Source organism: Neomonachus schauinslandi, chromosome 2 (genome assembly GCF_002201575.2).
Source record: "Neomonachus schauinslandi chromosome 2, ASM220157v2, whole genome shotgun sequence".
Taxonomy (NCBI): domain Eukaryota; kingdom Metazoa; phylum Chordata; class Mammalia; order Carnivora; family Phocidae; genus Neomonachus; species Neomonachus schauinslandi.
The window spans coordinates 163,961,616-164,033,704 of record NC_058404.1 but is presented as its reverse complement, the minus strand read 5'-3'; the positions used below and the strand labels follow the sequence as shown (position 1 = coordinate 164,033,704).

Here is a 72,089-nt window from a genome sequence, read left to right as displayed (position 1 = left end):
TACCAAAGTACTATAACTCCACAAACCAAACTAACTGAAGGCCCAAAATGGATACTGAAACTGCCAATACGGCAACTTAGGACCTACAATTTTCATTTATTTTACAACTTACTATTCCAACTAAATTAGCAGAAAGTTACCATGGCCAAGGATAATCTCTCTTTCCAAAATCGTCATCCGTCAAAGGAGAAGATACCAGAAACTGGCTATCTTTAGCCCACTTCTGGATACAGGGCATGTGAAATATACAGAAACATCCTGAACAGCTCCAAACCTAAGACAAAGGTATCAGAAATTAACATGTATCCAATGACTAATACTTTAAAGTGAGCATCACACTAAATTATTTTGAAGAGCTACCTAAGGACTAAAGAAAAAAATTTTTCCTTCCAGTCTAACAGAAGAAATGTTCTTCATAAAAATTTATTTAAGTTTAGAACATTTTAAATAAAAATATTAATTACCCAGAGTCATCTAGCTAGAAATAACCAATAACATTCTGAATGATCTCCAATTGTTTTGGTAGATATTTCACACTGTTTAAAAATAAGGTCATGCTGTACTAATTGATATATAACTTCATGGTCTTTTCTTTAACATACTATAAGCACTTGCCATTATTAAATATGTTCATACACGATATTTATAGCTGTATATCATGTAGATTTACATATCCAATTTCTTTTTGGACATCTAGGTTATTTCCAATTATAAATAATGCTACAAAGGAATCCTGAAATATATTATGTACATATATCTGTACATAGCCCTTTTGTTACATAAAATCTATTAGTCTAGCACTTAATGCTAAATTCTAAAAATTAAATGAGCAAAAAATATATATTTTTTAAACTTAATAATAGTAAATTAATTTTTAAAACCTGCCAACATTTCAATGACAAAAATCAGTTCTCCTTCCATTATAACATATTACAGCTGTTCAATAAAATCACACATGTAGCACAATGCATAAGCTGGCAGAAGCATTCAAAAAAAGAAGGCAACTTCTTAGTTTGTTACCCCCAAAGCAGTGCCTGAGAAAAGAACTGGGATGCAACATTGAGGGGATAAGGTAGGGAAGAGGAAATGCCAATAAATGGTATATTGTTGAGCTGATTATTGCTAAGGGCCAAAGTTCAGTCCTGTTATGGACCCTCTGAAGAACCATGTAAAACACATCTCAGACTACCCCGGCCCCAACTCCTACCAGAGAGAAGGCTGGGACACTCATCCGCCAATTAATTCCATGTGGAAGAAAGTTGCCCCAAAGGACATTAACTCCCCGGTGCTTGTGCATGATGCCTATGTACTAGCTGAGTAATCCCAAGGAGAAAGCATTAAGGTTAACAAAAAAAAAATAAATCTACACACACAGCAAGTGTTTAAGGTGGGAATATAACCACATGCAGCGAGATTATTCATCCGCTGCAGTGGAAATCAGAGTAAGCCAACCAGATGTGACTCTAGACACCAAAGGCACATGCATCCACATCTATCCTATCCAATGTATGTTAAATTTCTGATTCACTCCACACGACCAACTCAATTCATCTGGCCTGATTTTGTCTAGGCAATGCTGCTATAATAGCAGGTTAATCTGAGTCTAAACACTGAGTCTACCATACTCAGTCCTTACTTCCCCTTAATTGCTTCTTTAATGCCCTTTTAAATTTACATATGGATAACTTCACCATTAGACCATAGCACCTCCAAGTACATGAGTTATATCTGAATCCATCTCTCCCCAGTGACCCTAGCCATTTTCCACAGTGTCTTCAACACAAGAAACACAAGAGAAGCTCTCTAATAAACTGCTGAGTATCACGGCTAGGTTCTACTTCCTTTAAGGCAGGAACTCTCCCTTTTTTAAAACCTGTTGAAAGTAGTGAAATATAGTGTATTCTAACATTTCAGTATTGTGGGAATCTCTAAAGTGCAGATGCTATGCTTTATCAAATTGACATGTGTATTAAAACTGAAGATAATTTGCTTCACTTATATTAACAGTGCTAAAAATACTGGCTGCTCATTTAGAAGTAATTTTTTCAAATTACAGATTTACAAAATGAAGATCAATTCATAAATAAAATTCTCAAATGAAACATTTTTGAACAAAAATAAAAGAATAAATGGTTACATATAACAAATGCAAAATAAGATATTTTGGGGAGATGCATTAATATAAAGGGAAGAACTTACTGCTTGGTTTCTCTTCACCGAAGCAATACAAATCAAGCACGTCATAGCCCCTGCTTGGAAAGCTTCATGGACATACTGTCTTGTTCGCTCTAATTCACACATATCTCCATCTTGAAATTTAAAAATTGAAAACTTCATGTTAAGCAACATCCAAAAATAACACAAACCCACTAATAGTACCACAGTTAGTGAGAATTGCAGCCAAAAGGTCAGAGAGTCCATGCATTAAATCTTATGTCCTTAACTCAAAAACAGTACATCAGCCCTCTCTGAGAACATACTTCCTTTCATTGCTGTTACGGTCCTTAACAACTTTGGTGGGGGCAGAGCCATGGGCAAGAGCAGCAAAATGTTAAGTAACAAGGGAAAGCATACCTAAAAGCAAAGTGAAAGAATCTGCAAAGTCAAAGCTCAGCAGAGCCGTTTAGCCTAAATATAAATGTGTGTGTTGATACATAGCATATTCTCACTGAAAACTTGTTGGATGAAATGATCCTGAGGTCATTACACAATAATCACCTTGTTTCATTAAATTATATTCATTATTTCTACTTAAAAAGGTAGCATGAACTTCTTAGAAAATACCACTAAACCATAATTTTCTGTAAGCAATTATTGAGCATTTATTTGCTAGGCACCGTACGTTCTTCATTTCAATGGGATTAAATGAGCTATTTTTATCTTCACTTTACAGAGAAAATGAGAAAACTGAGACAAGAACAATTAAGTAACTTCAGTCTGACTGCAAAGTGAGCCCTTGTCACACTATGTTATGCTGCGGCAAAAGGTTACTATAAGAATATCCAAGAAATAACAGGTGACAGCAAAATGAAAGCCTGAAAAACTACCCACAAGCATACAACACCAAAAAAGCAATAATCTGAGTCACTTTAGTGTAAGAGAAATAAACCTACATGCTTTTAGTATAATAAAGATTCCTCAATAGAGGAACTGAGTCTCCAATAAAAGTAGACTAACAGCATCAGCGATCCTGGCAAGAAAATTGTTCAAATCAAAATTTAAGTCACCAAAGAGAAAAGTTAAATAAACAGGACATTTGGCTAATTCTGTACTTTCTAAAATCATCTAAATAAACCAAGTACTTACAAAAACTTGCTCTACCATAATATAAATATATAATTCAGGATATTAAACAAAATACACATAAAATCACTCCCAAAACTATAAAGTATTATAAAATTATTAAAGACAATTGCTTTATTTTAAATAAACATTGAAGTTTAGAGAGTATCCTTAAAAGCAGACTTAAGAACCCTATTGTGTGGGGCGCCTGGGTGGCTCAGTCAGTCGTTAAGCGTCTGCCTTTGGCTCAGGTCATGAATCCAGGGTCCTGGGATTGAGCCCCACATCAGGCTCCCTGCTCGGCGGGGAGCCTGCTTCTCCCTCACCCTCTGCCTGCCTCTCTGCCTGCTTGTGCTCTCCCTCTCTCTCTCGTCAAATAAATAAAATCTTTAAAAAAAAAAAAAAAAAAAGAACCCTATTGTGTGCTTGCTTTGCTCTTCAACATAGTTGGCTTTAACAAAGGTACAGCTGACCCTTAAACAACCATGCAATCATAAATATGCATGTAACTTTTGACCCCCTAAAACTACTAGTTGGTAGGCTACTGTTGACCAGAAGCCTAACAACATGAAACAACAATATTCTGTATGCAATATGTATTATATGCTGTATTCTCACAATACTGTAAGCTGGAGAATAAGAAATGTTATCAACACCCAAAAAACAAATAATCCAGTTAAGAAATGGGCAGGAGACATGAATAGACATTTTTCCAAAGAGGACATCCAGATGGCTAATAGATACATGAAAAAATGTTCAACTTCACTCATCATCAGGAAAATACAAGTCAAAACCACAATGAGATGCCACCTCATACCTGTCAGAATGGCTAAAATTAGCAATCCAGGAAACAACAGATGTTGGTGAGGATGTGGAGAAAGGGGAACCATCTTACACTGTTGGTGGGAATGCAAACTGGTGCAGCCACTTTGGAAAACAGTATGGAGTTTCCTCAAAAAGTTAAAAACAGAGCTACCCTACAACCTAGCAACTGCACTACTAAGTATTTAACCAAAGGATACAAAAATACAGATTCAAAGGAACACATACACCTTGATGTTTATAGCAGCATTATTAACAACAGCCAAATAGGGAAGGGGCCAAATGTCCAATGACTGATGAATGGATAAAGAAGATGTGGTATATTTATACAATGGGATATTATACACAGCCATCAAAAAGAATGAAATCTTGCCATTTGCAACGATGTGAATGGAACCAGAGCGTATTACGCTAAGCAAAAACAAGTCAGTCAGAGAAAGACAAATACCATATGATTTCACTCATATCTGGAATTTAAGAAACAAAACAGATGAACATATGGGAAGAAAAAAAGAGAGAGAGAGAGAGAGAGAGAAGCAAACCATAAGAGATTCTTAGCTACTGAGAACAAACTGAGGGTTAATGGAGGGAAGTGGGCGGGGGATGGGCTAGCTGGGTGATGGGTATTAAAGAGGGCATTTGTTGTGATGAGCACTGGGTGCTATATGTAAGTGCTAAATCACTGGATTCTACTCCTGAAACCAGTATTGCAATATGTGCTAACTAGAATTTAAATAAAAATTTGAAACAAACAAACAAAAAAAACAAGGAAATGTTATTAACAAAATCATAAAATAAAATGCATTTACAGTACTATAAATACACTTATTGAAAAAAATACACGTATAAGTGGACTTGCACAGCTCAAGCCCATATTGTTCAAGGGTCAACTGTATAACATTTTAAATTTCACCTAATTTAACAGCTAGCACATAAAATAGAATTTGGGAACATGATGGAATGGGCTTTAACAAAATAAAGTACAACCTTATATTTATAAAATTTATTTAAAATTTCTTTGAAAATTGTATTCAACTTTGGCTGCAGGATTAACTACACTGCCTAAGATGTCATAGTGGATAACAGAGCCTAGCATCTGAAGTCACACATTCTAAAAAGATCACTCTGGCAGCTGAAGAAGGATGAGTCCATAGAGGCCAAGACTAGAAGCCTAAAGTACCAGTTAAGAGGCAGTTACAGCAGATAAAGCAAAAAACAACTCTAAGCAAGTTACCTATTTCTCAATTTTCTCATCTTTAAAATCGTAATAATAGCAATAGTAATATCTACCTCATAAAGTTATATGGATTTAATCCACATATTAAACAGCTGTAGGAGACTGAATTAGGCAATAATAGTAGGTGGGGAGAGGAAGGGTAGAGTTAAGAAATTTAGGAAGCAAAACTCAGCAGGACTTGGTAACAAGTAGACTGTGCTGCTTTTAAAAGCTTATGTTCATGTCAACATTCGAAGGAAAGAGTGACTTGTTTGATGAGAGGTCCGACACAGGCAGAGGGGAGGACAGTACAGGACGAGACACGCTCATGTTATGTTTGCGCCATTACTCACCAGGATTTCTGGCTTTTGGGCGGGTGATTGGGAAAATAGTGGTGCTACTAACTCAGGTTAAAACAAGAAATAAGTTATCTTTAAACCTACGTTTGATGTGTCCATGGGCCAACAAGATAGAGACACCCATCAGGAAGTTAACCACGCAAGTCTGAAATTTGAGAAGGGTCATCGAAGTACAAAGGCTGGGCTCAGACAAAAAGAAACTCTTTGGCAAAGTTCTGGTGTTTAACCCACTAAAGTGAGATGGGAAACACTTCATTACCCTAACATTTATTGTTCTTAAATCAAGTAATCAGATTTCCTTACAAAGTAGAGAACAAAAAGGCACAAGAATCAAAATATTTATGGACTGGACAAAAAACAACATAAGAAAAACTGCCTTACCACCTTAAGATGAAAGCCAGACCAAAAATTAATAACTTATAAAAAATTAATAACTTATAAATGATAAACTTTTAAATAGTAGGAAGAAATACTGAGTTACAGTATTAAATTCTTATTTAAAAATAAAACCTATCACTATCTAGAATAGTTTAAGTGAGGTCCTCTTGAAGCAGGAAACTTCTTAAGGTTACTTTCTATAGAGAACTCTAGAAGCAAGAAACTTCCTAACCTTAAAATAACTCTCGATCAACTTACCTGGCTGAGCCGGTTGATAAAGGTCACACTTTATCAACCTACCTGGCTGAGCCAGACTTCAAGCTTCCTAATCTCAATTCTTTAGCAGATATGGTCAATTCCTTAGAAAATCTACTTGACATTGTGTGCCTGGCCCCATGATGCCATCAGAATACTCAGACAAATAACTAATGTTGATAATACATGCAAGCATATTTCTAACAATGACATTAAGTATAAAATATGAAAAGTGTTAAAACAGTTAAGTTTAAAATAATCTACTTTTATACTTAATACTAAATCCTTCATAGCGACATCAATTTGGCCCTCTCACTCGTAAACAAGTGTGGTATTAAGAGTAACCCAGATATACACATTTAATGACGCTGTACACATCAACCAGAGAAGACTTAATTAAAAAAAAAAAAAAAAAAGAAATCAAAAGTTGTAAGATAAAAAATAAAGGAAGAAAGTCAAGAAGTGAAACTGACTTCAAAACACATTTAATATATGATGAAAAATGAGGAAAAATGAAGAATAGATTTAAGCAAGTATTCAAAGTTGTCAAGCCCAACCAAATCATAACTGGGGACAACCTGACCCCACACATTTCAAGGAGCTCTGGCATCCCCCTCCCAGATGCTAATGAATTGCCAATTACACATAGAGAACTTCTAAGGCTGTAAGGGACACTGCCATTCTATCTGCTCTATGGAAAGATTAGTGTTCTACAACATGTAACTCAAATAGTAAAAGGCACAAAAATTCAACTCTGCAATACAAAAATGCTCATTCTTAAGAGGCAAAAACTATTCCATATAGACTAAAAGTGTTCTTTAAAAGTCAGGAATATATTTTCATTTATGTCAAAACAGTCAAAATTTAGGGGTAAGCTAAGATGGCAGCAGAGTAGGAATACCATAGGCTTGTCTCTTCCTTCAAACAACAGATAACTATCAAGTCATTCTAAATACCCCAGAAATCAACCCGAAGACAGGATAAACTCCACAAGTGAAGGGAGCGAAGAAGCCACAACAATGAAGCTAAGAGGACAGAGACGTGGTTTAGCCAAGAAACGGATCATGAGTGCCACGGTAGGAAGGGAGCCATGGTCGCGGAGAAAGATGCGAGAGAGAGGAGCACGCAGGGGAACGCACAAGAACATTTCCCCAAAGCCACTGGCTGAAAAAACAAGAAGGGCTGATTTTTATGAGTTCTTACAACCAGTGGGGCATAAAGACTGGAGTTTTAAAGGTCAGCGGGCCTGGCTGGGATAGAGCCCTGAGGGCCTTACACTGCTCCTGAACAGAAGGCAGACAAACAACCCTGGGGCAGACAGCATGGAAACCAGCGGTCTGAAGCGTGCCTGGGGCACACAGGGGGAGATTATTCACTCCCCTTAGAGTGCTCGCTGAGAGGCAGTGTTCACTGGAGATGTCTCTCTGGGGATAAAGGAGCTAGCCGGTGCCATTTCTCTCCCACGCCCCTCAGTATAAACACAAAGCCACCTGTGGTAAGCAGCACAGCGCCGACACCGGCCCCCTAACCTGCTTACACCAAGTTCCACATCCCTGCACTCTGGTGGAGCTTGCCTCAGGCCCCGCACAGCAGGCCCCTTCCCCAGAGGACCAGCAGGAACCCCTGCCCACGCCACATCTCCTGACCAGAGTTCTGCAGGGCTTCAGGTCTAGCGGAACTAGTATCAGATCTCATTTAAACCAGCAGACCAGAATACACCTAGTTAAAACTTGCCACACTCAGGCCAAGGACCAAACACTACCCACTGCATGCAAGGAGAGCCTCTGCAGAGGACTGGCCTGAAGGAGAGAACAGCCAAAACACAACAGCAGGGCGCACGCAGCACGTGCAGCACGCACCAGAGACACCGCCTGAAGCGCCAGGCCCTGGACACTCACTATCTGACCTCTTCTTCCGAAATCCATTATGCTCGGGAGAAGGAAACATAATGAACTTTTCTTATACACAGAAGAAGGCAGAGACTTAGACAAAATGCCAAGACAGAGGAATTAATCCCAAACGAAAGAACAAGATAAAGTCACGGCCAGAGATCTAAGCAAAATAGATATAATATGCTTGATGGAAAATTTAAAGCAACAATCATAAGGATACCACTGGGCTTGAGAAAAGAACAGAAGACATCAGGGAGACCATTATAGCAGAGATAAAAGAGTTAAAAAAGAATCAGTCAGAAATGAAAAATACAATAACTGGGATTGGAAACAGGCTTGATGCAATGAACACAAGGTTGGAAGAAGCAGAGGAACAAATAAGTGACATAGAAGGTAAAATAATGGAAAATAGTGAAGCTGAACAGAGAGGAAGAATTATAAAATATGAGACTAGACTTAGGGAATTCAGTGACTCCAACAAATGTAATCACATTCGTATTGTAAGAGTCCCAGAAGAAGAGAGAGAAAAGGGGGCAGAAAATTTATTTGTGAAAATCATAACTGAAAACTTCCCTAATCTGGGTAAGGAAACAGACATCCAGATCCAGGAGACACAGAGAACTCCCAACAAAATCAAAAAAAGCAGGTCAACACCAATACACATTGTAATTAAATTTGCAAAATATAGAGATAAAGAAAAAGTCTTAAAAGCAGCAAGACAACAGAAGTCCTTAACTTACAAGGGAAAACCCGTAAGGCTAGCTGCAGATCTCTCAACCAAAACTTGGCAAGCCACAAGGGAGTGGCATGATACACTCGAAGTGCTGAATAGGAAAAATCTGCAGCCAAGAATATCCAGCAAGACTATCAGTCAGAATAGAAGGAGAGATAAAGAGTTTCCCAGACAAACAAAAACTAAAGGGGTTCTGAACCACGAAACCTACCCTGCAAGAAATATTAAAGGGGACTCTTTGAGTGAAAAGGAAAGACCAAAAGTGACAAAGACAAGAAAGGATCAGAGAAAATCCCCAGAAACAATGACAAAACAAGTAATAAAATGGCACTAAATACATATATATCAATAATTACTCTGAATGTAAATGGACTAAACACACCAATCAAAAGATACAGCATGTCAGAATGGATAGAAAAACAAGACCTATCTATATGCCACCTACAAGAGACTCATTTTAGACCTCAAGACACCTACAGATTGAAAGTGAGGTAATGGAGAACCATTTATCCTGCAAATGGACATCAAAAGGAAGCCAGAGTAGCAATACTTATACCAGAAAAACTAGACTTTAAACCAAAGACTGACAAGACATGAAGAAAGGCACTACATCATAATAAAGGGGACAATCCAACAAGAATATCAAACAATTGTAAATATGTATGCACCCAACATGGGAGCACCCAAATATGTAAAACAGTAACAAACATAAAGGAACTAATTGGTAATAATACAGTAATAGTAGAGGACATTAACACCCCACTTACATCAATGGACAGATTTAACAGAAAATCAACAAGGACACAATGGCTTTGAATGACACACTGGAACAGATGGATTTAACAGATATAGTCAGAACATTCCATCCTAAAATAGCAGAATACACATTCTTTTCAAGTGCACATGGACATTCTCCAGAACTGATCACATACCAGGACACAAATCAAGCCTCCAACAAGTACAAAAAGATTGAGATCATACCATGCATATTTTCTGACCACAAAAAGAAACTTGAAGTTAACCACAAGAAAAAATGTGGAAACACCACAAATACATAGAGGTTAAAGAACATCCTACTAAAGAATGAATGAGTCAGCCAGGAAATCAACAAAGAAATTAAAAAAAAAAACCACATGGAAACAAATGAATATGAAAACACAACAGTCCAAAACCTTCAGGATGCAGCAACAGCGGTCCTAAGAGGGAAGTATATAGCAAGGCAGGCCAACCTCAAGAAGCAAGAAAAATCTCAAATAGACAACCTAACCTTACACCTAAAGGAGCTAGAAAAAGAAAAGCAAATAAAGCCTAAAGCCAGCAGAAGGAAGGAAATAACAGAGATTAGAGCAGAAATAAATGATATAGAAAATAAAAACAACAGAACCTATTAATGACACAAGGAGCTGGTTCTTTGAAAAAAATTAATAAAATTGATAAACCTCTAGCCACTTATCAAAAAGAAAAGAGAAAGGACTCAAATATATAAAATCACAAATGAGAGACAAGAAATAAACAACACCACAGAAATACAAAGAATTATAAAAGAATATTATGAAAAATTACATGCCAACAAATTGCACAATCTGGAAGAAATGGATAAATTCCTAGAAACATATAAACTACCAAAACTGAAACAGGAAGAAATAGAAAACCTGGACAGATAACCAGCAAAGAAATTAAATCAGTAATAAAAAATCTCCCAACAAAAGTCCTGGGCCAGATGGCTTCACAGGTAAATTTACCAAACATTTAGAGAAGAGTTAGTACCTATTCTTCTCAAAGTATTTCAGAAAACAGAAAAGGAAGAAAAACTTCCAAATTCATTCTATGAGGCCAGCATTACCCTGATAGCAAAACCAAACAAAGATACCACTAAAAAAGAGAACTACAGGCCAAATCCCTGATGAACATGGACGCAAAAATTCTCAATAAAATACGAGCAAATCGAATCCAACAGTACATTAAAAGAATCAGTCACTGTGGCCAATTAGGATTTATTCCTGGGCAGTAAGCGTGGTTCAATATTCATAAATCAATCAATGTGATACACCACATTAATAAAAGAAAGGATAAGAACCATATGATCCTCTCAAGAGATGCAGAAAAAGCATTTGACAAAGTACAATATCCATTCATGAAAAAAACCCTCAATAGAGTAGGTTTAGAGGAAACATACCTCAAAATGATAAAGGCCATATATGAAAAGCCCACAGCTAATAGCATCCTCAACAGGGAAAATTGAGAACTTTTCCTCTACGGTCAAGAACAAGATGGGGATGTTCACCTTCACAACTGTTATTTAACATAATATTTGAAGGCCTAGTCACAGTAATCAGACAACAAAAAGAAATAAAAGGCATTTAAACTGGCAAGGAAGAAGTCAGACTTTCAATATTTGCAGACAGTATGATACTCTATAGAGAAAACCCAGAAGATTCCACCAAAAAAATTCTAGAACTGATACATGAATTTAGTAAAGTCATAGGATACAAAATCAATATGCAGAAATCTGTTGAATTTCTATACACCAATAACGAAGCAGCAGAACGAGAAATTAAGGAATCAATCCCATTTACAATTAGACCAAAACTAGTCAGATACCTAGGAAAAAACCTAACCAAAGAGGTAAAAGACTTGTACCTGTTACTCTGAAAACTATGAAACACTAATGAAAGAAATTAAAGATGACATAAAGAAATGGCAAAACATTCCATGCTCATGGACTGGAAGAACAAATACTGTTAAAATGCCTATATTACCCAAAGCAGTCTACACATTTAATGCAATCCCTATCAAAATACTAGCAGCATTTTTCACAGAGCTAGAACAAACAATCCTAAAATTTGTATGGAACCACAAAAGACCCCCAATAGCCAAAGCAACCTTGAAAAAGAAAAGCAAAGCTGGAGGCACAGCAAAGAAAACAACCCACAAAATGAAAAGGCAATCTTTGGAATGTAAGAAGATATTTGCAAATGACAATCTGATAAAAGGCTAATATTCAAAATATACAAAGAACTTAAAAAAACCCAACACACAAAAAACAAATAATCCAATTAAACAACGGGCAGAACAGATTATCTTTCCAAAGAAGACCTACAGATGGGCAACAGACACATGAAAAGATGCTCATCATCACTTGCCATCAGGGAAATGCAAACCAAAACTAAAATGAGATACCACCTCACACCTGTCAGAATGGGTAAAATCAACAACACAAGAAACAGATAGATGTTGGCAAGCAAATGGAGAAAGGGGAATGCTTTTGCACTGTTAGTGGGAATGCAAACTGGTGCAGCCACTCTGGAGAACAGTATGGAGGTTCCTCAAAAAGTTAAAAATAGAACTACCTATGACCTAGTAATTGCACTACTAGATATTTACCCAAAGAATACAAAAATACTAATTCTAAGGCTACATGCACCCTGATGTTTATAGCAGCGTTATCTACATTTGCCAAATTATGGAAATAGCCCAAATGTCCATCGACTAGTGAATGGATAAAGAAGATGTGATATATATACACAATGGGATATTAGCCATAAAAAAGAATGAAATCTTGCCTTTTGCAATGACATGGATGGAGCTAGTGTGTTATGCTAAGTGAAATAAGTCAGTCAGAGAAAGACAAATATCAGATGATTTCACTCATCTGTGGAATTTAAGAAACAAAACAAGCAAAGGGCAGGGGGGAAAGAGCAAATGGTAAGCCAAGAAACAGAAGACACTTAACTACAGAGAACAAACTGATGGTTATTAAAGGGAGGTGGGTGGGGAGATGTGCTAAGTAGGTGATGGGGATTAAGGAGTGCACTTGTTGTGATGAGCATTGGGTGATGTATGTAAGTGCTGAATCACTAAATTATATACCTGAAACTAATATTACACTATAACTAACTGGAATTTAAATAAAAACTTAAAAAAAAAAAAAAGTCAAAATTTAAAAGACCATACAGCACCTGTCTGAGTAGTGTAACTTGTAAATGTATTAGCAACTATTTTCCCCCGTTTTCCTTCAAAATCTTCATCTCCTTCTTCTTCAGAGGAAGAGTTAAAGTGTTCTTCAACAAGTTTTTTGGCTGCAGCTTGATTGGCCTTCTTGATTTCCTCAAATTTCCTTTGAGACATTAGCTCTGCTTAAAAGAAAAAAAAATTAAGTTCCATTTCTGCAAAACAATCTCTAAGCACATAGATTTAAAAGTCATCCTTGGAGCATTCTATCTTACTATTATGCACAAAAAAAGTATTTTCAAGTTTCTTGGCAAACAACTAAAGAGAATAATACCACAATGAAAACTTTCACTTTTGTTAAATATCCTGCTAAATGCAGCAAATTGTCCTAGAAACAGTGATGAACAAATCAATTTAAAAATTATAAAGATATGATAAAGTATCAAAAAACTATTAACCTCAAAATAAGGATGTTAATAAAAATTAAAATGGCATGTTTAAAAATAAATCATACACAGTGATTTTTGAGAGGTGGGAAACATGCCAACTGGGAGCACATCAGAATCCGTTAAACTGGGTGCTTTCTCAAACAATCCTCTTCCACACTACAGCCCAGCCTGGCCTGACCCACCAAAGATTTTGCACAAACAATATCCACTGTATACCCATTATCTTTATAATCTGCTCTTAGAAAGGTCAAGGACTTTTTGCCTTTATTAAAATGTAGTCACAAAACATATGTTTTGTGAATGTTGCCGATATGGAAAACGTGGTTCCTACAGCACCTTCATGCCAAAAGAAATGTTAAATAAATTTGGATTAGTCTTCCACTATTCTCTTTAGCACTGACTGTACTTCTCATTTTTTTACTTGGTTAAATAATAACACAAAAAGAATTAGATTACTTCATAGCATATACCCAACTCCTTAAGGGCAAGGACCAGGGAAATTTTCTTCAAGTACTAACTATTAATAAACTCTTATGATCAGCAATCCTAGTTTTAAGAAAGGAGCTACAAACGTACTGAATTGATCTGAATTTATTAGTGCCCATATTGAGAGGATTTTAAATTCACTAATTAAAACTGTAAATTGCTAATTTAAGTTCACTTTATGCTTAAAACCGATGAGCCACTACCCAGATACGCTTTCTTAATCTTGGTTGTGCATTTGTACTTAACGACGTTTTATCTTTTATTTCCCTCATGAAATGTTTTCCCTTTGTTGTTGCAGCCAGTTTAGTTGGGGATTATGCAGTATTTCAGGTAAAACTGAAAGCAAATGTATACAGGACTTATATAGGAATCTTTTGAGTATTAGGAGAAAAGTAATGGCTATAAGATATATGACTCAAAACTTGATATGCAGTAAGAGAGATGATAAATGTCATTAATTGTGAAAAAACAGCATGTAAAGATACATTTCTTTAAAGGCTGAGTTAGAAGACATAATAAAAACATCCATAACCCTATCAACATATCCACATAAGATCATCTCAAAGAAAAGTGACAAAGCAAACTTCCTATATATTATTTCTTACAGACAAATCTCAATTATCCAGGTGAAGGATGCTTGCTTTTCTGCTATCCACAAAATCCAAGAAACTACCAAAACTGTTCTTGGTCTTCAACTTGCACATTTCACCACCACTTGTATCCTAAATTCATAATTGCTAGAGGGGAGGTGGGTGGGGAGATGGGTGAAATAGGTGATAAAGATTAAGGAATACACTTGTGGTGATGAGCACCGGGTGATGTATGGAAGTGCTGAATCACTATACTGTATACCTGAAACTGATATAACACTGTACGTTAACTGTACTGGAATTAAAATATACTCAGTAACTCCAAGCTAAGAGAATACCACCTAACTTTAAAATTAGCTTAGGGAAAAAGCTCAACTTGCTCCTCCCTCAAAAAATATATCCAGGGGGCGCCTGGGTGGCTCAGTCGTTAAGCGTCTGCCTTCGGCTATGGTCGTGGTCTCAGGGTCCTGGGATAGAGCCCCGCATTGGGCTCCCTGCTCCGCGGGGAGCGTGCTTCTCCCTCTCCCACTCTCCCTGCTGGTGTTCCCTCTCTCGCTGTGTCTCTCTCTGTCAAATAAATAAATCTTTAAATATATATATATATATATATTCAGAAAAATACATTCCAAACATTAAAATGATTTGAGGGATTATTCCCTTGGCCTCATGCAATCCTCCATTAGCATGGACAATTCAGAGTTGCCTGTGTGTTCTCAGGCTACACTAAAACACAGCCTTGGATAAAGGATAATGACATGCCAGAGGAGGCCACATCAGATACATCGGAAAAACGACATGAAATTTGTGAATAGGAACCACAGTTGAGAAAAATACCTCAAGCTCAAGGGCTTACAGGGCATATTCACTTAAAGTTACTAAACTAAGGCAATCTCGCAAAGATGGAAAAAGGCAACTGGCCCCCAGGTAGGAGAAACCACGTGAAATGGAGTGCCTAAACCCAACCTAAACGGAATTTCTGGAACTGGCGGTTGCCATGGGTAAAGCCATACACTCCTATTTTACACACACAAAAAAGTTGTTAACGAGATTTTTATGAGATTTTAAAAAGAAAAGGAAAACAAAACAAAACAAAAAACCAGCTGGCAACCAATTCAGATTTAGAGGATTGTGTTAGCCAAACCAAACTACAGGCTAAATCAGTATCCCGGGCCACAATTTGCAACTTTTGGTCTAGGGATTCAGCAGGCAAAAAAGAATAAAGAGAAGAACACTGGACAAAGAAGTAATCCTGATTGATAGTAATTAAAATTAAGGTGAAAGAGTTATGCTGGGAATCTGCCTAGAATGCCGAAATGAGTAGCTTCCTTGACGGTTTGGCAAGTGGGGGCAATAATAAACTCTCCAAGGAAAAGTGAATGAGAGCAAGGGCGGAGAGGCAGTTCTGACTAGCAAGTGCCTTAGTAGGTGAAACCGAGGACGGGAGCCTTTCTCACCACATGCTACGTAAGTCTGCAGTGCTTCAGATCCCGCGGGGCTGCGCCTGGCTGAACTACCTGCAGCCGCAGAGGTGGCGGCTCCTCTGGGGCTGGGGCCAGGTCCAGCAGCGCCCGCTGAGCCCTTCTCTCGCCCTCCTCCGGCGCCGCGGAGATGGATTCCATTTCCTGAAGAGGGGGCCGCGGTGGCCCGTCCTCGGGCTCGGCCTCGGCCACCGGCCACCTGGCGCCAGGAAGCTTCCATTCCTGCAGAGGAAAGGAAAAAAAAAAAAATGAGTGGAAGGAGCGTGAGCGCAGCGGGTGCCGAGACGGGGAATTAGAGGCAGTGGCGGAAACCAGTATGAGCGGCGCAATGAGGAAGGTCCCCGCAGGGCAAGGACCGGGTTTGAGAAGGTCGCGGCCCTGTCACTAGGAGGGTGAGTCCCCGCTAAGCCCAGGTTTTGGAGATGGACCGGAGAGGCAGAGGACTAGGCAGAGAAATGGACCTCAGGGCAAGGAGCACCCAGCTCCAGAGTGGGAGAGCCCGGGGAAACGAAAGCGCCTCCTCAGCCTCAGGGGCAGGGCGGTGCAGATGGAAGTACAGACTGACCGCTCGGCTCCCGCCGGGAACCAACTGCAGTAGCGGACCCCAAGGAAATCTACGTCTCCGTACCGACGGCGCCCGCTCCCGGCGACTACAACTCCCAGAAGCCCAGATCAACTGCCCGCAGAACGCGTGGCATCACTGGCCACTTCCTTATCCGGGAGTGTTGGGGGGGGCGGGGAGGGCGGTTAGCGAGAGGAGCTCAGAACGCGTGCGCTGACTTGGACCGAGTCTTCGGAAACTACAATTCCCAGCGTGCTGTGGGGCTTGGGTGGGACCGTCGCCCAGAGAGGGTGGAAGGTTGGGGAGGTGGGCGGACTGTAAGTGTTCTCGACTCCAGAGGTTGCTGGGGCTTCCCTACGAATACCTTAAACCCATTTGGGTGTCAGGATTTTGTCAGACTAGCCATAATTGACTGTCCTCCAGCGTTAGCATTGACCCGAGCTTTCAGGTGGCAGGAGGGTTCTCACTGACGGAAATAAACAATGAGAACACTTCGGGGTCGGGGAAGAGGGAGGAAGAGCTGGGGGGTATTGCGGAAACGTGGCTGGAGTGGAGAAAGCGCCCTTAGGAATTGCTGAAGCGATGTAGAGGATACGTCTCTCATAGTTTGTATAGTTTACAATAAGGTTTTCCTGAGGCAGGCCGATTTTTACCTACGTGACAGCTCCCTGAAGTAGGTTATATTACGGAAAGTAGTTGAGAGCCATGACCTAAAGCTGACTTTGCCGACATTTCCAGGAAGATATGGATAAGTAAATATATTTCAAAAAATTGGGGGTCTGTCTGGGATTGAGAAATATATTGATTGATGTTTGGAACGACACAGTCTTTATACAACTCTTCAACTTAATTTCTCTACATTAATAATAAATACCTAATGTTTAAATAGCATTTGCTAAGTGCCAGGCACTATTCAAAATGTCTCATGTATTAACTAGTTAGTTAATTAGTTATTCACGATAACACTATTCCCGTTTTACAGCTGAGAACACGAAGTACAGAGAAGTAACCTCCCTTGCTCATATAGCTAGTTATTGTTATCATTGATACTATTTTTAAACATGATTTTCTTATTCAAAATCCTAGCACAATCAGAATCACAACTGAGTAGTATGATTCCTGGCCTATATTTTTAAGCACCATGCTATATAATTACTGTATAAATGTATTTAATATTTACCTAAAATTCCAGTTACTTTTAGAGGACCTAATAAGTCATATAACTCATAATCAGAATTTTCCCCTGCCATATTATACAATGAAAATTTATAATCATAATAATTACTTTGGAATCAGAAAGAATCTTATGTGTTCTCTGAATTAGGAAACTGTTATAGTATGACAGTAAAGTTTTGCAGTAAAAAACTGTGTATCATGTAGAAGCATAGGTAAATTGAGAACATTTTCAGAAGTGACCATTGCTGTTATTTTTACTTGGAAATTTTAGATAATATTTGGAAGAAACAAGAGGGTTTTTTGTGTGTTTCTCAAAAGGTAACATGAGAAATATAATTAAATATTATAAAGATATAATTAAAATGATAAAGATTGATAAATATTGTGCAAGTCCAATTAATTTTAATTCTTAAAAATAGTACTCAGAGGAATAGCTAAGAAAGGCTGACAATACCAAGTGTTGGCAACAAGAACTCTAATACTTATTGGTGGAAGTGGAAATTGGTTCAAAGACTTTCAAAAAATGTGTGGGGCGCCTGGGTGGCTCAGTCGTTAAGCGTCTGCCTTCGGCTCAGGTCATGATCCCAGGGTCCTGGGATGGAGCCCCACATCGGACTCCCTGCTCGGCGGGAAGCCTGCTTCTCCCTCTCCCACTCCCCCTGCTTGTGTTCCCTCTCTCGCTGTGTCTCTCTCTGTCAAATAAATAAATAAAATCTTAAAAAAAAAAAAATGTAGACAGTATCTACTAAAACTAAACACAACCTACTACTACAGCACTATGACCAAGCAATTCCACTTCTGTATACACACCTAAAAGAAATAAGTGCATAGTCCACAAAAACTCACATTTAAAGCAACCTTATTCATAACAGCCCCAAATTAGAAACAACCTTAATGTCCAGGAGAATAGAAAAATAAATGTGCTGTATTCATATAATGAATATATATATGTGTGTTCATTATATATACCTGGGTGGATCTCAAAGACATCATATTAAGCAAAAGAAGCCAGACACAACAAAGTCCTTACTTGTGGTTCCAATTTCATGAAGTTCCTGAACAAGGAATAGAAGCCAGAGTAGTACTTGCCTCTGATGGGGGTAGGACGATTTTAACTGGGAGGAGGAGTGAGGTATCTAAGTGGTGGAAAAATTGTATCTTGATCGGGATAGTAGTTTCACTTGTGTGTACACATGTAAAAACAAAAAAATATACATTTATGATTTGTGAGATTTACTATACGTATGATACACCTCAATTCTGAAAAAAATTCTAAAGTAAATATAGAAAAAATAAGATATCTGAATACTTCCATTGTCCGGCCACTTGAAAAATGTGATTTAATTATATTTATTTGTCCATTACTGATATATTATCCTAATGTGGATTTTTTTTTGCCAGAATATTCACACAAAATCCCCCAAATACACTTACCCTTGACAAATACATATATACTTAGGTAAACACTGTGCCAGTTATCAATTTATTGCCTCTCAGCTCCAATTCACCCTTCAATATGTCCTCTGTAATAAATGACAGAACTCTTTCAAGCATCTCCTCTGAGAGCGCCACCTTATGTTTTCCCAGCAGAGGGTGCTAGAGAGACATTGCAGGAGAGAACTGTTTTGGTGGGTGTTTCCTGCTACTAGGGGTTGGGTCAGCAACCTTGCAGCCTCTGCCTGGCCTGCAGTTAAGCTTCTGGCCAAACCTCTCAACATGGAAACTGGCCCCAAGGCCCCCTGCTCATTCCAGCGCCCTGAGTCACCATTTACTTTGCAGCCAACAGCTCCCATGCCCTACACCTGTCACCATTCTCTGTAGACCATGGCACAGGTCCCCTGTGCCCCAGCCTCCATTCTCTCTGCAAGCCCACCTCACTGGTTTCTGATCAGCTGCACTCCAGAGGGACTGCAGAACATCTGTGTCCAGAACAAACCAGCAAGCTCCTCTGCTAGGATCTGAAACCAGCCTTGGGGGAGGGGAGTCCCTTCCAAGCTTCTCCTTTTTTTGGATATTCTCCCTCAGCTCTAGAATACCATTTTTGGTTTCCTTATAGTCATTATTTTATCAAAGTTTATTCATTCTTTGTATTAAACTTAACCCACTGCGTAGTTTCTATTCCTGATTGGGCACTAAGTGATAACGGGCACTGTAAACATTTTAGATCAGCTTTCCTTGACATACTGGATATGACCCAATCAAACTGACAGCAACAACAACAACAAAAATCCTCTGGAAAACAGGATGGAGGTTCCTCAAAGAGTTAAAAATAGAACTACCCGGGGCGTCTGGGTGGCTCAGCCGTTAAGTGTCTACCTTTGGCTCAGGTCATGATCTCAGGGTCCTGGGATTGAGTCCCGCATCAGGGTCCCTGCTCAGCAGGGAGCCTGCTTCTCCCTCTCCCTCTGCCCCTCCCCCTGCTTCTTCTCCCTCTCTTTCTCTGTCAAATAAATAAAATCTTTAAAAAAAAATAGAACTACCCTACCGCCCAGCAACTGCACTACTAGGTATTTGTCTAAATGATACAAAAATAGTGATTTGAAGGGGCACATGCACCCCAATGTTTATAGCAGCAATGTCCACAATAGCCAAACTATGGAAAGAGCCCAGATGTCCATCGACAGATGAATGGGTACAGAAGATGTGGTGTATATATACATGCACAGTGGATTATTACTCAGCTATCAAAAGCATGAAATCTTGCCATTTGCAACAACTTGGATGGAACTAGAGGGTATAATGCTAAGCGAAACAAATCCATCAGAGAAAGACAAATGCCATGTGATTTCACTCATATGTGGAATTTAAGAAACAAAACTGATGAACATAAGGAAAGGGAAGGAAAAATAAAATAGGATAGAAACTCTTAACTCTAGGAAACAAACTGAGGGTTGCTGGAGGGGAGGTGGATGGGAGGATGGGGTAACTAGGTGATGGGCATTAAGGAGGGCACTTGATGGAATGAGCACTGAGTGTTATATGCAAATGATGAGTCACTAAATTCTACCCTGAAATTAATAATACACTATATGTTAACTAACTTGAATTTATATTTTAAAAAAGGAAATAAAGGATACGACACAGAGTGCAAAATATACCGCCAAAATAAGTAAAAAAAGATTTTCTGCCATATGTAGGATCAGAGGAGAACTAGAAAAATTAATAAGCAGATTGTTTTCCTAGTCAGGTTAAAATGTATATAACTTTAGGGAACTGATTCCTTTTTTCCTTTTGTTAGTAATAATCAGAATTGAATAATAAAAATAGTACTATATAATATGAATTTCATGAAAATGAAACTAATTTTTTTACCTTTATCATTTTACTTTTTCTAGGAAAACCTTCATAACAGAGACAAAATCAACCAAACATTTATTCATATTTAATGTAAGCTGTTTTCAAATATTCAGCTTAATAATCCATCCATCCATCAATCAATAGTTGAATCTAGTGGATATCTAATACTGTCAGGTACTGGACGTATGTACTCAGAGATGGGAGGGATTCACTGTAAGTAAAGTACCAGGATAGGAATGAAGAGGCTCATGAAGACCCTAAGAACTAAATGAATTATTAAGGTCAGGATAAGATTTGAACAGGATGGAAAGATGCAATCTGAGTGGTAGGGACATAGCATAAGCTCAGGTTTAGAGTGAAAATAAACATGGCATGTGTTTTGAACCAAAAAAGAGAAAATTCTGTTGAATCTTAAGGCAAGGGTCATAAATAAGGCTGGAGAGCACCTTGAAAACAGAAGGAGAAAAATCTCAATGTTGGCAATACGTAACCACTATGAGGTTCAAGAAAGGGGAAATGATATCAAGAAAGGGGAAATGATATCAAAAAAGGAATGGTCTTTTTTAAAATCTGATTTGGTTTTTAAAAGATCACCATGGCAACTCGATGGAAATGGACTATTGGGGTAAGGAGAGCAAGAGTGGAATTAGACACTGGTTAACAGTATACTGTAGGAATCCCGGTGAAAGATGGTGGTATGGATGAGCAGTGGATGTGATGCGTTACCGTCACATTCAGGATGTATCTTGAAAGTTGAGCTGACAGCATTCACCGACAGATTAGAGAACAGGTTTGAGATGAAGAGTCAAGAAAAGATGACTCGACTCAAAGTTTTTCACCTGAGGACCTGGGTCAATGGCAGCGCCATTTTCAGACATAGGGAATACTGGGGAAGAAACAAGTCTGAAAAAAAAGTCATGAGTTCTGCTTAGGACACATCAAATCCTCACTAAAAATAAAACCTCCAGCTTCTCTCTATGCACAACGACACTCTGGCGCCAGATGCGTAGGTTCTTCCACACAAAATAATTCAGTTTGCGGAATACACCAACGAGGTGTCCTACATTTAACCCAGTTCTGACACTAACTGCCTGGAGAGCCCAGGCCCCACAGGCTAAGAGCTCAGTCCTACAAGACTGTCCCCACCCACACTTCAGACGCCAGTTCAAGTCTCACGTTGTCACCAGTACTTGTGGTAAACTAGTTATAAATGGGAGGTCCCCGTGTCCCCCTCCCCATGTTCTATAATTGGCTAAAATGGCTCACGGAAGCCAGGGACACAGTCTACTTTTGATTATTGATTTGTTATAAGTGATACAACCCAGGAATAGCCACATGGAAGAGAGGCATACGGCAAAGAATGTGGGAAGGGACACAGAGCTTCCATGCCTTCTCTGGGGGGCACCACTCTCCCAGCCCCTCAGTGTGCTTACCAAGCCAGAAGATTTCCAAACCCCTTGAATTAAGGTTTTATGACTAAGGCTTCATTACATAGGCCTTGTTGATTAGATCATTGAGTGTTAGAGATGAACTCAACCTCCAGCCCCTCTCCTCTTCCCAAAGATTAGGGGCTTTCCAAAAGTTACCTCATCAACAAAAACTCAGATGTGGTTGAAAGGCACTTGCTTTGAATAGCAAAAAAAAAAAAAAAAAATGCTTTTTAAAATTTTTCACTCTGGAGCTGTCTCAGGAGCCAGTGACAAAAACCAAACATAATAAAAGATGTTCCTAAAGCTCTTATCACTTAGGAAACTACAATGGTTTTTAGGAGCTTGGGCCAGGAACCAGAAAAAAGGCCAAAATATGTATTTCTTATTAAAGCACATCTACCAAAGGAGATACCAAGTGTCTATTTGGATACTTAAGTCTGGAGTCCAGAGGAGAGCCCGGGGTTATAAATTTAGGAGTCGTCAGCATATAGATGCTTATAAAGTGCCATGGGATATATGAGCTCAATTAGGGAGTGAATATTGGCCTTTGGCCAATAAAGATTCAATGAGGAGGGGAACCAAGGGAGATGGAAGTCCAGAGAAGTGACTGAAAGCCAAGTGTCTTGAAAGGCAAGTGAAAAAAATGTTTCAGGAAAGGTGGTGATTGTCTCTACCTAACACTACTGAGAGGTCTAGTAAGTCTTGGACTCAGGACTGACCATTAGATTTGGCAAAGCAGGGGTCATCAGCGACCTTGACAAGAGGCTTCAGTGGAGTGAGAGCAGCAAAACTTAACTGTGTCAGGTTCAAGGAAGAATAGAGAAAGAGGATCTGTAAAGACAGTCCTAGAGAAGAGTTTTACAGTAAAGGAGAGTAGAATGTGGTGTTGACTGAAAGCAGATACAGGGTCAAGCAACAGGTAGATGTTCTTTTAAGATCTGAGCCATTGCACATTGAAGGGGACAACCAATCCACAGAGGGTGGGGGGGGGTGATAAAGCACGATGGGGGGGGCAAGGGAAGGGGGAGATCATTGTAACAGCAAAGTCCTTGAGTACAAGAGAGTGTCTAGGGACCTGTGCACGGGAGGACAATGTCATTTCTCAGACAGGTGTTTGGAGTGTTTGTCCACTGTAACAGACTTAGCTCAGACATTCTTCAGGCTTGCTCCCATGCCTGATGCTGGAGTGAGTCGTAAGCCCTAGGGTGTAACATGGGGCCGGTGTACTCTTTGGGGCATGAGACTCTTCTGGAGGCTAGGCACTCCAGGTCTGGGATCCAGCCCTCCCAGTGTTCAGCTTGGCCGTGTCCTCTGAGGGACTGCTATAGCCTTGGGGAGCACTCCAGGAACCAAGAGATTTTTTTCCTTCTCTCAGCCCAGAGTTCAAGTCTAGCAGACATCCTAGTTCCGAGCAAACTCAAAACACCTTGTAAAATGTTGTTGCCGTTCATCTGTGATCTAACAAAAGGTTCACTATTTCTCTGAATATGTTGAAAGGAGATTGTCTAAAACTAGAATAGAAACCCCTGAAAGTAGAGTTGACATTTAGATATCACCTTAAAAATAAAAAAGATAATGCTGGGTGCAGGATAGTTCATTAGTTTATAATGGTCTCAAGAAACAATGGATTTATCTAGGCAGGTATCCCATACATGGGATATATATAAATTCAGGGGTTCTATTGCTAAGGAAAGAAGATAGGCATTTCTGCTAGACTTTAATGTTATATCATATATAACATTATATACTAATATATATTGTTTATATTTATATTATTTTATATTATATACAATATAATTATTATTTTACATATATTTTATATGGGATATATGATATTGTATATCCCATAGTAAAAACTATGTTGTTTCAGCCTCTCTTGCTCTTAGGTGTAACCACACAACCAAGTTTTTGTCACTGAGATGTAAGTGAAAGTGGAAAGTATCCTGAAGGGAAGCACAATGTACTTCTTCCTGTCTTCCTCTTTCCTGGTGCCTAACGTGCAAATGGGATGGCAGAAGGTGGATTAGCCATCTCAGACCATGAGGTGATCTTGGGAGAGGAGACCTAGGGAATGAAAGGCAGATCTGTAGAAACATCCAGAGAGGAGCTAATTTCCCTGAGGACTTCTTTGGAAAATGTCATGGCAGCCCTGTTCTGCCTGTGTCTGGACTTGAGCATGAGAAGTAAATATAGATCTATCATGTTTAAACCACAGTTCCTGAATTTCACTAAGCCATGATTATCTTCTGCATGCAACTGAACCTACCTCTAAACTCCTACAATACACAAATAATCCAGCTTTGTGAAGGAAAGTTGATAATTCCATTTCAATAAATTTTATATAGATCTGTAATCAAAAGTCATTAAAAGAATTTGAAAAACTTTCCAAGGGTAATGAGATGGTTGTCAGAGAATCAAATCATCAGCTTAAAAGAAATGATAAAATTTTAATTCCTTGAGGCCTTTGAAAGTGCTTAGATACTATTCTGTTAGATATTACTCAGGTGAGCTCAGCAATAATTAACTTAACATCTGACGATCCTTCCCAGGCTTGTTACTGGATTATTCTGTTGCGTTTACTTTTCCAAGGTTTGCATCAATACTAGAAACATGTTAGTTAGTTCCTAATATGGAGTGACAGTGTGCCAAACAGCGCCTAATGCTCCTAAAGTTAGTAGGAGAATTCATTTCCACAACCACTGTGTTCTCTTGAAGAGAAAAATAAAATCTGAAAATCCTACTTCTGAGTAGATTCGAGGCACCTTGCAAAACGCTCTTACCATTCATCTGTGATCTAGGAAAAGACTATTTCTCTGAATGTGTTGAAAGAAAATCTTCTAAAAACTAGAAGAGAAGCTCCTGCAAATGAGTTTGACATTCAGATATCACTTTAAAAAAAAAAAATGATGGAACCATCTGGCAACAAGGTAATTTATCCGTACATTATGGTCTCAAGAAATAACAGGCAACCACTCTAAATAAGCTATGTTTCATTCCTAGTGACAGCACTGTGAGGAATTATTGTCTTAATGTTTTATATAAAGAGGTTTCCAGAACCTCCACTGTTGTGTATTTTTCCCTCTCCTTCCCCATTACATGATTCTCCTCACCTCTGCCTAGTTTAAAGTGAATTCCTCTTCCAGGCAATCCTACTTAACCTTCTCTGGAAGAGTGCTTTTTTCTCCCCCAAACTGCCAGTAATAGCCCATTAATTAATCATGAAATCAATTTAGTAATTGGCAACAAGCATTTTTTCAAAAGAACTAAAATAGGATAGATGGAAGAAGTCCTCGAATACACTGCATGTTTGAAGGGGAAATATTCTTTTTTGAAAAGTTACACCTACGTGTTTCCTGGATCGCCATCAAAACGCATTTTATATGGGCCATTTATTATGGTCATAATCAGGGAAGGTTGAACAGATTGCCCTAGAAACAGTTACCCTCATTATTGTACCTGGCCTTTCTCAGCACAGAAATATTTTTTTTTTCTTTTCCTCAAAACTCTGCTCAATAATTCACTTCTAAGAATCATTGGCTCCCCAAGGAGAATAGCCGTCCCGGAGCTTTGGTACCACGTTATCTGCTGTGTGTCTGGCAAGTGCAGCAAACACTCAGGAAAGTCCAATCAGTAAAGAAAATCAGAGGCTACTGGATCACTCTGTTTATCTTACCCTTGGCTTCAGGACTCGATAAGCTTTAAGGTCTCTTTCCACTGTGAGACTAGATGTTCCTTTTCTCTTTGGCATCAGGGACAGGTTGGGGAATCATCAGCTTCTGAAAGCACTTTGTAGATGAATTCATCCATATTAAGTCTCTCCATGCTCTTAATAATCATCTAGGTGACTGTTGCTTGTTGCTGTTGCTGTTTTTTTAAACATATTTCTCTCAGCCTTGGTCTTTCTGGGCTGGAGTCCCACATTCCCTCCTGCCCCTCCATTCATTCACATGTCACGCTCTTACTCATTCTTGAGAGCCCATCCACCTCTAATATATTCAGGGATTGCTCAACAGAATTGCATACAATTTTCTAAGTTCAGATGCCTCTGATTTTCTACAAAGGCAAGAGAACGATACTTTCTAAAACTTCCTAAAGAAACCCAGCCTGTGTTTTTTGTTGTTGTTGTTGTTGTTTTGGTAATTCCTCCCTGGAACATTACAGACTACAGAACTCCTTATGTAAGACTTTACTGTATTTGATTGCTTAAAGCCAATTATTTAAAAATTTATCATTTGAAGTATTTGACTCCAGTGGAACTTATCTCTACTGAAGCTCTTCCATTGGTTTTAAGATCATATTTAAACATGTTAGGTATAAGTGGTCCCATCAGGATCAGGACGTAGAGAATCTATTTACCCTTACCATTTATTGTGTGATCTTGTTCTAAACGTCATATATAATTTAATTAATAATCGTCATTGTCATAAATTTTTGAAAGTTCAAATAAGTGATATTTACTGATTTCCTTTTGTCCACAAATCTACGTACAGCTCAAATAGATGATTTAGTTATGGCTTCCTGTTCTCGAAGATCGCATAACCTGAAGACAGCGATCTTAACTGGGCTCAGGAGCAAACACTCTATCCACGTTGTCAGTACGTTTGGCATACTATATTTGATTGCAGATAAGTGTTTGAAATACGGTTAAGCTATATTACATATTTTTAGACTCTTTGTGATTTATTTTTGACCACCCTCTCTGAGCTACAAAGAAGCAAGGCTTTCTGGTTTAGCATAGAGGCCAGGAGAGCAGGCGCCCTCTTCAGGTAAAACACGGAAAAGAAACTAGGTCAGTGGTGGGAAACCAAGAGGTCTATATAATCAGAGATTTAGTACCAATATTTTAACTAAGAATTTTTTTTTTCTTAAAGATTTTATGTATTTATATGACAGAGAGAGACACAGCGAGAGAGGGAACACAAGCAGGGGGAGTGGGAGAGGCAGGCTCCCCGCTGAGCAGGGAGCCCGATATAGGACTCGATCCCAGGACCCTGGGATCATGACCTGAGCCAAAGGCAGACGCTTAACGACTGAGCCACCCAGGCGCCCCTTAATCAAGAATTTCTAACAAGAGAGGAAATAGTCATTATTTCAGCTCAGTAAAAAACAACTCTCACTTTTCTGTCGCCAAAGAGTCTTGTCTCTCTTTAATCAATGAGTTTCAAATGCCCGATTATTTTAGACCTAAAAATAAAAGAAATATAATCGAAGTATATTTCATGTTACTTTATTGTGGCATATTTTCTTAGTAATTTTATATATTTTGTGCTTTGGGGGCATTTTGAAATTATATGTGAATGGAGCAGTAGAAATACCTATAATGTAGATCTATTAATTATTAGTAGTTTTTGCAAACAAAAGAACTAGGGGGAGTGACTTATTACATTCAAAAATGGGTGGGAAAAAATTGCATTCCTGTTCTAGAGCCTCCTAGTAATGGTAGGCAAATGTTCATCCCTTGTGTCCTGGGTGTCTCACTGGTCACTCTTTCTGCCGAGAATAAGCAACAAGGCCACTGGAGGATATCACGGAACACCATGGATTTTGGTGCCACCAGAATACTGTGCTCCTGGGCGTCATGAATCTTTGTGACAAACCCAGGAAACAGGCTCAGTGATATCTGAAGAGCTAACCCAAGTAGCTTCTTGGACTAAGTCCAACTGGCCAAAGCTCAACCCAGATAGAATAAAAATGAACCTAACTAAAAAGAGGAGAAATTGGAGATCTGACAAGAAACCCAACATTGTCAGGCTAGTGAGTAATTTTGTGGTAAATTGCTATTTTCAGAACCCCAAAGGAATGCATTGGCGAAAAATGCATTCTTTCACCTCTAGCTCATCAGGAAACCAAGAGCCAGACATGAAGTGTAATTCTAGAAAGTATTGTCTCGAATTTACTCAGTTTAAAGTGAAAACATACAGAGAACAGACATGTTATCACCAACTAGAACCCCATAAAGCACTCAACTTGGTCTGTGTAGAAAGCAATCAAGTACAACCTTTTAGTGAAGTAAACACTGAACCAAGGGTCAAAAGTCCAGGCTATGTCACTAAACTAGCTGTGCGGATTTTTTTTTTTTTTTAAGATTTTATTTATTTATTTGACAGAGAGAGGCACAGCGAGTGAGGGAACACAAGCAGGGGGAGTGGGAGAGGGAGAAGCAGGCTTCCTGCCGAGCAGGGAGCCCGACGCGGGGCTCGATCCCAGGACCCTGGGATCACGACCCGAGCCAAAGGCAGACGCTTAACGACTGAGCCACCCAGGCGCCCCTAGCTGTGCGGATTTATGCTTACCTCCTCTACTCCTCTTTTCTCCTTCATTTGAAATAGCGCATATATACCAAAATTATAGAGAGACTGCATATATTTGTACCTAGGTTTGTCAGATCTTAACATTTGGACTTATTTCCTTCAGATTGTTTTTAAAAATATGGACCAGCAAAGACAGTTGAAGTCCTCCGAATGTCTCACTCTCCTCACCCCGGACTCTCTCCAGCCCCACAAGTGTAAGCACTGTTCTGATTCCTGCTATCATTCCCATGCCTGTTATTAAACTGTCACCTCAGAGGTACAGATCCATAAACACTACTCGGGATTGTGCTGTATGTTTGTAAATTCCGTATAGAAGATACGATGTGTACATACAAAAGTGAGCACGAATGCCAAGGTTAAGAGCAGGCACTGTGAAGCCTCACTGGGTTCAAACAGCAGCTTACCGCTTCCTTCCCATGGGCCTTGGGCAAATTACTTAAACTCTCTATGCCTCCCTTTTAAACAGAAAACACAGTGGAACCTATCTTATAAGTTATCATGAGGATTAAACGCATCCAGAAAGCCCTTGTACAATGCCCGGCACAAACTAAACACTAGGTGTTATCTGTTATTATTCAAATATTTTACAGTATTCCATTATATGAAGAGATTCCAATTTGTGTAACTGGCCTCCTCTTGATGGACATTTAAATTGTTTCCAATTTTTTACTATTATAAACATTCTTCAACATATCTCCTGTTGTATGTGTGGCCAATTTTCGGTAGTGAATGAAATTGCTGGGTTTTAGATGAGCCCAACCTTGGCTCTAGCAGATAATTAGCATATGACTCTCCAACATGTGGTAAAAATTCTCACTCTTACCCCACGTTCCTATATCCTCACCAATTTTAGTGTTGCTTGATCATCATTTCTGTATTTGTAAAAGGAGGAGGCGTGAATTAGATGATCTCTGGAGTCTTTTTGCATTTTCTATATTCTCTGGTTTCCTTTCCATGCATTTCCCACTTTCTCCCTTCACCTAGAAATAAACTAGTCCAGTGAATAGCAAGCTTTTCTTTTGAGTCTATAAGCCTGCTGTTTGGTATTTTATATTCCGAACAGTCTATAAATGAAGACATCCAAAAATACCATTTCTGTAGTCTTGGAAGAATATTACCTAAATTGACAGTGTTTTCGCCAAGCATACTTCCAACACTGTTAAAACAGGTCAGTAGTTGCCAAACTTTTTAAAGCAATGGACTTCCTTTTTTTTTTAATAAAAATATAACCTGAATTTCAATATAAATGCTGCTTGCTCTTTTTTTCTTTTGCTTACCTCTAATACATATCTTACAGAGTGGCAAGAGCTTGTAATGTAACTGTCATTATTGCTTTGTTGAACTCTCTGAAATTAAGAAATACTACGATGCTTCAATTTGTCTTGTTGCTTTATCCATTAAATTTGCATATTAAATTTTATTTGATCATGTTTTTTTAAAGATTTTATTTATATATTTGACACAGAGAGAGCACAAGCAGGGGGAGCGGCAGGCAGAGGGAGAGAAGCAGGCTCCCCGCTGAGCAAGGAGCCCGATGCAGGGCTCCATCCCAAGACCCTGGGATCATGACCTGAGCCGAGAGCAGACGCTTAACCGACTGAGCCACCCAAGCGCCCCTTGACCAGGTTTTGGTTTTAGACTGGCATATAGTGTGCTATGCTAAAATCTTCTGGAAATCTTCATGTTAGGAAAAAAAAAATGCCCATTATTGTCAAAGAGTTCCGATTTTACTACTACCTGTAATTTCTGTGAAGAAAAGTAAGTTTCCAGCTTTGAAGGTTGTAATTATAGACCAATATTGCCACCTAATGGTAAGAAGTTGAATCACATCATATTTCAAGTTGGAAAAGTTCAGGTTTTTTTTAAGATACATGCAAAACTCTGAAGTGATCTATTCCTATGAGAACATTACATTATAGCAGAGTTGGGGGGGGAGGGTGCAGTGTAAACACTTATCAGACACGCTTTCAAGACTAGCTGATTGGGTTTCTGCTCCCTCATTGATCTGCCATCAATGAGTCCCAGAATTCTCTCTCATCTGCTCTCAGATGCAGTTACTAAAGATCTCCAAATTTCAACCAGCCCTCCCTTGTCCTTATATCAAGCCTGTCCTAATCTTAATATGTTAAGACAGCCAATTGGAGTCTGGAATCAGTCTGGAATATGGGTGGTTTTTGGATTACTAAAAGGCAAGTTCCTGCTTTGGCATTCATCTGTACCCAGGTCCTCATCCTTACCATGAGTCTCCCCAAAGCCCCATATTTCTTGTTTCCTTAAAAGATTTCCGTATGAAGCCAGAACCCAGTTGTGCAGTCCAGGTGTCTAAACTGGAACCCCGCCACCACCTGTCAGAGCCTCCACCTGGAGGAGTCACGGAAAAGGAATTGGCTAAGTCTTCCTGATTCCAAGTCTTTGAATCAAGAATCTGCCACCTGGCCAATATAAAGCATCGGAAAGACTCACAGAGCCGGGGGTCAGAGTTCATGAAATCAGAACCCTTGGATGGCTCTAGCTGAAGTCAGACTCAAAGTACCCACCCTCCTGGGTGCAGTGATGGGGGCTGCTCTCCTCGGGATCCAGGCCCTGAGCCAGGTGTGTAACTCTCACTCATCCCTACCTTAGCAGATCAAGCCTCTTCACAGTGTCTTAGAGGTGTTTATAACAGGCAACAAACAGAACAAAAAATAAAATGCGTGTGAAGGAGAAGGAAGAAGAAGAAGAAAAAGAGAGTTAAAAGAGCAGTTGTCTCAGGCAGAAACCACGTTATATATTAATGACAACCCACTCACTCCAGAACTAGTCATTTCCTCTGCAGTGAAGAAATACCTGCTAGCTGATATTGAAGAGATAAAATGTAAAATGCCAACACGAGACTGCAAACACCATGTACAGTTCAATGAATATTCTATTGGTAGAACAGAATATACTCTACCACAGACATACACTGATCAAGGTCCATAGAAATACCTGAAATGTCAAATTAACAAGATGTCATGTTAAGTCATATTATTATAGGCAGAGAGAGAAATTTTATATCAATTCCAGTGATCTCTGTTAAGAATTTTTTTTTAACCACATCTGGGTTAAGTAGTAGAAAGCTGTATGATTGATTAGCAATGTCTTCCACAACCACACACTTGTCATACAGTTCCCTTTTCTGAAATTTCTAAACAATCCCATTAACTCCTTCCTGGTTCTCTAGTTAGGTGCTTCTCAAGCTTTAATGTGGGTGTGAATCACCCAGGGGTCTTGCTAAAAAGCAGATTCTAATCCAGTAGTCGTGGGGTAGGGCCTGAGATTCTGAATTTCTAAGAAGTTGCCTGATGATGCCCACGCTGGTCCATAGAACTTATATATCTCCTTTCCAGACATTACAATAATTTCCTTTGTTAATCATCCAGCAATGGAATTATTTTTATATCTTTTCTTATTGCTGGCCAGTCAGATAAGGAAGATAGTAGCCATTGCTATCAGGCCTTAATAATCAGAGAATTTGAAAAATTTATTATAAAAGTACAAATTGAGGGTTGCTGGAGGGGAGGTGGGTGGCAGGATGGGATAAATAGTGATGGGCATTAAGGAGGGTACTTGTTGTAATGAGCACTGAGTGTTACATGCAAGTGATGAATCACTAAATTCTACCCCTGAAACTAATACTACACTATATGTTAACTAACTTGAATTTAAATAAAATCTTGAAAGAAAAAATTCATTATAAAAGATTCCTACATTTTATGATTTTTAATGTTACATATTTATATATAAGCATAGATTTGTGAAGTCTGATTTGTCACACTTTCATTGTGAGAAGTTTCTCTTCACCACCCTTCCTAAGTCCTAGACTACAATGATTAACGTCCTTAAAATGACCCTAAAAGAGCCTAAAAAAGTCTAAAAGACCCTAAACTCCCTACTAAATTATCAAATAAATAATATTCACTATAGTTTTAGGATTTACTTTACTTTATTGCATTCTAATTCTTTTTAAAATGGTATCCTGAACATGACGTACATGGTAATTCCCAGTTGCTCCTCCACAATGTAAAATGCCTGAAAGTGAGGGATACTTGTTCACTTTTATAAAGAGTATTACATAAAAGGAGCATATATGAAAAAGTCAGAAGATATAGATACTGACAAGTTAATCATTCTATATCTTTGCACATTATCCATTCTGAAAAATCCTAAGGACGATGATCCTTTAATCACAGTACCTCACAAGTGAGTGTGTAGGCCTTGTGCCCTACACCCAAGCACACTCTCCTTATGGAAAAATTCCCCCAGCTGAATCTTCCTCTTCTTCCAATTTGGAGTTGCTTAATCACATCACCAAAAGGATCATGAGGCATGCCCTCCTTAATGACCAGCTTTTCAGTCCTGTGTGGAGTCCAGGAGCCCACTTTCAACTCCAGATCCTTCAAGATCTGAAAATTCTGTGTCAATAAGTGGTTTCAGAAATCTCTCAACTTTGGTTAGTCTTTGCTTCAGTTTCTGCTGCATTGACTCATACTCAGCCAGGATCCGAGCAAACCTTGTTTGCAAGAGGTCTACTGACCCCTCCATTAGGGTGACCTTCTCTTCAAGATCTTTAGGATCACCTCCAGCATTTGCAATATTTATATCCAGTAGACCATCTTTCATCAAGATTTGCTTTCCCTTCTCTTCTAGCATAGTTTTGGCATCTGGATACTCAGTGAGAGCTTCCATGAGGTCATCTTTGGAGAGACAGAACAGATCTGAGTAGCCAATACTTTTAATATTGGCTGTTCTTCGATTGCCAGCTTTGCTACCTTTAATGTTAAGGATACTGATCTCACCAAAGTAGCTGCCATCACTCAATACCACAAACTGAGTGATTCCATCATCTGCCACCACGGCGAGTTTGCCTTCCTTGATGATGTACATCTCTCGTCCGATATCCCCTTTCTTGCAAATGTAATCTCCAGGACTGTAGACTTGGGGTTGCAATTTCAAGACCAACTCCACCAAAAGACCAGCTTCACAGTCCGCAAAAATACGCACTTTTTTTAAAGTGTCTAAGTGAACGTTGATGGCAATCTCTGCTCTCAGCTTATCAGGGAGATACTTCAGGACTTCTTTCTCATCAACTGTTTTTTTGTTGGTCCACAGATAGTCAAACCATTTGATAACTCTCTTTTCCATATCTTTGCTTACATTTCGAAAACGCATATATTGCTTGATCGCATCGATTCTCGCTTGAAATTCAGCTCTGGCAGCATTCATGTTGGAAATCATAGAACCTATGTTACCAACGATGGTAGCAAAAATTAACACTCCAATTAAGAAATCAACCACCACAAAGACATATTCAGAATCCCTCACAGGAGGTGGTGTTTCACCAATTGTGGTCAAAGTCAGTGTAGACCAGTAAAGGCTGTATACGTATTTTCTAGCCAAACGGCCAAATTCAGGATCATTAACATCAGGATACACCCATGTATCATTTCCAAATCCAACAGCTTTGGAAATAGAGAAGTACACACATGCATTCCAGTGGATAATGATGACAATGTACATAACAAGGTTAGAAATCCTGAAGATGTTTGGGTAGTTTGTTCTTGTTTCTGTTCTCTGGAAGAACTCAAACATTCGAGAGATCCTTAACAGTCTGTTTAATCTAATTTCTGGATAGTTCCACCCCAGCTTAAAATACAGCAGATCAGTGGGTATCACTGATAGAAAATCAAGTTTAAATTGCAAGTTTGATTTATATTTCTCTATGAGTTTAGTTTCTTCCCTCACCAGCAGTCCTTGTTCTAAGTAACCTAAAATAGAAAAAAAAAAAAACACAATTTAATGTTCTTTCATTTTTATGCCATTACAAATTCTTCTAAAGTAACCCTAAATGACCTTCACTGAGTTCAGAACAAGAGTTCACTTCCAATAGGGGCGCCTGGGTGGCTCAGTCGGCTAAGCATCTGACTCTTGGTTTCAGCCCAGGTCATGATCTCATGGGTCACGATCTCATGGGTCATGAGATTGAGCCCCTCACTGAGTCCCGCATCAGGCTCTGCACTCAGTGGGGAGTCTGCTTGAAGATTCTCTCCCTCTGCCCCTTCCCTCACTTGTTCTCTCTCTCACTCTAAAATAAATAAACAAATATTTTTTTAAAATAGTTCATTTCCAATAAACATGCTTTTAACAATATAATAAGATATGAGTACTGATCAACATATGGCTATGGGAAATAATCTCTTGAAGAAATAAAAAATAAAATTTTGTAAGTGCAAAAAGTGAGAGCTTATATGCAATGTACTCATACATTGTATATATACAAATCTCTCTAGATCCAGTTCTCTAACCAGGTAAAGCCATTCCTTTTATGAATAGTGTTCTTGGAAATTTCTCTAAACACCCTGGCACTGTACCTAATGCCTCACGCCACTCTCTTGTCAGAACCCCAGCCCTACCCTTGAAGTTTGGGTACCTGCCTTACTGCCTATTATGTGTATTCTTGCCTTGTCCCTTCAATGTGAAGAGTAAATGTCCTTCAGAAGTTCGTTTTCTCTCTCCTTTTTGTCCCCCAGACTTCCTTCGTCATCTGGGATCTTCCCTTCTCCTACGTTGCCACAGTGGGCCTTGAATTCAGCATTCTGATACCTTTCACTGGGGAAAGAATTTGTTCCTCTACCTGTACCAGCTACTAGAGCTGTGAGTAGGACACAACAATGGGAGCATTGCCCCAGCACACAGATATTTAGAGCATGTCCCTATTTTACATAATGATTCTTTCATGCTATTCTCTGTACAGCGGTTACCTTTGCACACAGAGCACAGTGTAGAAACAATAAGCTTATCTACTTACCAAGAATACGTAAGGGGAAGCTATCAGATCCTGCCCCCTGGTCAACAGTGCCTCACCATGACCACAAAGTTGGATTAAGGATTTGTGTACTCTTACAAAATTTCTAGCACAGCTCTGCCGGACACAGTGATATACCCCCATGCCTCTTCATGGTATCTCTCTGTTAGGTAGCAATTACCCTTTCATCACAGAGCTGGCAGAATATTTCTGTTCTCTTTACTCCTCTCACATGGCACTAACCCAATGGACAAGTTAATGGGAGAAAGCTACCAATCCACATTCAAAGGTTGCCTAATAAAGTGAATCGGTTGTAGTGACCTAAGCTTGTGGGTAGGCATATGGTACTCTTGCTCTCAACAGTGCCTTTTCCTCTAAAATAGATTTTTGTGAGTTTACTTTGAAGAAAACTTGAATTACGAAATTTCAAATTATACTATAGAGATAAAAGCACAAAATTACAAAATATCCAAAGCTGAACATATTTACCTGTCCTTATTCGTACGAACATATCAAGAAGATAGATTATGTCTGATAGGTAATCAAAAATGAGCCAACATTCTAGGTAATCAGACTGAAGTTCATCAAAACATGCTCTGTAAAAGAAAAACTTGTGTAATTAAAATGAAATGGGGGCAAGTTTAAGTAAATGTCCTCTCTGCATAATTTTTATCATGGTAAGAAATCTAATGAACTAAGACTAAGAGGGTCCTTAGAGTCCATAGAGTCCATTTAATCAACCATGGCTTTTCTGAATCTAAGTGGTTGGATTTAGTTTTCTCCTGCCTCTGAATTCCAACATTCTTTCCATTATACTAGTTCACATTGTGAAGACATCAAATAAAAATAAATGGCCTCAAGCTAATGTCAAAATACATTGGGTTATACACACTGATAACCAAGTTCTTATTGACTATCTGCACCCAAAATGCTTCAAGGAATTGTGCTTGGTTCTGCATGGCTGAGATGTTTACTGTCTAAAAGACAAAGAACCATAGAAATCGCTTGGGAAACACATCTTGCTCTAAAACAACCTAGATCTTTGATCTTTCTCCACTTTTGGCAACATTTTTTTCTTAGAGTGCAAAAAATAAAAAAATAAAATAACAAAGTTTCTCCCAAAATTCTAATTAAGTAGTTCAGCAATCAAAAGTTTAAAAATATCCCCCTACTCCCATCCCAGTACTGGATTTCTAAGTATATTGGGAACCAAAGCACCTACTCCTGATTTAGGAAAACACATTGAAAATAATGTAACCTCTTTATAACCTGTGGTGGAGAAAAGAGGTATGTCCTGAAGAGCCCTTGACCAAACTGTTAAGTCAGGTAACTTAGAAATTAGAAGCAGGTCAAGATCCCCAAAAATATATAGATACCTTGCAATAATCATAGTCCAGTTGTACATAACAGGTAAAGTGATGCAAAACAGCCAGTTGTAATACAGGTTTCCCGAGGGATCAATAACCTTGACTTCTTTCTTCTCCCTAGCAGCAATTAGAAATAAAGTGGGAGGTTACCAAGGAACAAGGACATTTTTATTTCACATATCAAATACGGTTCTGTCCATCACCCACAATTAATGAAACAGAAGTAAGCTGGAGAAACTCACTCTACAAGGAGAAAACTAGCTTGGCATGAGTGTGGTAGACATAAGAAATTGCTTGGTGAGGACTGGATAGATAGTTAAAGTACCAGTCTTACATTCAACCTTACGTTAGACTATTTTTTAAAGCCCTTGTTTTATTGTGATGTTGTGGACATTTCTACCAATCCAGCCACTGAAAAGGAATAGTGGCACAGATCATGCTAAACTCTGGAATAGTCCATTGACCTCTTTGGTAGGTTATGGGGTGAGAGAATGGGGTGTTGCCCCTCCCCTACCAGGTAACAGAACAATCAGGAACTATGCTGTGAGAGGGAACTCATGGCTTCATTCTCACCTATATGGAAAGAAGAATATAACACAATCTAATAAGTCCTTGTTCATAAGCATCTATGAAGGATGAAGAGGCGACAGAGGGCAGAGGCAAGGAAGGAAGGAAGGGGGGAGGGAGGGAGGGAGGGGGAAGGGAGGGAGGGAGGAAGGAAGAGAGGGAGGGAGGGAGGGAAGAAGGAAGGAAGGAAGGAAGGGGGGAGGGAGGAAAGGAGGGAGGGAGTGAGGAAGGAAAGGAAAGGAAAGGAAAGGAAAGGAAAGGAAAGGAAAGGAAAGGAGGGAGGGAGGAAGGAAGGAAATATATAGTCAAATGGAAAATTTTTAAAATTTTCTAGTATCAACCTACATTAGGTTTTTTGGGTTTTTTTGTTGTTGGTGGTGGTGGTGTTGGTGGTGGTGGTGGTGAGGTTTTCTAGGGTTTTTTTAAGATTTATTTTTAAGTAATCTCTACACCCAACATAGAGCTTGAACTTACAACCCCAAGATCAAAAGTCACATGTTTTACTGACTGAGCCAGCCAGGCGCCCCAAGCCCATATTATTAAGGATTTTTCCCTTTGTAAAAACCTCAACAGCTTTCCAGCAGGCACAAATAAGTGAATACTCTCTGGTAAAGAGTTTTCTTTACGTTTAGAAAACAATTTTCCCTTTAGTAAAAAGATAGCTTTGAAAATATCACTCAGCCTTACCCTCGTGAAATTCTAACCCTTAAATGTTTGTTTAAAAAGGATCTTTCAGGGGCACCTGGGTGGCTCAGTTGGTTAAGCCTCTGCCTTCAGCTCAGGTCATGATCTCAGGGTCCTGGGATTGAGCCCCGCTTCGGGCTCCCTGCTGAGTGAAGAGCCTGCTTCTCCCTCTCCCTCTGCTTCTCCCTCTCCCTCTGCTGCTCCCCCTGCGTATGCTGTCTCTCTCTGTGTGTCAAATAAATAAATAAAATCTTTAAAACAAAAGGATCTTTCAAATGGCTGGTATTTTGATAAGCATCTGTACTGCTCTCAAAACGAAGCATGGGTTTTGCAAGGAAATTTGCTTACTTTTGGAGTATTTGCCATACAGTATTTATGACTCAGAGATGTTAATAAAAGTATTAAATATTTATTTCAACTTAAAAAGATTAATGTTAAGACCCTAGGAACCCAATTTTCTTGAAACCCAAATATCTCTCAATGGTAAATTTATCTTAACCAGAGCTCGAGGAAGATAATTAACCATAACATTGAAAATTCTTGAAGAGAAAACTAAGAATAAAGCTACCACTGCTCATTTTAAGGAAATTAGAAAAAAAATTTGATTCACATTTTATAATAATTTATTTCGTCTTTTACACAGGGTTCCATAACTATAAACTTTCAGGAAATAACCCTGCATCCAAAATCCATTATAAATTCGTTCCTAATTTCAATGCCACTTACTCTTCTTTCTTATCTTTGCCTTTCTCCTCTTTCTTTTTCTTCTCTTTTTCCTTTTCTTTCTTCTTTTTCTTCTCTGAGTCCTTTTTATTTTCATTTTTATCACCTGATTTGCTGAAAAGTGAGAGATGTAGTTACTAACAAGATACGAAAATGTTATGGGCCAAAAAATCTGGAATCACTCACGCCAAAGTCAAACTTACCTCTTCTTTTCTTTTTTCTTTTTCTTTTTTTCTTTTGGTTCTCTGAAGAAGAAATAATATCTAAGTCACATAATCAAATTACATTCTGACTTCCATTCTTATTTACTTTCTTCTCTCTCGAGCAAGAATTCTGGGCCTTGCGTTCAGAGACCTGCCCCCATGCTCAGGGACCAGAAATCTGGTCTTCTAATGGAGAGTTCTACAAAAATGGACATGCACCCAGATGATAAAACAAACAAGCAAAGATTCCTGGGTTAGAGCATGTGGAAAATTGAATGAAATGGAGGTCGATAAAGGCATAAACCCAACAAGGGAAATTTAGGAAACAACAGCCCCCAAGGGTATAATTTCCAAGTCTCCATGTCCAAAAAAATTACTATTTAAAATTTAAGCTTCTTGATATCACTTAACTATTATTAAGAGCTTTGAGAATTTCAAGAAAATGCGATCAATTTTCTTTAGGGGGGTAATCCTGAATGCAGCAATTTTTTATGAGTAGTCAAAAAGCTCCACACAGTGGAATCCTAATTCTTAGAATCATTTACTGGATTTGAGATCACCTTTTTCTATATGCTATTTCCTCTGGAGTGGAGATTATGTGATTAGAGGCCTCTTTGTACAGCTGGCTCTCTATCAGCTGAAGAATGGATTCTGGAATTAGGCGGACCTAAGGTCAAAATAGGCTGCCATTGTTGGCTCAAATGTCTTGCGAAAGTTTACTATTCAGACATGAATAAACAGGCATCTGACTACCAGGAGGGTAGTCAGAGAGGTTGTTAAAGGGCGGGAGATAGGTCTAGGCCTCAAAGTATAGGTAAGAGTTGGAGAAGTTGAGAAGAAGCGTGAGGATGTTAACGGGAAGAAAATTTTCAGGTGCCAATGTACAAAGGAATTTAGTCTGTATATGAATAGCCTAGCAGAAGTGGAATGCTGCTACTGAGGAGAAATGGGAAACAGAATGGATAAGGAGGCGGGGCTTGGAACCTAAGGTTGTCATGTACAAAGGGGAACGGAACATAAAAGGCATGTCAGGGTACTGTTTAACATATATAGTCAAAACAGATCAGGAATGGATAATCAGGAAATTGAGAGCAACTTAACCCAATAAAAAGTCACAACCTCACGAAGAGTTTCTAAACCTGAGCCAGTTCTCAGAAATGAAATCACTGACTGAAGAATGAAATCACTGACAATATATGACTTTTGGGGCTTCCATTGGGTCTCAAAACCCACCACTGGGGTCATTTCTCCAGTTCCTCAGTGTAAAAATGGAATATATATATATATTTGGTCATTGGTAGAACCCTCATCCCTACTAGTGCCTTGGCTTGTAGAGGAAGAGCGACTATAATGGGGGAGGGCCAAGTGGAAGCCCTCGAGCTGCCCCCCACCTGCTGCCTGAAAACAATACTGCATCCTGGACAGGAAAGAAAATGTAATCCTCAAAGACCTCATGTGTGCAGGGGTGGTGGTTCCCTCCCACCACCATTTAACTCAATGTCTGGTCCCTATGAAAACCACATGGATACCAGTGGCTGGCAGTAGACTACTGCAAAATCAACCACAGAGTAGCCTCAATTGCAGCTGCCTTGGCAAATGTGAAAAACGATGCCCTCACGCAATCTAGACCATATACCTAATGTTCTGGGTCAGTCATGGTGAGTGTGTGATTTTTTATCACTGCCAGGGAAGAGGATCAGAAATAGTTATGAGATGGAAAGCAGCACACATTTATAGTCTTTTCCAGGGCTATGTTGTCTCCCCTGCTCAATGTCATGACACAGCCTAGAGGGACCTGGACCATCTGGACATTCCTCAGCACATTGATCCACTATATCAATGGCATCATGTAATAGGGCCTTGAAAGAGGATTAACTAACCATGGGACAGAAAATGACTACTGACCATGAGCTGGATTCTGTCAGAGTGAACAAGTTATAAGGTTGTACAGCAATCCATCACATGATGAAGTGGTATATCTGGGATCAAGCATGTGGCATGGTACCCTCCCCCTATGTCATCTATCACTGTTGTATCAGCACCTGTTCTTCAACTCTCCACCATGGCCATATGTGGGGGTCTTATAGGAGCAGTTGATGGAGCATGGTCTATGAATGGGTCAGCCTGACATCGGGATGCAAGACTATAGCCCTACTTAGAGGTGACCCTAGAAGATTATGGTAAAGTTAATCTTACCAATGGCACAGCTTCAAGCAGTGCACCATCATCCACTTTGTGTGGAAAAGGAAATGACCATGTATGGGTCTCGGAATGAAGGAGTTTCAGTAGGAGTGACTCATATAGGGAATGTGTCCTTCTCATCCCCACAATTTTATGGTCTGTGGATCTAGAGGTTTCCAGATGGATCACGTGTCTTCCAGGCAACACAGTTAGGGTCCCATTAAACATTAAGCTATGACTACTCCCCAGTCACTTTGGGACCCTCGTGCCAAAAAACCAATAGGCAAGAAAGGGAGTCACCATACTGGCAAAAGTAACTGACTTCTTTCATCACAACTAGATAGTGTTGCTGTTATACAATAGGGGGGTGTATTTGGCACATAGGTGATCTGCTCTGGTGTCTCTGGTGTTCTCCAGCCCAGTTTTAGTGGTAAATGGACAAATACAGCAGCTATAACTCAAAAAGGGCATGGTGACCAGGGGTCCAAATCCTTTAGGGACAAGAGTCTGTATCATTCATCCCACGAAGCAAATCATCTAGACCAGCAGAAGTGCTGACCAGAGGTGACAGGATTCTAGAATGAGTAGGAAAGGAGGGCGTAAGCTATTTCAGTTAAAGCCTCAAGACCAGCTGCAGCTGTCAGGGACCTAGGTTTATCCCATTAACCTTCCTCTTATAAGATTCCCGAGGAAAGGGCGCCTGGGTGGCTCAGTTGGTTAAGCGACTGCCTTCGGCTCAGGTCATGATCCTGGAGTCCCGGGATCGAGTCCCGCATCGGGCTCCCTGCTCGGCGGGGAGTCTGCTTCTCCCTCTGACCCTCCCCCCTCTCATGTACTCTCTCTCATTCTCGCTCTCTCAAATAAATAAATAAATCTTTAAAAAAAAAAAAAGAAATAGTATCCCTTCTCATGGGCGCGTGGGTGGCTCAGTTGGTTAAGCGACTGCCTTCGGCTCAGGTCATGATCCTGGAGTCCCTGGATCGAGTCCCGCATCGGGCTCCCTGCTCGGCAGGGAGTCTGCTTCTCCCTCTGACCCTCCCCCCTCTCATGCTTTCTCTATCTCATTCTCTCTCTCAAATAAATAAATAAAATCTTCAAAAAAAAAAAAAAGATTCCCAAGGAAAAAAGATCAAGACTCCTGGAGGAGGTATATTCCTACATAGGGTGAATTTTCTATATGAAGAAAGCAGACCTGAACAGTGCAAGAAATGTGCTGTGTGGATGCAGTAATGCACAGAACTCTGGCACTCATTCCCCACCGGCCAAGAGTACTGGTTGCTGACAGCGCACAGTGTTCCTCTCCTTTGGCTGGCATTGGCCCAAGGAAGCCACCATGTTCAAAGCTATGCGCCCCCATCCTAGGGGCTCCCCTCATCCAAGACTGTGCCTGTGCAAAGGCCCAGTCCTACTGCCCATGACACAACTCTGAAGGGGCCCCCTGCTGTAGAGCTCCTCATATCAACTCTATCCTCTGAAGTCCAACTTCTCCCTCTGCCTAGTCCTGCTCCCCTAACTCCCTCCTAGGTATCATGCCTAAAAGCACTCCCAATAAACCTTTGCACACAAACCTCCCTCTCATAAGGAACTTGACCTAAGACACATTGGCTTAGAATAGAAAGGATACTGATATTTCATTTATTTTTGCCCACAAGGAGGGGCACTTGCATTTACACGCTAGACAACGGTTTTCTGTATGCATTCAAACACATACATATACATACATACATACATAGTTACATACATGCTGCTTTTAATATGGGTAGCCACAATTTTCAGAAGTAAATAAACCAATGACAAATAACAGAATACCATTGCTATTGTATTAGATAGTTTTCCTAATAAACATCTCCTCTCTAGCAGCTTCAGATATATTCCTACCTTTTTACTGGTGGTCTTTAAAAGCAAAGCTTTGGTTTTTTATTGTAAATGTACTTACTGGTCCTTATTGCTGCTGTTGTTAACATTGAAAAGTGCAAGGGCACCAGGCGGGTACTGCTCCCTGGAAAATGAAAATCATAATAGTCACCATCTGTATAATGTCCACGGTAAGCAAACAGTCTTAAAGAACAAATTATTTTCAGTTACTAACTACTGCCTAGACATTTTTTTAAATTTAGTTATTCATTTGACAGAGAGAGACACAGTGAGAGAGGGAACACAAGCAGGGGGAGTAGGAGAGGGAGAAGCAGGCCCCCCGCTGAGCAGGGAGCCCGATGCGGGACTCGATCCCAGGACCCTGAGATCATAACCTGAGCCGAAGGCAGACGCTTAACTGACTGAGCCACCCAGGCGCCCCTAGACCATTTTTAAAAGTATGGAGCTCCATGAAGCTTGAGTTGCTAAATATCAGTGCTGTGAACCAAAGTGATTAGTACATACTTACTAATCAATGGTAACACCAAAAATTAGCATCCTCCATGGCCTCAAGTGAGCCACCTTGGATGCCGCCAATTGCCAGCAAGAGAACTAAGACGTAGACTGTCAGGGAAAATAGGAAGAAAATAAAAGACAAATAAAAACAGAGGGAAAACTAAAGGTGGTCAGTGGGAAAAGAAGTATGAGAGAGGAAAAAAGGAAGGAGAAAAAGCAAAGAAAAAGTAAGTATGTTCTACAGGGTGAGAACTCCTGATCCACACCAACGCCACATTCCTCCCACACCCTCCAAGTCACGTGTGTGAAGTTTTCAGGAGAGCTTCATTTCCTACTAAGGACGTTTAGCTTTTCTTCTCTAGCTACACACACTAGGGCTCTACCTCCCTGAAAGTAGGGTCAAATGGGATTCAGCATTTTAGAGGATCACAGCCAATCCCTCCCAAGTACAATTGCTTCAGACTCTGAAAGAAGGATCAGAAAGAAGGAGCAAGTCAGAGAGGACTGGCGCATGAGGTTCTTAAGGGACAGAGACAGGTCTCAGGGAAAATGACCAGCAGGAGCGTTTGTGACTTAAGGCCCCAGTGGACATGAATAATCATCAGGCTGTGGCAGTTTTCCAAGAGAGGAAAAGGGTAAGTAGCAAGTTACTCGCAAGATCCTGAGAAGTGGCTGGGTAGCAGGAATTTGCCAAGCCCACTAGGTGAAGGAGTAGAATACCTTTCTTTCATCTAAGTACTAGTTTAAAAAGATCTGGAGGGCTGGCGCCTGGGTGGCTCAGGTCATGATCCCAGGATCCTGGGATCGAGCCCGCATCGGGCTCCCTGCTCCACGGGAAGCCTGCTTCTCCCTCTCCCACTCCCCCTGCTTGTGTTCCCTCCCTCGCTGGGTCTCTCTCTGTCAAATAAATAAACAAAATCTTTTAAAAATAAAAATAAAAAGATCTGGAGGAATAGATCGAAGTGCTCACCTCTGTGATGGCTCCCCTCTGTGTGAGTTATTTCTATAGGAATCCCTTGCATGGCGGTTTTCATTCTCTGATTCTTCGAACATGGAGACACTGTCATCATCATCATCATCCTCATCATCATCAGAAAAGGAGCTATGGTCCAACAGGAGGCAGAGATGAATTAGATCAATGTTTTAAACCATTATGAAGGAATAACATTTCTCATTAGGAGGACCATTGCTTCATCTTCTCTCCTTCCCTCTCAAACTAACATATAACCCTTTTTAATTAGAGTGAAATGAGAATTTTCAGAATACATGGAATTAGATAAGGTATATGCACATTCAATAAAATGCATGTAATTAAGAAACTACTGTCTAGGTCTTCCATATTTCTTTTATTTGATTCATTGATTAATGTGAATATCAAATAGAAAGTATGAATCTGTGCTTTAGATCACAGTATACATTTGTATGAACAAACCTGTAATAACATTTCTTCCCACAAAAAATAAATTCAACCACATTTATGCATGTTCTATTCATCTATAAGGTAACCATTTTATTTTATTTATTTTACTTAAGAGCAATTAATTAACATACAATCTATTATTAGTTTCAGAGATAGAGGTCAGTGATTCCTCAGTCTTATATAATACCCAGTGCTCATTACATCACGCACCCTCAATGTCCATCACCCAGTTACCCCATTCCCCCCCACCTCTCCTCCAGCAACCCTCAATTTGTTTCCTATAGTTAAGAGTCTCTTATCATTTGCTTCCCTCTCTGATTTCATCTTATTTTATTTTTCCCTCCCTTCCCTTATGTTCACCTGTTCTGTTTCATAAATTCCACGTATGAGTGAAATCATATGATAATTGTCTTTCTCTGATTGACTTACTTCGCTTAGCATAATACAGGGTGACCACTTTAAATTATACTTTTAAAACATTTAGCATTTCACACTTTGTATTGTTTTCACATTCATCTATGGCAATGCTATCTCTGCAGATTTGAAATGTCCCATAAGAAAAGGCCTTGCCAATGATTAAGGAACTATATGGCGGAAGTGCTTCTAAATAATGACTACAATAATATCTATGTTCATTTGTGAGACAAGTTATGCTGTTCCAAAGTATAAATAAATTGAGGAAATTAAATAAATTACAAAGATCAAGGTCACAAATTAAAAGTTAAACTGAAATTAAACCTAGTTAAATTTAAGAATGGGGGCTGGTATTAAAAATGCATGGAAAAAATGCATGGATTTACCTGCCTGCTGCATTTTCCATCCTTCTTATTTCCTTTTCAATATCTGGAGCAATCACATTGGGAACGTTTACAAAAGAGTACCATGTATTGATAATATGTTTCTTCATGGTTAGTTTAATATCTGGGGAGAAAAAAAGCTTATTAGTAAAAAGACATATATTTATATATATAATCAAAAGTTTCACTCTACCATTCATCTAAGGCTGTCATAATGATTTTATGTGGGAATTATTCTTTAATAGAATACAGATGTGGCCTAAACCCTTAATTACCACTAGCTAGTTTTTTGTGTATTTTTTTAAATTCAAGAATATACCAGAGGTGCAAAATTTTTTCTTTTTAATTTTGGATTTACCCCAGCTTTAAAATATTCAGGCAATGTAGGCATAAAACAAAACTATAGGGACCTCACAACACATCAAACAAGTAACAATAAAAAGTAGTAAAATAAAATACCAAGACGAATGTAATCTGCTGTGAATGTCTACAAGCATTCAAAAAAAGGCGGGGGAGGGGGTTGGAGTCTTGAGCGATATTCAAACTTTGGAGTGAAAAAGGTTGCGACTGATCCACATTTTTAGCAAGTCCCCTAAATTATTCTGATACATATCATGCTCGGCTTCCCGTGCTACCATTTCAGGCGTCAGGAGAATGCCAAGAACCAAGAGATCCTGAATTCCCTCAGGTATGTCCGATCCCGCGTGGGTTCGAGCCCAACTTCTTGCTCTTGGAGAGGCGCGCGCACCGCTCCTCGCCTTCCAGGTGAGGCTCTGCCCGGACCCCGAGACCACGCGACTGCGCTCTGGCCCGACTCACGTTCACCCCCTGGTCTCGGGTGTGCTGCAGCCCCGGCGCCGGGAACTTGGAGAAGTTCCTGGTGGACAAGAACGGTGTGCGACCATTGGCCTCAGAAGCCCTGCTGTCCCATGGGGCCCAGCTGTGCCTAGGGCGCCTCTCCTACCCCCGCTTGCTTGACAGTCACAGCGCTGCCCTCTGGGGAATTCATCCCTGATGGTGCTTCCTCCAGATGTGCATGGAGGAACGCCTGAGGTCCAGGAAAATCCCTCGAAATGGACACTGAGTGTGCATCCCAGCCTCCCCTCTTCCGAACAAGGTTCCTCACTCTCTTAAAGTGTCAGGTGTCAGCAGGAAAAAAAGAAAAATCAGTGTCTAGTCAGGGGCTCCAAGCACAGTGCCACTGTTTACCAGCTCTTGTACTGAAGGTGCATGCCGTGGTCTGCTGGTGAAGGCACAAAAAGGGCCGACGTGCTGACAGTATGATTGCAAGGTGCTGGCCAATTTCAACACCTCCCATACCTCCGCCTTATCCTTCCTGGACAGCTGGTCATCTATCCATTACCACCACACACACCTACACACACACACACACACACACACACACACCACGCACCTGGCCTGCCCTCCAGGTTTTTATTATATGGCTTGGGGATTTTTCCTTTGTTATCTTTCGACCATGATTTCTGGATTTGGGCAACAAACTTGACTTGGTTATTAATAAGCAAAAACCAAAAAAAAGAGAGAAAAGCAATCATTGGACGTGGAGAAATGCATAAAAGACACTTCATTCTTTATAGTAAAATACGTTAAAGAATGACTTGCTTTTCATAAAAAGTTAAATCTTCAAGTGAGGATAGCAGTCAATGATGCTCTATATTTTACTTTAGTATTCAAACGATGAAAATAACTAGCAGCCGGTAGTCGAAAAATAAATGGAGAATTTTTGTGATATTAATGAAATGTATATATATTTTAAAATATAATTAAATTTGACTAAGAAACAGCACTTTTTAGGAAGAAAATTATTTCATTGACTCCTTTTCGGCATCAGAATGGATGTGACTAATCTGGTTGTATTTACAGTATGTGGACTTCTTATTGGCATCAGTGAACACTCTCTCTGAGAGACTTCATGCCTCATGACAGGGAAAGGGAGAATATATGCTTGTTTCATCCATCACAAAATAGAAAAATTTATGTGAGTTAAAGGTTAAACAAGGACATAAAATATCCAATATGTCAGAACAAACCAAGCCTGGACCTTGCTTGTACCTAAAGAAAAAAAGAATCCGTTCCCTTATCCTATAACTTCTTGGCCTAAGGCTTCTATATAGGAAAAAACATTTGTTTTTAATTGCACAATTACATTTTTAATACATATATCATATTTAATATATATATCACTCTAATGACACATATTTCACTCTAGGAAAGAAAGGAGAAAATATAAATAGAAAAATAAAGATACTCAAAATTCCACTCCAGACCTTATAATTATTTATCAACATATTTTCCCAAATGCTTTTATGGTTTCCTTTTTCACATTAAAAATTTTAATCTACCTCCAACTTATTTTGGTGTGATATAGAGATTTAACTTTATATTTTCTAAATGGCTAGCCAGTATTCTAAAATGGCACTTAATAATCAATAGTCCATCTTTTCCCTACTGATTTGAAATGTCATCATCCTAAACTTGCTTGTCAACCATAGAGATTTTGATAAAGATTTTATTTATTTATTTATTTATTTATTTATTTATTTATTTATTTATTTATTTGAGAGAGTGAGCACAAGCCCGGCTGGGCGGCGGGGGGGGGGGGGGGGGTTGGGGAGCAGAGGGAGAGGGGGAAGCAGACTCCCGGCTGAGCAGGGCCCCGACTCAGGGCTTGATCCCAAGGATCAGCAAAATGATTGGGAAAATCTTATGGACAGTTCAGGCAAAATTAATTTGGAACATGAACTATGAATGCCCAGGAAGCTGTCCATTCTATTGTTTGACATCAGGCTCTAATAGGGGTTCAAATCCTGATTCTACCACTTACTAGTTGAATGAACTCAAGTGAGTTTTTTGAACCTTACTGAACCTCAATTTTAACATCTATACAATCAGATTAATAGTATCTCTTTTGTATCAAATAGCAGAAAAGATACGCTGCATACCCTCCATCGCAAATCCACACATGCAAACATAATTAACTGTGCGTCCATGGTTCTCTGAATTTAGTAGGAATGATACCTATGAAACTTGTTTAAAACGCAGGTATCAGGGGCGCCTGGGTGGCTCAGTCGTTAAGCATCTGCCTTCGGCTCGGGTCATGATCCCAGGGTCCTGGGATCGAGCCCCGCATCGGGCTCCCTCCTCCGCGGGGAGCCTGCTTCTCCCTCCCCCACTCCCCCTGCTTGTGTTCCCTCTCTCGCTGTGTCTCTCTCTGTCAAATGAATAAGTAAAATCTTTAAAAAGTAAATAAAATAAGATAAAATGCCGATATCAGGGTCCTGCTCTCAGAGTATGAATGAAGTACGACTTTGGGCACATGAATCTACAATTTTATCAAGCACCGTAAGTAATTCTGTTTCAAATGATTCCTGAATCACACTTAAAGGAATAGGACTTTATGCTAGGGGTCCCTGGTGCACTACCCCAGCCACATCTGTAATGCCAGGTAGAGCAGTGGGAGAGAGGAAATAACGGTCAGGAAAGCCTTGAAGGGTGCTGTTACCTCTCTGACATTTCAGATCTACAAATCTGAAACCTTTAGAATCAATTCCCGAAGACGAAATCCGCAAACAACTACTCTAACAAAAAGTCAATTTCATAACTTAAGAAATACAGGCTTTAACTTGAAAAACAGTCTATAAAATTCACTATATTACTAGAAAAAAGATGAGAAGAATCATATGATAATTTCAACAGATAAAGAAAAGGTACTTGACAAAATTCAACACCTATTCATAATATAAAACCTTAGCAAATTAAGAATTGAAAGAAACTTCCTCAACCCAATAAAAAACATGTACAATAAACCTGTAGCTAGCATCATACTTAATAATGAAAGGCTGAACATGTTCCCCCTAAAGTCAAGAACAAGGCAAGGATATTTTAGAAGTATTCAACATTGTCCTAGCTCTCTTGCAATAAGCCCCCAAAATATTTTAAAATAAAGAATAAAAATCATCCATATTGTGAAGAAATAAAATTATCTTTATTTGCAGATGACATGATAGTGTATTAGACAATCCTAAAGAACCTACAAAAAAATTAGAACAAATAAGTAAACTTGGGAAGGTCTCAGGACAAAAATCAATGTAAAAAAGGTATTTTCCTTCTGTATGTTAGCAATGAATAATTAGAAAATGAAATGAAAATGAAAATGTACATAGCAAGCAATTAATGTCTATGTCCATTTCGATGAATGAATCTTATTTACAAAATTCTCTGCCAGATGCTGTAAGAAAGAAGCCCAAAGACGAGTACGGCCTGAAACGGCTTACAACTAGTAGCAGAGAAGAAGACAAGAGCACCACACTAAACACATGGTTTGGGCCCACGAAGGGAACTAAAGTAAATATTTATAATTGCCGATAATCTCTTCAATTTCCAAGATTATTTCTTCTTTGTTTCAAAATTAGCAGACATTTTAATAGTATCATATTATAAGAAAAGAATGATAGCTGGAATATTTCTTAAACTCTAGGAGGGTTTTTAAACTCTATTTTTTAAACTCTGGGGGGGGAGTTAAAAAATAAAAAAAAATCCCTTGCAACTAAATTATGAAGAGTTTCGTGAGGAAGATGGCACAGTACAGAAGCATGGTCTACAATCAGGGTCCAAGCAGAAAAATGGTGAAATCAGATGGTTCAATAGAGAGAAATAATATCAAAGGCATTGGAAAACCTACACAGGGAAACTGAGAAAACCCAGAGATAAGTGGTAACAGGGCCCTGCTCCCTGTCCTAGAGCAGGAGAAATGCAGGGAAGAGGGAGATGATTAGAGCCTAAAGCCAGGGCTTCCAGGCTGGAAGACAGAACCGCTGTGGGAGATGCCCCCAGAGGCAAAGACTGAGTGGGAGAAGTGACTTCACCTCTGACTTCACCCCTCCTTTGCCCTCCATCTTCCACAAGTGCCTCCCAACAGCTGAATCCAAACAAAGCAGTGGAGCCTGGAAACGTAGGTTGCAGGGAAGAGGCAAGGATCCAAGCTCAAATGGAAATGAGTGCATGAGCAGGTTGGATTGAACAAGTGGAAGTGGGCTGGTAAAAAGACCTTTCTTTCTGGGTAAAGGGAAATTCGTGAGCAAAGTCAGAAGGGTAGGAAAGATGCTGTCAGGAGAATATAGATTCATCTAGTTTAACTAGAGGACACAGAGAACCTGGGGGAAATAAGTATGGGGAAGTAAGAGGATTTTGGCAAAATAGGTGCTCATTCTTCATTCCATAGGAAATAGTCATTGAAGATTTTAAGGCATGGAATGACATTATCCCAATGTACTTTAGGACAATTAATCTGTTAGCAGAGTACAAGACAAATTGAATTAGAGGCATTATAAATTCTTGCCATGGAGTCTCAGCTTGGCCTTTAATGTGGCTCATCAATTGTCTTCCTATAACCACAGAAGCTAGTCTGAGCCTCCTCCATTAGCTTAATGCCCTACTTCCAACCCCACCCCCCAAGAGATATCCCCTACTTTACTAAACTCTAGACACATTGGTCCATTCACTGATACAAATTGCTGGAGGAATGAGCCACGTTTGAATTACCACACAGCACCCAGTGAAGATGTTTGCACAGAGCAAGCACAAAAGAATATCTATGGAATTGACTCCGAGCCTGGGAGAAGAAGTTGAGGCTGTCAGAAAACTGGGTAGCTCAGTCGTTAAGCGTCTGCCTTTGGCTCAGGTCATGATCTCAGGGTCCTGGGATCAAGCCCCGCATCAGGCTCCTTGCTCTGCGGGAGGCCTGCTTCTCCCTCTCCCACTCCCCCTGCTTGTGTTGTGTCTCTCGCTGTCAAATAAATAAAATCTTTAAAAAAAAAAAAAGAAAGAAAACTAAAGTAAGATGAAAAAAGCCACTTGGTGGCTAAAGTCCTTCCATTCTCTCTTCCTTCCTCCCATTCTCCCTTCCCTCCCACCGAAAATGTTTATTCAACATCTACTAGCAGCAGGAAATGTGTTAAGTGCTATGCTATAGAGATTAACAACATGATACATGCTTAAAGAAATGCATAGTATGGTTAATAAAACAGATAAGATATTTAATAGATAAGTAACACATTTGATGGAGGCTATCTTTCGAGTCCCAATAGAAAACAAAGATACACTCAAAGTGGGGTAATTCCTCAAGAGGTTTATTTCCAAATGGACTGTTTACAAAGGTGTTCATGTAAGGGGAACACAAAGCACAGTGCAGTAACCGGGGGCTACTAATGGCCAGTTACCACCCCTAGGCTCCTAACACAAGCAGAGGGAATGGTCACCAGCCCCGCAAGGAGAGGGAGTTGTGCAGAGTAACGAGTCGTGAGGCAGTGACTTACCACTGAAGGACACAGTTGGCACAGGGCAAGCCCACAGGAAGGCTGCCACCAGGGCACCCAATATTTTGACCTCATGGCTCCCTACTCCCCCACCCCTGATGGGATTTTACAGTGGGTGACCTCAGAGAGCATGTAAATGCTTCCATAAAGGGCAGTTCTCTCCCCCAGAATACAGAATGGGGAAGGGGTGTGTTATAGATTGAATTGTGTCCTCCAGAAATGATATCTTGCAGTCTTACCCCCCAGTACCTTAGAATGTGATCTTATTTGGAAATTGGGTCTTTTTAATTAGGTGGGCTCTAATCCAGTATTACTGATGTCTTTATAAAAAGGAAAAATTGGGACACAGATACCCCCACACCCACTATGGAGATACACAGAACACTGAGAGGATGGAGGGTTGGAATAATGCATCTACAAGCCAAGGAATGCCTGTGGCTACCAGAAAGTGGGAAAGAGGCATGGAACGGATGCTTCTAGTGCCTTCAGAGGGAGTATGGCCCTTGTAATACCTCGACTGGGTGCTTCTGGCTGTAGAATGGGGACAATACATTTCTGCTGTTTGAAGCCACCCAATTTGGGTTAGTTTGTTATAGCAGAGTCCTAGGAAACTAATACAGGGTGGAAAGGAAGCCAGGGGGTCAAACAGCCAGTACCCAGCACTTAGAGGTAGGTCAGGGTCAGAGATGCCCTGGCAGCCAGGAGGAAATGCACCTAATCTTCTGCAGGGGCTGAGCTAAAGCTTCCCAAAAAGGCAAGGCTGGGGCAGCCTTGGAGACAGAGCAGACATCTGCCAAGCCTATTATGATGTGGAACAAGATTCTAGGCAGAAGCTGTAGCAAGTAGGAAAAAAACAAACACGAGAGAGAGCGCGGTGCCTTCAGGTAACCCCAGCAGACCAAAGGTTTTCACACCCCGGTGCAACAGATTTAGGCAGGATGAGAACAGGCAAGTGAGAAAGAACTTCTGTGTGCTGTCCATTCCCTTTATCACTGGACCACTTTCCGACCATAGGAACAAAGAGAGAAAGGAAAGAAATGTTTGTTGAGTCTCTGCTATGAGTCAAGCCTTCCGTTAGGTCAGCACATTTAATCCACACGAGAATCTGAGGCACGGCCTTCTGTTCTTCATTTCACCGGGGCGGGTATGAAGCGCAGAAAGGTTAAAGGATTTGCTCAAGTTCATATGACTTTTATTGTGGAGCTGGGATGTAAAAACACCACAGCAAAGCTCAAGCCCTTGCTGCACATCTCAGAAAACGCATCATATGGGAACTCGGTCAGCAGATGCCCCCAAGCGACCTTTGTTTGTCCTGCTTCATTCCTATCAGTGGGGTCTTCTCCATAAAAGTATGCCTTTGGGTGCGGCCAGTTACTTACAATGCAGTGACATAAATTCAAAAAGCATGTTAAAATATCAACTTAAGCAAAGGGGTGGTAACAGAGGGTTTTATCTTCCAATGATAGCCCTTAAGGATCCCCAACTCACCCCCAAATAATACCTTTTAAAAAAATAGTAGACTTAAAGTTTCTAGCCCACCTTCTCACCTAAGCCCCTACTATGTAGGAATTCTGAATCTACTGCTGTCCTTAGGAAAAATACCAGAAAGGATTTTTCTATAATTTCTCTCAACTGAGCTCCTTAAGGGAAGGAATAGTTTTTGTTTGTGTTTCATCTGTGTATCTGCAGCATTTAGAGCTGTGCTTGGAACCTAGCAAGTACCCAGGGATGTTTGTGGAAAGAATGAATGAGTAAATGAAGAGACAAAGGCCTGAGGCCGCAGAGCAGAAAATGGTGATGGAATGATTCCTGATCATCTTTGCTTTGCCAGGACTCCGAACTCTACTGAAGTCCCCTTCCCTGTCTCCTCTCTTTATCACTTCCTCCCAATCCATAAATCCTGGTGCCATGAGTTAGAGTTGTAAGGACACTCGAATCCGATGATCCTGTGGCCACTAGAAAGGTGGTGTGGGTATGGATCTCATTTTTTCATCAATCAGTAAGTTCTGGGCCACCAAAGCTCCTGGGTGAACCAGACAAATGCCATCTTGGACAAATCTGCCAAATGACCTGAAAGCTTCTGTGACCTGAAAGCCCTCTTGAGCACAGCCCCTCACCCCACATTCTTTCTTTTTGTATACCCACACCCTTAAGCATGCCCTTGGCATAATGTCCTTGATCTGCTGTGGAGATAAAACTATGACACACCTGTTCTTTTCTTTATTTAAATTCAATGAATTAACATATGATGTATTATTGGTTTCAGAAGTAGAGGTCAGTGATTCATCAGTCTTATATAACACCCAGTGCTCATTCCATCACATGCCCTCCTTAGTGCCCATCACCCAGTTACCCCATCCCCCCACCCCTCGCCCCTCCACAACCCTCAGTTCGTCTCCTATGATTAAGAGTCTCGGGGCGCCTGGGTGGCTCAGTCGTTAAGCGTCTGCCTTCAGCTCAGGTCATGATCTCAGGGTCCTGGGATCAAGCCCCACATTGGGCTCCCTGCTCCGCAGGAGGCCTGCTTCTCCCTCTCCCACTCCCCCTGCTTGTGTTCCCTCTCTCGCTGTGTCTCTCTCTGTCAAATAAATAAATAAAATCTTTAAAAAAAAAAAAGAGTCTCATGCTTCGTCTCCCATCCAAGTACTAACCAGGCCCGACCCTGCTTTGTCTCCCTCTCTGTTTTTCGTCTTGTTTTGTTTTTTCCTCTCTTCCCCTATGATCCTCTGTTTTGTTTCTTAAATTCCACATATCAGTGAGATCACATGATAATTGTCTTTCTCTGATTGACTTATTTCACTTCGTATAATGAACGCGCCCGATCTCATCTGATCTCAGAAGCTAAGCAGGGTCGGGCCTGGTTGGTACTTGGATGGAGGACACACATCTGTTCTTAAACATTCCCTTCCCAGTGGCCCGCCAACAGCACTCCCAGCCTCTAGGGCTGTAGAAGCAGGTCTCAGGGGAGGTGGGGTTGCAGAGATGTGCTGGTCTTTTGGCCGCCCAAGACACACTTCTGCCCAGAAGTCTCTTTAATAAGCCATTTCTTGTCAAGCTGGACGTGTCAGCCTTTTTCTTTGGTCTTATGGCTGCTTCAGCCTTTGGAGGACATTTCTCATGTACCTCCTCCTCAGAGAGCAGCTCCTGAGCGTGGGAGCTCTGCCGGCCCCAGCAACTGTTCTCACTGTGTCCTTTCATCTGTAGTAATAGTACCGCATAGGATATATATTCCAGATCATACATAGAGATTAGTATTGTGCACAGTCCCACACTCAGCATCCTGCACTGCTGAGGAATTGAGGTGCTTAGACTTTCGCCCATTTTCTTGCATCAAAGTTCAACCTCACCTCTAGGCCAGTATCTCCCAATGCACATATCCAGTTCTGACCGCCTTCCCTAGCTCCTCTGCTACGTCTCATTCATTAATTCATTAATTCATTCCATACATCATGTTAATTAATTGAATTTAAATAAAAATTCCAATAATTCATCCCAAAATTCATTCATTTTCAATACCTCCCACTAGCCACACCCCTTTCATTTAAACCCTGAAGTATTCCCTTCAGAGCCCCGTGTCCAGTGTGCCTCCAAATGGATTTCCACTTCTTTCCCTATCAAACCAGCTCTTCTTCCTGACTTTCCTATTTCTGTTCGCAGAATTGCTGTTTGAAATTTCAGTCACTTAAATTCACTTAGAACTCAGAGTTAGTTATCCGGGATTCTTTCCTTCCTGTCCAGGAACTTGATCGAGTCTTATATATTCTGTTTTGCGATTATTCTTGCCCGGACTCCCACCATATCCTTCTAATCACCACCAGGATTTGTCAGGTGCTTGTTACCCCTTGCCTTAGACTAGTCTGTTAGCTGGTTTATGCATCCCCAACCTCACCCTCCCTCCAATCCATCCTGCAAAGTACTCCCAAATTAATCCTCTTAAGGAGCATATACTATCATATTCTTTTTCTAGAACCTTCCAGATTTCACCCTTGTCTACTGAATTATTACCCTTTCTTCTGCAGCAGGGTCCCAACCTCCCTTTCTCCTCTCTTCTCCCTTCCTTCCTATTCTTTTAATTCCTTCCAAAAATATGTCCCATAGGATGAAATACTCTGCAGCCATTAAAATAAGAAGGCATTTCTGTATGAACAGGTATTGAAAGTCCTCAAAGTTTTAATGTACTACCAGGTCCAGGAAAAAAAGGATATATGTGTTCGTGTGTGTGTGTGTGTGTGCGTGCGCGCAGAGAGGGAGAGGTGTAACAAGAACAGGGTACCAGGGATTACCTGCCTCTAAGAAAGGGAACTATGGGTGGGACTGGCAGTAGGAGTGCAAGAGGGAATATTTTGTACTTTTTAAATTTTGTATCATGTAAATTAATGACCAGATACGCATAGGGACCCTCATTTCAAAATACAAAACAGTATAAAAATTATATCATCCAGGGCGCCTGGGTGGCTCAGTCGGTTAAGCGACTGCCTTCGGCTCAGGTCATGATCCTGGAGTCCCGGGATCGAGTCCCACATCGGGCTCCCTGCTTGGCGGGGAGTCTGCCTCTCCCTCTCCCCCTCCCCCTGCTTGTGTTCCCTCTCTCGCTATGTCTCTCTCTGTCAAATAAATAAATAAAATCTTTTAAAAAAAAATTATATCATCCATAGTTCTACCATCAGGAATTGTGACCTTTTGTCTTTTGTCAAATTCATGTCCACGCCTTTTATGGCGTATGAAAAGCAATAAAACTTTATCCCTAAAGATAAAGCCCTGTAAGAAACTGTCACCTCCCAGTCCCGTTCTTGTTGTCCCCCTTCCCTACCTCCCAGAAGCAACCACCACTGTAAATTTGGTGTGTATGCTAGCAGCCCATCCTCCCTCCTTTCATCTGGCTACATAAACATCCATAATCACTGCACAGTTTGGGTCATGTTGTTTAAGCATACAGAGCTGTGTCTTCATCTATGTATAATTTCGCAACTTGCTTTCTTCACTCAAAATTATGTTTTGAAAATTATTTATGCTAACACACATAGAGCTATTTCATTTCATAATGCTGTTTGTAAATATTGCAGTCTCTATATATCATGTTTTCTTCCCTTTTTCTATGTGTGTTTCCTCCTTCTATTAAGGAAAGATTGGTTCTTCCCAGTCTTTTGCTATTGTGAACAGTGCTGTAATAAAATCCTTGGCATGCTACCTTAGGCATCTATGCGAGAGTGGTTCTTAGGTCTATAACCAGAAGTGGAATTGCTCATTCTCGTGTCAGGTTAGTAGAGCTGGCCAAAGTGCCGCCCAAAGTTGAACATCACTTTATATATTCTGCCAGCCGCATACAAATATGCCATATCCCCACCAGCCTGGCCAGCCCTTCATATTGCCAAATTTTAAGGTTTTCCCCAATTTGATGAGTGAAAACTTATTTGCGCTATGGCTTTTGATTCACATTTACGAGTAAAGTTGAAAAACTCTCACGTGCCTATTGGTCATTTGGCTTTCTTTGTAAATTAGGTGTTTATATTCTTGGCCAATTTTTCTTCAGTTGGGTTCTTTCATCCATTCAACATGTAACGTATATTTATTAAATGCCTGCTAGGCACCAGCATTATTACTATCCCCTAAGTGAATATGCACCCCTGGTTCTCTGACTATTAATTGTATTTTATTTTTACCTTGCTGAAATCAAGATAAAATTCTGTCATCTACTAATGCCATTGGTATACTTTACTAATCTGTAAGTCCCTTAAATCGCATAGCAACGAATATGTGTTTACCAGTTTATGGCTTACAAAGCAATCTGACTCCTGTAATCTCATTTAACTACCATCACTGCTATGTTGTGATCTATGATAGGCTGTATTATATCACCCAAGCAGGGAACTACTTCTGGATAAAATTGAAAACTGAACTGTGAAATTCATTTTGCAAGGCTGATGTAGTACACAGACTTTAAAGCATCATCTTTAAACAAGGATAGTTCTGGGGCGTCTGGGTGGCTCAGTCGGTTAAGCATCTGCCTTCAGCTCAGGTCATGATCCCGGGGTCCTGGGATGGAGCCCCACATCAGGCTCCCTGCTCAATGGGGAGACTGCTTCTCCCTCTCCCTCTGCCTGCCGCTCCCCCTGCTTGTGCTCTCTCTCCCTCTGTCAAATAAATAAATAAATAAATAAAATATTTAAAAAATAATAAAAATAAACAAGGATAGTTCCATGTTATGCAGATCAGAGAACCCACACCACTTAATTATTCGCAGATGGCCAAAGATGATTCAGCATGTATAAGGATTCCTGTATGTTGGTGCTTTCTAGAGTGGAATTCTGTGTGAATGTTCCAAAAGATTATTATAAATGATATATTTGGTTTTTGTATGTTATTTGTTATACTGACTCTAATAAGTAAAATATGTACCTTTAAAAATAAATGATGCTCTCTTCTCCATCAGGGCAAAGCTTTTCTAAAGAAGGTGCTCTAATCTGCTAATGCAACTAGTAAAATTCAGACTTCATAGAAAAGTGCAGAACTATATGCACTAAACTGTAAACAACAGTTACCTCTGGAGTACTCTATTGTTCTCTGTGTTGTTCGAATTTTATATAATGAACACGTATTAATTTTATGATAAAAGGATAAATTTTGATATTTTTTCTCAAAAGAACACTACTTAACTTGTAGAAATGTTCATGGTACAGTGTTATGCAGAAGAAGCAGATTGTTAAGCAATATTTATAGTATCATCTAATTTTATTAAAAATTGTGTATATGTGCATAGAGAGGATAAACGCCTTAATGTTAAACATGTTAAGTTTTTAGTGGAAAGATCATTAGTATTTTTACTTTCTTTTTTGTGTTGTTCTGTATTTTCTCCTAGTTTATTTTTTTAAATATTTTATTTATTATTTATTTAAAAGAAAGAGAGGGAGAGAGCACACAGTGGGGGTGGAGGGGCAGAGGGAGAGGGAGAAGCAGGCTCCCCATTGAGCAGGAAATCAAGTTGGCAGCTTAACCAACTGAGCCACCCAGGCACCCCTAATTTATTTTTTTAATGGGAAAAAAATGGTAGTGTTTTTAAATGGAATTTTTTCAATAACAAAAATAATTGACATCAGCACTTTTCCTTTAAAATAATGTTTTCCAGGGGGCCTACGTGGCTCAGTTGGTTAGGTGTCTGCCTTTGGCTCAGGTCATGATCCCAGGGTCCTGGGATCGAGCCCCACATAGGGCTCCCTACTCCGCGGGAAGCCTGCTTCTCCCTCTCCCACTCCCCCTGCTTGTGTTCCCTCTCTCTCTGTCAAATAAATAAATAAAATCTTGAAAGAAAGAAAGACAGAAAGAAAGAAAAGAATGTTTTGCAGTCCTTGCCCAACCTCACTGTTCAGTTGCAGAGCTGAGACTGTGTCTTCATATTCGAGGATGCTCCCAGAGTTGTGTAACCACGCAGAACAGGCTTTGCGGGCTCCACCACCGAGAGGCAGCCAGTGCCTGCCAACAGCCACCTCCTGCTTGGTAAAGACATGGGTTCCACCCCAGCTCTTCCCCAAATTGCCAGTGAGACCTCGGCAGAGATCTGTCTGAGCTTCGGTTCCCTCCGCTGGGGCGGGGCGGAGGGGGAGGGGGGAGGGATGATAGTGCCCGCCCTGCCTATTGTAATGATTCTCTATGGAGAGCTAGTGAAAACAATGTATCAATATATATAAAGCAATAAAAATAATAAAATATATATAAAGCAATATTGAGGGGTTATACAAATGCAAGTTGATGATATTATTATATAGCCCCCAAGCTCACAGAGGCAAACGTCAACTTTCTCATGGAGACAACAAGAGTTAAATGATGAAAACATCTTTCTTTAACCCCTCTCCCCTTGAACTATCCCTTTGAGAGGTCAAATTTGTCAGAACAACTATTTAATAATTATCTTTATAGGATTAAAAGCAAGCCGTAACTCCCATGAAAATGAAAACAGAGCGGACACAACACTGTTGCTGTATCTGTCCTTAGCATGCACAGGGACCTGTCAGGCTCGCTAAGTCACTTGCTAACAACTCATGAAAAAAACACAATCTTTTCTCAGGGAGAAACAATTTCACCAAGGAGGCCATAATTGCCATACTTATTATCACCACCTTCACAATCCACAGACAATTCACGAAGTAGCCATCATAAAATAAAATCCCGATTGATCAAAAGCCAAGAACAAAACCATTAAATAACCAAATACATCTTCCAATACTTCTTTTTTTAGCCAAAACATTTTACAAGAAAACAGTGATATAACAGAATGGTTTAATGCCAGAAAATGTAAGCATGTAAGAGCAAAAAATTCTGTTTTGTTCACTAATACATTCCCGTTGACTAGAAATGTTTTTCAAATAAATTTAAAGACTTGATTTTAACTCTAAAATCATATATATTATGATGTTGGGGCATTGCAAGACCCTAGATCATTGAAAAAAGTTTTCTTTAAAATCAATACATTCAGAGCACCTGGGTGGCACAGCTGGTTAAGCGTCTGCCTCTTGATTTCAGCTCAGATCATGATCTCAGGGTCGTGAGATCGAGCCCTGCATCCGGCTTGGGATTCTCTCTCTCCCTCTCCCTCTGCCCCTTGTCTTTTTCTCTCTCTTTCTCTCTCTCTTTCCCTCTCTATAAATAAATAGACAGATAGATAGATAAGTAGATAGATAGATAGATAGATAGATAGATAGATAGATAGAGGATAAATACATAAAATTGGTGTGTTATACTGATCCAGGGTAAGAACAAAGACTTCCTGCAATCATTGGAGGTTTTAATGTGTTATCTTTCCACTTTCTCCTTTGAACCAGAAACTATTCAGAATTCTAAAAACTGACCCCCAAAAATTAATAAATTCTGATTAACCGAAGGTTTCCTTGCCTCTTATGTTAGGATATCTCACCCCAATATCTGTTTCACAGTGGAATTCCTCAGGAAATGCATACTGATGAGAGGTGTTTGTGGAAAGTCTTAGAGTTCCATCTTCCACAAAATCTATTGTAATTTCACCATCCATGATATATATATATATATAGACTATATTTTAAATCATTCCTTTGGCCCTAAGCACTTACTTTATTGTATATACATCTATGTTTGCATGTGTATGTCCCATTTCCTGGAGGTTCTCTAAGCTTCTGAAGGACAGAGAACTTCTTTTTCTCTGTATATGCCCTGGGACAACACAAATACAAACTTTTTATGGAAATCATAAAAGTGAATAAACATATAAAAAGGCAAATAAATACTTAGAGTCCAGCACTTCAGGTCCCCTGGACTCTAATTACATGGAGATTTTGTCAGTCATAATGAGTATTTGAAATTTAGGATAATTTTTTTCCTTCTTTTCTTACAAATTTATACCTTATACCCAAAAGGAACACATTAAGAGTACTGATATTTTTACTTGCAAACAATTTGCAGATAACAATTTAATCTGTGCTTACTGTTTTTGCTTCTCAACATTTGTTGAGCTCAAGCTGTGTAAACAGAAGCACCATGTGGCTTGCTGAGGTGTGAAGGCAAGAAAGAGAAGAGAAAGGATGGATTATTGATTAAGACAGGCTTCCAGCCTGAGAGAAGTTGGTAAAGAGAACCCTGTAAGTAGTAAAAATCTGATAGGACAATTATGTGTGTGCATAGGCCAACTCTATACAGTTGGGAGATTCACAAAAAGCTTTCCAAAGCAGGGGATATGTAACTGGATCTTGAAGGATGAGTAGGAGTTTGCCAGGCAGCACAGGAAATGAGCATTCTTGGCAAAGGAAACACCATGTGATAAAGGTAAAGAAAGAAGGAAAAAACAAATATCTCTAATGGCTGGAATTAGAATGCCTGGGTGCCTGAGGCCCCCCTCAGCACTCACGTAATATGGAGCACTTAGCATCAGTGCACTGACCCATTCTTTTATTATGATCCATTTACAGCAGTGTCTTTCCCACCAGACTTGAGAGCAGGCCCCAATGAGCACTGATTTTTTTATGTCTACAGAACTTTACATAACGTCTAGCGCATAATAATGCAAAAAATTGTTTTACTTTTGTTACTTATTTTATTGCATAAACACTAGGTCTACACCACATGTAGTGGTAATAAACATCTACACTCCATCATCATTTTAATGACTATATTTAAATAGCTATTTCTATGACAGTACAATGTGTACATTTATTATTCCCAGTTGCCTTAGAATAATTTTATCATGTTCCCTAGAACACAATGTGTTTTAAAAAGAGATTTCATCAGATGTATGAATTTTGGGAGACTCATATGCTTAATATATTAAAACTTTTAAAATCATATGACAAGGGACATCTCATTTATTGATGGCTTTTAAAAATCTACTTTGCATATCTGTAATTTTCTTTAAATAAGCTATGCACATTTCCTATTAAATACACTCTACACATTTAAATTTTTTATTTGTAAATAAGATCTATGTTTATTGTATTGACTAGTTATTACTGGTTTATAGGAGAACAATTAATTTATATATTTATTTTTGTAGCCTATTATCTTGTTGAACTTTTTATTAGTTTTAATAGTTTTAAATCAATCCATTGAAGTTTTTTTTAGTAGACAATCATATTATCCACAGGTAATATTAATTTTATCTCTGCAAACTGTATTCTTTACTTCTGTTTCCTGTGTGACTGTGTTGAGAGAAATCATAGAACAATGTTAGATAATGTATCAGCACCCTTTGTCTGTTTCAGTCTCTAGAATTTCTCCTATTTTTGCCCATTGATTTCAGATAAATCGTCTTTATTATGTTAAAGGTTTTTATTACTAATTTCCTGTTTTATCAAAAATAGATGTTGAAATTTATCAATTACCTTCTCATCAACTAAAGCCATATGAATTAAAGCTAAATTGATCTGTTCTTTGGAACATTTGTACATTTAAGGACCATTAGGTATAATTATAATCACTTGTCCCACATAGAGTGGTCAGAGAACGTACGTAGGCTGCGTACTTTTTTTACTACGTTAGCATAGTTCATAGCATAGCTCAAAATCTTCACACAGCGGTTGTCTGCTGAAGGGGCGGTACGTTATATTTCTTCTTTAAGGGCTTGTAGTACCAGCTGTGGAAGGTTTGGTTAGCACCACAGCCAAAACTTAAAATACGGCAGCCCAGTTCCTATGTACTCTTACCCAAAGTGAAAGGTTCTGGCATTATATGGATTTATTCCTTTGACCTATTGATGGGGACACAATAGGACAGTGCCTGGAACACAATAGGTACTAAATAATATTTGTTGAATAAATTAATAAGTAAAAAATATTTAAGTTACAAGTGGCATTTTTTTGGAAGTAGTTCTTGGACCCTTCTTTCAACTTTGCCTGTCATTTTTCTTCAATTTAATTTTTACTTCTAAAATTAAATTTTGACATTTATTTTTGGAGAAAATAATCATTTTATCCATACTTTTTACACATATTGACTTCACAGCCCCCAAAAAATTACCTCCCTGAAAAAGAGAAAGATCTATAATCGCTGTTTTCCTATCTTCACTTAAAGACGTATTTGACAATTCTTCCCCACACACCCTACCTCTGCTTTTTTTTTTTTTCATTACTAAGGGGTAGGGTCTTTAATTTTAAACTTTCCTTATTATTTCTAACTTTGACTGTGGGCAGAGAATGTAGCCTGTATACTTTTTTTTGCCTTACTGAGATTATTTTGCCATCAGGGTTTATAAACATTCCAAGTGTAGAGAAAAGAGGGTGTATCCTCTATGGTATAGAAAGTATAATCAATAACTATTAGGTCTTCTATTTACAGTTACTCTGATACTCCACCTCACCCTATCCTCTTTTGTCTGCCTGCTTGATCTAACAAAGACATGAGTGAAAGAGGTGTATGGAAAGAATGCTAAGCAAAGGAATGAATGTAACTGAACAAATTAAGGGGTATATAAACAAAAAGATCAAAATGTAAAAAGCCAATTATAAGACATGTTTATTGATAGGAACATTTTAAAAACTTAGTTTAGTAATGTCTAACTTTCTAATATAGAATGAAATGACAAGTATTTATAATCCTGTAATCTTGGCACTATAAAAAATGATAAAGAGTAGGGGTTTTTTTAAGATTTTATTTATTTATTTGAAAGAAAGAGAGTACAATTGGGGTGAGGAGCAGAGGGGAAGCAGACTCCCCATTGAGCAGGGAGCCTGATGCGGGGCTAGATACTGGGACTCTGGGATCATGACCCTAGCAGAAGGTAGATGCTTAGCCAACTGAACCACCCAGGTGCCCCTAAAGAGTAGTTTTTAAATTTATAAAAATAAAACATGACAGTAATGAAGAGTCTAATTAAAATATACATGGCTATCATGGAGAATTAAAAGAAGGTAAGGTGATTCCAATTCTGGCTCTGTCACACACCAGTAGTATTTTGCCTTTAGGAACCCACTTAATCTCTTTAGACCACTTATTTATCTCTAAAAGGGGGATGTGCAGGTTGCTATAATAATGGTTATAAAGTACCTACCACTTAAGTTCTCCATGGGTTCATATTTTCAGGAGCTAATTTTTTATTAAAATTTATATGAATTTGGGCACCTGGGTGGCTCAGTCGTTAAGCATCTGCCTTCGGCTCAGGTCATGGTCCCAGGGTCCTGGGATCCAGCCCTGCATCGGGCTCCCTGCTCAGCAGGAAGCCTGCTTCTCCCTCTCCCACTCCCCCTGCTTGTGTTCCTCTCTCACTGTGTCTCTCTCTGTCAAATAAATAAATAAAATCTTAAAAAAAAAAGACTTATATGAATGTAACGGTATTCAATCTTCAAACATTTTAAAGAGAAAGAAAACCCAGTATATGATACTTCCTTTGCAGAAAGACACATCTGCCAAAGTTATTATTTCTGAATTCTAAAAATGAACTTGAAATTTGCAAAAAGGAGGTAGTATTTACTGTGTTGTGATACTCAGATTAGTAGAATCATATTACCAGGTCTTTATTTATTATTATTTTTAACTAAAAATGTATTTTAGTAGAATATTCACTTATCTGTGAAAAATACAAGCAATCATCGGCTGTAAATAGAAAACATGTAAGATAGAAAACAAAGCAAATGCTGATACTTTAATAAATCAAAACAGAGTTATAAGCCTATGTGAAAATACAACAGTAATTACAACTGGTTTCTTACCTTTAGTTGCTTAAGCAATATATCTGTGTCTTCTAGAAATGGAAGTCAGTGGTATATCCAAAATAAACAGGGATATAGTGTAAATCTTGACATTGTCAAAATCCAGGTGCTAATTTTTTTATATAATAAATATGCTGATCTTTTTCCTTTCTGTAAACATGTGCAAACGGCTAGTTTTCCTAATCATTCCCAAGGAAAGAAACAGTTCTGTGGCATTGTCAAAGGAGGATTTTCATGGGTCAGTATTGGATTTGCGGATTTATATATGGATGAAAATAACAGCAACCAAATCACCATTATCCTTAGCTTGACCCGGACCTTATTAATATGTATAAGAGTTAGGGATAAAAGGGGGTTGCTCAGAATTACACCTCTTAACAAATCTGAAAGTGAAGTTAGCCAAGGGGAATACTGCCTAATGGATTTTATTAAAGTTACACTATCAATTCACCGAAGGTTATAATCTTGAAAGAACTGTATAGGTTTTTACAATGTATGATTAAATTTCTTAATACAGTGCCATCATATTAAAAACTATTAAAATATAAATAGAGTGAATTATTTATTCATTGATCTGTTTATTTTGTATTTTGTGAAAGAATTGCATGTGTGAAACATATCTGGGCAAGAGATAAAACAGCATGAGTCTGAGCTTGCCTGAAAGAATAATTCATACTTTACTGTGCAAAAAACATTAAGATACGCCAGTTAGCACCTAAGTGTTATTCTATTGACCCAAAAATAAATTTCCCTAAGAATTTTTAGTGCAACGTTTGACAATTTACATAGTCTCAAAACTTCGGCTTGTGACTGAAAATTCATGAACAGCATGAAATAAATACGGTCTCCATTTAGCAAAACTGCTTTCATTTCAATCTATCAGCTCCAAAAATACATCCTTTTTTCTCCAATACTTGAACTATTTGTCCCACGGACTAATTAGCCATTGAACAACCCAGTAATGTTTACTGTTTCTGCTGAATGACCTCAGCACCCAGTGGGCTCCAAGGTTCTCAAAGGGGAGCTACCCCGCGGTGCCTGACAGAGAAAATTAGCAGAGTACTGAGTCCTCCCTTCTTTTGGAAAGTTGGCTTTTGGGCTCTAGAATTTTAAAAGTAATGTTTAATTTCTAATTATAAAAGAAAACATGTTTCATGAAATGTGGGTTACTATAGAAAAGAAGAAAATAAAACTGAAACGTTTACTCATATTCTTATCATAATCAATATTAACATTTTGGTTTATACTCTCATATATATAGTTTTTATATAAAATCATTCTGGTTTTATTTAATATTATGTTATCATTTTTATATTACTAAATACGTACCTAAAGTGTCCTTTTGAAGACTGCATCAGATTCTATCATATTCCATTATTACATAATTTATGGATTGACTTCCATTTCATTGGACATTTTTCCTCTGATCTCAATTTTTCAAAAGGAGTGTTCTTATTTTTAAATCATTATGTATATCTGTGATTACTTATTATTTTCTTAAGAATGAGATTACTAGATTAAAGTGTATTACCATTTTTATTACTTATATTGCCAGAATAATTTCCAGAAAATCTGGTTACCTGTTTGACTATATAACATTAAGTAAATGACTGTCATTTGTAATTTGTTGACTTCCTTCAATTTTTCAATCAATATGTTACCAAATATACTATTTTAACTTACTTTTTGTAACTTAGTTAAACACACAGCCTTTAAACTGCTAGAATGGGTGTTTTTGATAAATCCACTCTGTAACAAACTTCCTCCAAACTAACCAATGTAGTCATGTAGGTTGCAATTTAGTTTTATGCTAAAATGTTATGGTGTCAGTCTCTTTAAGCAGAGTTACATAATCTACTTAGGAAAATAAGCCCCTTGCTTTGCATAACATGGAGGTATCTTAAACCCATCTCTATGAAATTAACTGAAAACACTCCAAAAAGCACAGAATGGTAGTAAATGTTAAAATCACCCATATAAAGGATAGTAAATAGTGAAGAGACACACAAAGAGAACTTCTCAAGACAGAAAGGAATTTAACTTTTCTCTGAGCTATATGAATATTTGAAATCCTAACAGTCCTGTGAGGTAGATACTGTACCTACTTAATTTTAGGAAGGAGGAAATGAGGTTTGGAGGTGAAGTAATTTTCCCAGGGACACAATGGCTAGTACTGTATCAGAGTTAGCTGGGATTTACACCCAGATGGGCTTCCCAGAGTTAGCAAATGAAAATACAGTGTAAGTATATCCCAAATATTGCATGAGACAAACTTACAGTAAAAAATTATTTGATGTTCATCGGAAATTCAAATTTAACTGGGTGTTCTGAATTTTTTTCTCTGGCAACCCCGCACCAAGTCCTATCTGACTCCAGAGCACCACACCACCCTAGTATCTGGAAGGTAAAAGCATGAAAAATCAGATCAGGTCACCCACTTCAGAAAGGTGTCTCTAACAGCAACAGCAGAAGCATTGTAAATTACTGTTTGCACATGCCTGTAAACCCCTTAGCATATTACCTGCACATAAGTGCTCAAAAATGATAGTTTTTAACTATTACTTTTTGCATTTTTAGTATGCTCTTCATATCTAAGAAATTTTCTCCTTGAAATATTTTAACTGTCTTAATCATCCAATTTGCATCTATCAGTCAGGAAAGTTCTCAGACCCTCTGTGGACCTTTTTAATATTCTTGGGAGTAAGGTTTTTCTGAAAATTGCTACTTGTTGTCTAATACGGAAGACTCTTTTGTTCTTAAATCTAGTCTTCACTTTGCCCCTGCCTCTCTTATGCCAATTATCCCTACCCACTTCTGCGGGGAGGTGAATTCTGTGACACCATGCTAGATTTAAATACAGAGGTTTCCAAGTCACAGGCCTGAGTTTGAATCTCAGCTCCATTGTTCACTGGCTTGCGATTTGGAACATGGTAAGTGAACCTTCTGGGCCTCGGTTTCAGTTTTCATAGAACGGACATGGTAATACCTTGCAGATTTGTTATGAGGATTAAAATGAGCTATCGTAATATGAAGAATTTATTTTACAGTTCCCGAAGCATAGTAAACACTTGATAAGTGGCTGGTATTATAATTTTTAAAAGACAAATAGCAGAATTAAGCTTTATTTTATAATAATTAGTTTGCTGTCATAAATTTCCTGGTTTCTTTTAAAAGTTGAAAAACATTTTTCTGGTTAGGAAATATACTAGGTTTAATTAGAGCAATCTTTTTCTAGTCTTATTTTTTTTTTTATGTTATGTTAGTCACCGTATAGTACATCTTTAGTTCTTGATGTGGTGATCCCTGATTCATTGTTTTCGTATAACACCCAGTGCTCCATGCAGTACGTGCCCTCCTTAATACCCATCACCGGGCTAACCCATCCCCCCTCCGCCCTCCCCTCTAAAACCCTCAGTTTGTTTCTCAGAGTCCATAGTCTCTCATATCATCTCTCGCTCTGATTTCCCCCTCCCTCATTTTTCCCTTCCTTCTCCTAATGTCCTCCATGCTATTCCTTATGTTCCACATATAAGTGAAACCATATAATTGTCTTTCTCTGCTTGACTTATTTCACTTAGTATAATCCCCTCCAGTTCCATCCATGTCGATGCAAATGGTGGGTATTCATCCTTTCTGATGGCTGAATAATATTCCATTATATATATGGACCACATCTTCTTTATCCACTCGTCTGTTGAAGGGCATCTCGGCTCTTTCCACAGTTTGGCTATTGTGGACATTGCTGCTATGAACATTGGGGTGCATGGGCCCCTTCTTTTCACTACATCTGTATCTTTGGGGTAAATACCCAGTAGCGCAATTGCTGGGTCATAGGGTAGCTCTATTTTTAACTTTTTGAGGAACCTCCATACTGTTTTCCAAAGTGGCTGTACCAACTTGCATTCTCTAGTCCTATCTCTTTTTTTTTTTTTTTTAAAGATTTTGTTTATTTATTTGACAGAGACAGAGACAGCGAGAGCAGGAACACAAGCAGGGGGAGTGGGAGAGGGAGAAGCAGGCTTCCTGCTGAGCCGGGAGCCCGATGTGGGACTCGATCCCAGGACCCTGGGATCATGACCTGAGCCGAAGGCAGTCGCTTAACCAACTGAGCCACCCAGGCGCCCTCTAGTCCTATCTCTTATGTGAAAGATAAAACTAAAACAAAAAACTAAAAATAAAATAAGATGACAACATTGGGAATTTGTTCCCATATATAGCCATGGAATATTCATTTTCTCATGGATTGTTTCCTATTTGAAACTTTCTAAAATGATTTAATGAATTAAATATTTGGAGCAATAATTCTAATAAAAATTTCTTCCTCCTGCCAACTTAACTTCCAGTTGACATCATGAAACTTCATAGAACTTGTGATTATAAAATAGCTCTTGCCCCAGTGAACCTCAATGCGAGGTCATCGCACACAATGGTCCAGAAAGAATTCTTGAGACATTTACCATGCTACTTACTAAATTCATTTAAGTAGCACAGGGACAGGTCCCTCGGGCAAAAAGAGCTGCACATTTTGCCGTGTGAGGCTGGTGGTTATTGACTTAGTAATCAAAGGGAAGGGGGGCATGCAGGGAGTATCAGATTACAAACGTTTCTTTGAATTTCCACTCCTAAAACTACTTTTGTAAGATTCCTGTGCTGCTTATCATTCAGTTCAATATTAACTATTGGTGAGATATACAGGCAGTGGGGAGACCCTTAAGGAATGTAGCAAACAGCACATATTTGTTCCTCATCCAAACTATGCAGGCTTTAGGTCAGCCTTTTGGGCTAAGGGTAAACATTTTCCTGCTTCTGTCTCTCATCAAATTGCTCAATCAGTCTCTCTCTCTCTCTCTCCATCTCTTTCTCTCTCCTCCCCCCCCCCTCTCTCTCTCTCTCTCTCCCCCCTCTTTCTCCCCCCCCCCCCCACTCTCTCTCTCACATAAAATTCTTTACTTCTTTGGAATGACTCATTTGTTTTATCTCAAAGACACCTTTCTTTACCAGCTCTCACACTCTTTCATGTACCTTTCCCCTCCCAAACCATAATTAAGGATGGACTGAGTATTACCGATTCTTGGGATAATGCTCACTAGCTGTGTAGTCTAGAGAAAATGACTTAATCTTTCTGACCTTCAATTTCTTTATCTGTAAAATGAAAACGTAATGTCTACCTCATTAGGTTTTTGTGAAGATAAATGGAGCAAGGTTATAGTGTATCACACACTTTTGGTATACACGGTAAATGTGCTCTCACTCTCCCCTTTCCTCTGAGCTCTTGGACTGCATCTTAAACCAGAGCTCTGCAGCACAAGGCTGAGGCCTCACCTGTTGTCCCACATGTTGTCATGGGACTTCTGGTAGCCAGGTATGTGCAGCTATTAAATAGCTAACTTATGTAAAGCTGTAGAACCATTATTTATATCTTGTTTCTAAATAATTTATTATATAATTCTAGTAAAGTAGTAAAGTATGATCAAATGAAATAATACATTTTTTTTAATGAAAATCTGTATTTTATGTGTGGAACACTCAACAGTGTGAACTACTAATCCTTCATAAAGGGAGAGAATTCATTCAAGTGTTTATTTGTTCGTTCAATATATAATTCCTAAGCACCACACTGTGCTAGGCACTGTTTGAAGGTCTGGGAGCACACACAAGCCTTTTCCTTAGAGACAGTAACCAGGAGGGAGACAGGCCAAAGAAGAGATTGTTTACAATACAAGGTGATCAAGAGCTGAGGAAGCACTTACAAGGAACCCTAAGATTTGGGGAGAAAAAGGAGCTAGACTGGAAGACTGCCAGGGGAAAATTATCTCTGCTGAAATTGAAGGTAAGTAGGAATGCTGTTTTCACACATCAAACCTACTAGGATATTTTTCTGATTTACTGAAGCTTAAAAGGGTAAGAGTGTGTTTTATTTTGTTTTGTTTTGTTTTCCCCTCCAAAGTGTGATTAGCTTGACCTAGTCCATCTATCAGTGGATTTCTTTCCCTGGGACCTGCAGTAACCTTGACTGATGGAAAGAACATAGCCACATTGGATTATCTGTTTAGTAGGCTACTTTTAGTCTGGTTCCGGGTCTTGCTTTGTCAGCGCCCTCTAATCTTTATAATCCTATTTAAACTGCCTCTAACTATAAATGCTCATTTGCATGACATTGACTCCTGTATTTTCATTTCAAAAATCATGTGATTCCAGAGATTCTGGCTCTTGACCCTAAATTATTAAATATTTGATAGTCTATCTTCCAACCCACCAAGACTTTTAGGCAGAGTGGTCAGTGATGTCTCCTCAACATTTATAACCATAATAATTAAATGTCATGTAATTAACTGTTTAATGTTTGTCTTCTCTGTAAGAAATGTATCTCCATGGAGCCAGGGCCTGTGTCTGTGTTGTTCATTACTGTATCTCTACTGTCTACCGTCATTCTATAGTAACCGAAATTACAAGACCCCCTCATAAATTATTATGCAATTTTTTTTAAAGATTTTATTTATTTATTTGAGAAAGAGAATGAGAGAGAGAGAGCACATGAGAGGGGGGAGGGTCAGAGGGAGAAGCAGACTCCCAGCTGAGCAGGGAGTCCGATGCGGGACTCGATCCTGGCACTCCAGGATCATGACCTGAGCCGAAGGCAGTCACTTAACCAACTGAGCCACCCAGGTGCCCAACTATTATGCAATTTAAAATAAATAAAATGTTTATTATTATGTCTGATTTTAACTGGCCTCAAAAACTTATAGAATTTTGATTAATCCTCTTATATATAAGGAGAAGTTGAGTAATAGA

At 39.3% G+C, this 72,089-nt stretch overlaps 2 protein-coding genes across 2 annotated transcripts in view; both read right to left on the bottom strand.

The window, feature by feature from the left end:
- The window catches only part of NFXL1 (nuclear transcription factor, X-box binding like 1), a 75,626-nt gene extending 59,097 nt beyond the window's left edge, over positions 1-16,529 (bottom strand). The window contains exons 1-5 of the mRNA XM_021701615.2: positions 16,457-16,529; positions 15,871-16,113; positions 12,897-13,073; positions 2,200-2,309; positions 141-274 (exon numbers count right to left, since the gene is read on the bottom strand). Of these exons, the coding sequence (XP_021557290.1) occupies positions 141-274; positions 2,200-2,309; positions 12,897-13,073; positions 15,871-16,111 (662 nt within the window). The 5' untranslated portion in view covers positions 16,112-16,113; positions 16,457-16,529. The remainder of the gene's footprint in view (positions 1-140; positions 275-2,199; positions 2,310-12,896; positions 13,074-15,870; positions 16,114-16,456) is intronic.
- Positions 16,530-32,612: 16,083 nt separating this feature from the next.
- On the bottom strand, positions 32,613-65,486 carry CNGA1 (cyclic nucleotide gated channel subunit alpha 1). Its single transcript, XM_021701666.1, has 9 exons — positions 65,298-65,486; positions 45,806-45,926; positions 44,556-44,687; positions 43,152-43,214; positions 39,035-39,076; positions 38,835-38,945; positions 36,867-36,974; positions 35,980-36,086; positions 32,613-34,453 (listed from the first exon to the last, which is right to left on the bottom strand). The coding sequence occupies exons 2-9, from the start codon at positions 45,910-45,912 to the stop codon at positions 33,039-33,041; spliced, it is 2,085 nt and encodes a 694-aa protein (XP_021557341.1). The 5' UTR covers positions 45,913-45,926; positions 65,298-65,486; the 3' UTR covers positions 32,613-33,038.
- Between the last annotated feature and the right edge of the window lie 6,603 nt (positions 65,487-72,089).

Coding starts and splice junctions, on each gene's coding strand:
- CNGA1 (XM_021701666.1), bottom strand. CDS start 45,912: ATGAAGAAACATATTATCAATACATGGTACTCTTTTGTAAACGTTCCC. Junction 38,946..39,034: donor AAGAAAAAAGAAAAGAAGAG/GTAAGTTTGACT, acceptor CTCACTTTTCAG/CAAATCAGGTGATAAAAATG. Junction 34,454..35,979: donor GTTCGTACGAATAAGGACAG/GTAAATATGTTC, acceptor TTTCTATTTTAG/GTTACTTAGAACAAGGACTG.